Below are 72,089 nucleotides of genomic sequence, written 5' to 3'. Positions count from 1 at the left end.
TGGATAGCCTATGTTTCAAAAAGCCCGCCTGGGAGGGGTGTATAAGTTTAGGTAAAACCTTCTGGAGACGGTTGGCTAGGATCGAGGCTAGGAGCTTACAATCCAAATTGATAAGTGAGATGGGTCTATAGTTTTTGGGGAGCGTTGGGTCTTTCCCATCTTTGGGTAGGATAGCTATAATAGCTTCCGCTAGTGTGCCCTTCACTTCGCCCGTATCATTGATTTCTCTGAAGAGAAGGAGGAGTGGGGATGATAGTGTAGAGGGAAATGTTTCTGTTTTTTAATTGAATGCTAGTGTGGCTATGGGGGCTTGTCCTAGCATCAAGCACCACAAAATTCTCTACCCTGGTCTTGTTCCTTAGGGTTCATTCAATCTCATCATTGTTGGAGTCAGAAATTGCTCTCCTTTTGGCACCAATAATGTCATCTCAAATAAATGAGCAGCAGTCCCTGACTTAATGTATCCAATGTGTCACTATATTCTTTCCTCTCCTTCCTGGCTAGTGTTAGAAACCAGCTTGGGAACATTGATCATCATGATGGAAACAGGGCTAGTAGCTCTAATTTTAGTATGGCGCAGGGTTTTTTGTCAAGATTTATTCTAAATCAGATAAATATGTATACAGTCCTAGGTGTTGCAGAGATAATCTTTTAGGGCATAAGGATTGGATTTATTTTCAGACAACCTGCAAATTAGTTATGCCTCATCTGCATAGGTGTAGAAACTAATGTTACTACCCCTGATCACAGCCCTGAAATACTGAACAAAATAAGTGCAAAAGTAGATCCGTGGGGAACCCATTAGTCACTGAATGGTAGGAGGAAGAGTATTGATCTTATGTTGCCTTTGTCGACCTAAAATCGGCCTTTGATTTGGTCCCCCGGTCTGCCCTTTGGAAAGCCCTTTCTGACCTGGCAATGCCTCCACACATTTTATCATTACTAATTTTCCTACATGAGGACAATTATGCGTGTATTAGATGGCGGGACCAGGGTCAATTGTCTGACAGGGTGCCAGTCAGCAAAAGTGTCCACAGGGCTGCGTCCTGGTACCCAGCCTGTTCTCGCTATCAGTTAACAATATTGTCCATTTTTTGTCCCAGGCTGATACAGAGGCTCCCTCACTGGCACAAAGTAGAACTCTGATTCTTCTATTTGTGGACAACAACCTGTTGACCTCCATGACCCTGAGCAGATATCAGAAACTTTTGAATCGTTTTGGCAAGTATTGCCTTGCTTGTGGCCTGGACATCAACTCTTCTAAAATTAAAGTGATGTCATTTAATCAACATAAAGTCGTATAAGGGGAGTATAGTCCTGGGGGGAGCTACCATCGAGAAGGTGGACTCCTTTACTTATCTCAGAGTGACATTCTCTTATGACCTGGCACTTCAATGCTAACAAAGCTGCTATAAAACTCAATCAGACCGCAGGGGCGTTACTTGGCCAACACATTGGGCTCCACACTATATGGTGTGGAACTGTAAGGTTTTTCCAATTATGAAGAATTAATTTGAACCAAAAACAAATTCTTTAGAAATCTTGCCTCTATTCTTCCCAGCACTACAATGTATCCACTCTTTAGGATGTAAAAGGGTTGTTGGGGAAATCCAGTTGAGCCCATTATTGTATTGGAGATGCCTATGGAATACCCCTGAACCCGCACACTATGCTGAAGGTCTCAAGGATGTTCTCAAGGTTGATTGATTCAGTAAGGTCCCCAGGCTTCTGAGTATTAAGGAGGTGCTTTACTCACTTGGGCTGCTTGAGCTACGGGAGTGCCCAGAGTCTACCAAATTCAAAGCAAGGCATATTTTGAAAAAGCACTATTGGGCATCTGTTACAGCTAATGATCTTCGCAAAGCCGCCTGTTCCAAGTTAACTAATGATTTTATTGACTTCAAGCCCACTTTTTGGTTTGAGATCTTTTCGGATCAGGTGTCTTTTGAATTGGACAGAAAGCTGTATTTTCAGTTTCTAGTGGGATCCCACCCACTATGAGTATTCACTTCCAACTGGGCCACGGGTGGGCGAGGGGGGGGGGGGGCTGAGGGGAAGGAAGCCTCTGTGTGTCCGGCCTGTAATTCTGCAGAGGAGAATGTCTCACTTGTCTTTTTGGTGTTTGTCCAGCCTATGCCTCTCCCGTACGATCTGGTTAGCTCTTATATGCAGGCTGTTGCCAAATTTCTGAGTGCTATGTGGGTGATCAGAAGGTAGGTGCTTTCCCTCCCTGTAGTTGTATGAAATTGTTTGTATTATCTATCAGGTGTCATTTTGCTGGCTTTATCTATATGCACATGTTTTGTAAATTACTGTTTTAATTGTTTTTAATCTAACAATTGTCTGTAAATTGTTTTAACTATGTTTCTATTTATTATTGTTTGTTCTAACTTTGTTGGTACTTTTATGGCCCTGGTGGCTGAAATAAATTTATTTGAACTGAACTAAGTATTGATATATGGTATTCTTTCAAATATCCTATTAAAAATGAAGCCAACCATTTTAAAACCTTTCCTGAGAGACCACATACCCAAAGTCTTTGTATTAGGAATGTATGGTCAACCGTATCAAAAGCTGCAGAATGATCGAGTAATATCAAAGCTCTACTGCTCTTTGTCTCTGCAGCCATGTGAAGGTCATCTCTGCAGCAGTAAGGGCCACTTGGTTCCTCTGTTAACTCTTAATACCAAGCCTCTTGCGACACTTGTACGCTGCTGTTGCATCCATATTTGTGACGCAGCGGCGGCGTAAACAATGCGCCACGTTGCGGTCCATTTACAACTTAGGAGATGCATTACATTGTAAAGACCTGCGCCACATTATACCTGTGTCAGGTATAAGGTATGCAGGGTGGGCGTTCCCACGCAAAAAGCCATGTAGAACTGACTCAGTGAAATTTACAACATTTCACTGCGTCACTCTACGCCTTCACTTCGTCAAAATCCCTATGTCTGCTAAGACCAGCTGTAAGGTATGACGTAGGGCTTTTTGAATGGCGCTCACCTATCTGTTGTGTTGCAGTGCTGGAGTTGGGTCACTTTCATGAGCAACTCCAGCAATGCGTCACTTTTGTGCTAACGGATGCATCAGAATTTCTGACACATCTGTTAATCCTTGCGCCATGGAGCACTGTATTATAAATAAAGCGCATCCATGGTGGTGCAAGGACATTTGGTGCTGGCGCAAGGAAAACTATGCAGATGCGTCAGTTCCTTGTAAATGAGGCCCCAAGTGGCCATCAATGATAATGTTCTCTTCTAAATAATTGGATAACTCAGAAGCCACATGCTTTTCTAATATTTTGACGACTACTGTTAAAAGGGCAATAGTTTGTAACTGAAATTTTAGGGTCTAGGCACAACTTAAAAAATATTTTACAGAACTAATTTTCTGTTCAAATTGTCAGACTGCCGGATTTTAGTGAATGATTCAATATATTGCAAGTAATGTTAGATATGTCAGACAATTTCTGCTGTTATACCTTAATTGAAAGAGGGTCGAAGACGGAATACAATTTACAATTGAAGATTATCTGCTGTACTCCCTCATTTGAAATGATGCTAAAATATGAGAATTGCTCTTTAGATGGCATATCAGGAATCACAGAGGTTGGTATAGATGATGCTTCTGGCACCACAGATCCCTTCAGTCAAATTGATCATGATATTATTACTAATGGATTCAATTTTTGTCTACATAATATTAGCCAATTTGGCACCCATTTCTATATGTAAATGTGTACTTTTGATCTTTGCTATCCATTTGTGTATGCCGATGTGTACCTCTGGCCCTCATATATATGCGCTGCTTTAAATAGGATGAAAAGATTGTGGAAGCTCTAAAGTACACAAGGCCTCAGAAGCATATTTAATAAACCTTACAGAAGGCACAGACTGTGTAACTAATGGCAGAGTCTAATATACAGCATACACAACCCTGTGTTTGACAAATCCATAAATAGAGTCTTACTGGACAAATCATAACCACAATGAATAAGATGTTGCATTTTATAGTTTAATAACACCATTAACCTGGGTCAGAAGCAATAAAACACTTGAAAAGTTCAATTTAAAAGTAAGCATCGTTCAAGGGAGCAGCCAGAAAAATAAAACACCCCTCTACTACAAACTGTATTGCACTACATAAGTGAGTGATCCTGACCCTTCCTACAAAGGTGAGTGGATCTTCATTCGCCTTCCACTATGTGTTTCTTTTCCTTCATCTTTCCTTTCTTTCATCATCAATACTGCCATCTCTAATTTTTTCTTTCCATATTTGTTTCCATCATTTCAAACTATTTTTCTGCTTTCCTTCTTTCTTTGCATTTTTTCGATTTTCTCTGCTTTCCTTCTTTCCTTTCGAAGCCCTTCTTTTCATCCTTACTTGTTTCCTTCTTTCTGGCTTTCTTCACTTCTCTTTTCCTCCTTACCATCTTTCTTTTTCTTTCCTACATTCCATTCCAATTTTGTCCCTTCTCGCAATCCTGCTTCCTTTCTTTCTGTCTTTCTTCGTTCCACTCTCTCACTCATTTGTCACTCACTATTTTTTTTTCTTTGCCTTTCTAAATAATTTCTATACGTCATCCTGATTTCTTCTTTGTCTCCTGGCTTTCTACTCATGTACCACCAAACAGATGTGACATGGCATGTTTTTATAAATGTTTTTTAAATCTTTAGTTTTCAATTGTGTAAAACAATACAGAAGAAAAACAGCAGTTAGTGGAGGGGAACCAACATTAACAACGCAGTCATTACATCGCGTTACCTTTACAACTTGGTCGTTACAACGACTGCGTTGTTACATCGCAGTACATTACAATGCAAGTCATAACAACGACTTGCTCTAGATGGTGCTCTAAACTAAGAAATAGTGTAATTTACTATTCCAACACCTTCTCTACTGTTGCACACACTGGAGTAGGAATAGTAATTGTAATTTATACTATTCCTAAGTCCAGCGAGCCACCTAGAGCAAGTCGTTGTAATGACTTGCGTTGTAATATACTGCGATGTAACAATGCGGTCATTGTAATAACCACGTTGTAATCACATGCGTTGTAAATGCATGCACTGTCATGGTACATATTCTTAGCGGAGTGCATGGTGAAAGAAGTTGTGCACATAACTCAATATGACAATTTGACAATCAATTCTGAGTACAATGAGTCATCAGTACCCCCAGGAAACAACAATGCTCACCTTGCATGTACACCACACATTTCAGCTTCAGTGCAAATGTGTTGTGGTCCCTCCCTGTGCGTCAACCTCCTCTTTTGTCAGTACTATCACTGTCCATCGAGATCATGTCTGATTCCAGATCTAGGAGTATGTCACACAGGTCTCTCCAGTCAGATAGGCTTGCTTGTTGAGCTTCATGTGGGTCTCCTCTGACAGAGACCACTCTTGCACATCTTTGTGCCAGTGTGCAATCTCGGGTACCGTTTGTCTCATTCATGTGATGGTGACCCCACGCCTGGCTGAGGCTAAAATCAATTGTAAACATTTTTATGGCTTCTTCCTGCACTTTGGGTGCTTAATGTTGCTTGAGAGAGCACTGTGGGCAAGGACCATGCTCAGATGTGTGGTCCTTGTTATGTCTGCGACCACCTGACTCCAGTAAATCTGTACCAGACGGTACTGCAAAGCTAAATGCAGAAAGTCAGAACCACTGGCGCCGCATCAAGGACAACTATCTGAGCGGGTCAGGGTCATGCAATGCATGTCCCTGGGAGTAAGGTAAGTCCTGTGCAGGAAAATGTGGTCTAGCTTAAATCGGGCATTACAAGAGACTGAGTGGGTAAGTTAGTTGACTCGCATCCAGTCCTCATCATCCAGCGGGGAAACTGCGCATAGCTCTGTACAACAGTTTGATCAAGTGGCAGCCTGAACCACAGGTTATTAGGATCCCAAGAGTTTGCTTAGGTTTGGGCGCCGCAGGGTAGGTTGGCCAGGTTACCTTGGATATATCGGCCAGGCCAGCACGGTGCAATTCCACCCACAGAACCGAGGGCCAAAGCCCATGATATGCCACACCTAGAGCAGGTAGCCCCAGTCAACTGTATCAAATGCTTTTTCCAGATTGACCAGCGGCAGTTCCTCACCTCGGTTCTCAATCTCTTTCAGGACATGAACCAGATCCCTAAGGTTCATGCCGGTACTTCTACCTGATATAAAGCCATATTGGTCTTCGAGGACCAAGTGCCTCATGCGGGGTGTCAAACAGTTGGCCAGTAACTTGCAGAGCACCTTCACATCACAGTTAATCATTGTGAGCGGTGTATACACAGTAGGATTGTCTGCAACTCCCCCCGGTTTGAGGTGCATGCATATTTCACCTCCTGAATGATTGGTGGCAATATCCTAGCATCCCTTAACTAGAAAGACTAGAAAGACTTCCAGGAGTCCCTGTGTTAACGTGGCTGAGTATGCTTAATAATCCACATTTGTAAAGCACTCACACTCACCCGTAAGGGTCTCTAGGCGCTGGGGGCCGTCGGGAAGATTAACCCTTTCGATGCTGATGACGAGCTCAGCTCGTCATCACCCACGAGTGGCGTGTGCTGATGACGAGCTGAGCTCGTCATGTATCGCGGAAAAGGGAAAACAGCCGCACCGCTCAAAAATCGCCGCAGCATCGATGCGGTTAAGCAAGCTATTGCCCAGAGTCACCTGGTATATAATATAGATTGGAAACCATCTCTCCATGGTGCCTTAGACCGCAGTAGCATATTCAGAGCTGTTCTGACTTCCTCTAGTACTAATTGTTCGCCCAAGGCTTCTGTTGAACTTGGCCAAAGTTTGGGAATGTCTAGTCTCTCCAAGAATAGGGTGCACTTGTGAATATCTATGCCCGGGTCCGCTATGTATATTTGTTGTAGGTGTTTATAAAACAGCTCCATGCTGCCAGCCCTAGAGGTAACTCTGGTACCGATCAGAGTAATGGGGTGTGCTCTCTGCGCAGAATCCAGGCCAAAAGCTCAAACACCTGTCTCCGCAACCGTCCCGCCCTCTGACAACGCCAGCCAACCAACCATCTCCTCCTGGCCACCGGTCACGACCGAGAAGCCCGCCTCGACCATGAAAGGCATCCACTTCGGGGTCCCCACATTCCCCTGCCCCACCACACCTCTACCACAGAGCCGCCACCACCATCGTGCCAGAGTTACAACGCACCATCAATGCCACCTTCCAGACCAGCACTTTCTCCGATGACTGGAAACGCGTAGAAGTCATACCCCTGCTCAAGAAGCCCTCAGGAGATCCCACGAACCTCAAGAACTACCAGCCCATATCGCTCCTCCCGTTTCCCCTTTGCAGCAAAAGTCACTGAGAAGAAAGTCAACGTAGAACTAACAAGGTTCATCGAAGACAACTCAATTTTCAACCACTCCCAATCCGCATTCCGCAGAAACCAGAGCACTGAGACCGTCCTTCTTGCCACCACAGACCCTCTAGAGCACTTAGGTCATTCTCAGCCAACGTGGCCTGCATCCCCAAAACAAGTTTGGCTCTGAAAGGTGGTAGGTCTTTTGGCCTTCTTGGAGCACAAGCATGGAAAAAGCTGCAGGCGGCCCTGAGAGCACCTACCGACCTTCCTCACTTCAAGAAACAGCTGAAAACATTGATTTTTAGGAGCTAAGCCTCAATTGGTTAGCCTTCTTGGAATCTCCAGGGTCGGGACGCTCCAGCTGGAGCAGCTGCGATCTTTAAAAATCTGAATAATTAATTTATTCATTCACAGACGACATCCGCACCCTCATCAACCAAGGCCACACCGCAGCCCTGATCCTACTCGACCTGTCAGCAACTTTCGCCACAGTCTCCCACTGCACACTCGCCGCCAGACTACACGACATCGGCATACAAGGAACCAGCCTCGACTGGATCCACTTGTTGCTCATTGGCAGAAGCCAAAGGATCAAACTGCCACCCTTCCTCTCTGAACCCACGGAAATCAACTGCGGAGTACCCCAGGGGTCATTGCTCAGCCCTGCCCTCATCTACATGGCCCCCCTCGTCGCCATCGTCAGACTGCACGGCCTCAGCATAGTATCCTATGCCGACGACACCCAACTCATCTTCTCCCTCACCAAGGACCCCCCACCACCAGACTCAACTTCCAGGAAGGAATGCAGGACGTTGCATCCTGGATGAGCAACAGCTGCCTGATTCTCAACTCAGAGAAGACAGAAGTCCTCATCCTCGTACCCTCCCCTTCTGTATGGGGTAACACATGGTGGCCCACCACCCTCGGCAGCCCTTCGACCCCCTGGAACCACACCCGAAACCTCGGCATCGTACTCAACTCCTCCCTCTCAATGAACCGACAGGTCAACGCCATTGCCTCCAGCTGCTTCAACACCCTCTGCATCCTCCGTAATACCTTCAAATGGACCCCCCGACCCCCAAATCGAGGAAGGCAGTAACCCATGCATTTATAACCAGCAAACTTGACTACGGAAACACCCTCCAGGCCGGCATCAACAAGTCTCAACTCCGGAAGCTCCAGACGATACAGAACACCGCCACCAGACTCACCCATGCCTACAAATGCCTCCACAACACCGGACCCCAATACCTCAACAAAAGAGTCACCTTCCACACACCCAAAAGAAACCTCCGATCTGCCAACCTCACCCTCGTCGAAACCCCACGCATCCACAGAGCTAGAACAGTGGGAAGAGCCTTCTTCTACAGCACAACCAAGACCTGGAAAGAGCTACTGATCGACATCAGACACGCCCCCTCCCTGAACACCTTCAGGAAGGCTCTCAAGACCTAGTTCTTCAACTGAACGGAACTTTGAACCCCTCTCCCGCCAGCACCTTGAGACCCTCTCTGGTGAGTAGTGCGCTTACAATTCCATGATAGAATGATTGAAAATGTTTGATTACCCTCTCAATGTAGAACCTGTGGGTATTGTTTCAATCTGTAATTTTCCAGACCATCCCAGATGTCCGCTATGTGCCCGTCAACCGAGTACTCCTCCCTAAGTGAGTCTACGCTAGGTGGGTGTGCCGTCTATACATTTGCAAGTAACAGATTCTATTCTCTCCTGCAGTGGTCTCCGTACCCTGCAAGTCAGTCCCATATTGGTGCCCCTCAATGCTGTTTTAAGGGCCTTCCATTCCGTGGACTACTCTGGGTTTGCCCCAGTTCATCTCAAAGTAATCCGTCTGTGAGTGTGATACTCCTCACGTCCTATCGGGTCTTCTATTATGTCTGTGGGCATCCGCCAAGACCTCGAGCCCTGTGCTGTGGCCCCCACTGTCACAGTGCAGCTGACGGGTGAATGATTGGACTGAAAGCATGTCAGGAGACAATATTTTTCCTCACTTCAAGGCAGAGGTAGAATCACAGAGTCAGCAGACTAGCTGTTACCCGTGTCTACTTAAACACATGCCTGCCCTGATGCGCAGCGGATGCGCTTAAACAGTAAGGCTGTTGCTTTCGGTTGATTTTAACTGCCACCTAAACGTTTCAACTAACTTTACTTACTGGGTATTTTATTAAATTAAGGCAATTGGGGGGAGTTGAGCTGGGGTTTTACTAGGCTTCTTACCTGTTGCTCTCTGCATGGCATTTTTCCCACCACCTGCTGCGTAATTACCGCACCTCTCCCCGGTCCACCACGGGTGCTACCGCTTGCGTGGAGGGAGTTAGCTGCAACATTTTTCCTTACTTCCGGGCAGGTGTGGAGTCATAGGGTCAGCAGTCTAGCTGCTACCCTTGTCTACTTAAACCCATGCCTGCCCCAAAGCGCAGCGGACGCGCCGAAGGCACGCCAAAGGCAAGCCCTTCCGCGCCCATCCATCGCAAGGAGCCAGGACCCCTGCTCCTTTCAAACCAGGAATTAGTCACCAACAGAAACTTTCGTACACAAGCACAGAGCGATGGGTACGGCCTTCAAAATGTTCCTCCAAGACCCTCCCAGAGATGGAGGGACCCTTTGCATGTAGAAACTGCCAATTCCATAGCCTAGAATCAATGCAGGAACACTTGGGATCTCTGCTACCGGCTTCCGGAAAGAGTAATTCAAACTTGGACCCAAACAATCTCTCTCTCCCCCCAGCCTTTCTATCAGTAATTCTGTTGCAGGTCTCACCTGCTTTTCTACAGGAACGCCACAGAACTGCAGTACAAATCCACAACCTCCCCCAACCACCTCCTGCGCCTATATGAAAACAGGCTGCAACAGGTAATCATGGGGGAAACAAAACAAGGGAAGGAAGGAAAGACACTCCTCCGTGACACCCAGGAACTGTAAAGAGAATTCACACCCAGGAGACTTCTGGAAACAATCCAAATTAGGCAAACAAGGCTAAAAACAAGTGGAACATATTTTGTAAACAAATACCACCAACACTTATAATTACATGACTCTCAGCAGTAAGAGATATACCCATTTCCCCTTTAAGACCAGGAATGTGGAGGAGGTTCAGAATGAGGTTAGGTCTGAGTAATGCTGCAATGTAAAGTACATTATTTCAGAAAATGCATACCTCTAAACATTTTCCATGTGTCCCTTTCTCTATGTTTGCCCACCTGCAATAATTCTTGCAACTCCTATCCCTTAATATTAATAACTGAAGACAATATAACATAGGCTCCAGTGAAGTCCAGCACCAATGGAGGAAGCTATAGGTGCTCAGCGGGGTACCAGTAACACTGGTTGTAAAATGCTATTGTAAACTTAAAACAAATATAGTAAATAAAGAAAGCAGCGCAGCGCGCTGAATACCGTAACCACGGATAACTATTGTTTCTATTCTTCTTCACAGGTTTCCAGGACTTCAGGATACAAAATTCACGAAAACAGGGACTCACGCTCCGACGATGAACCAGGACGCCGACGACGCGGATGTGAGCTGGCCGCGACGCACCGGAAGTGACGAAATCAGGTACGGGAACACTAGAACGAGTAGCGCTCTCGCTCGGGAAAGGCAGGGCTTTAACTGCTCTGCCTTTCCCTGCCCATGCGCGTCTAACGAGAGTATTTTGGCAGATGTCAGGATTGCGGGGGAAGTCACGGCAGTTTGTAGGCTTCCGACGCGACAATCATGACAAATTCTAGCCCAGGCTGGCACTGCTTTCTGGCAAATGTCAGATCATTGCCCAAGCATGCTATTGAAATCTGGGATTTGCTTTCTTCAGGGTACCCCGATATTGGTTTCCTGACGGAAACCTCTCTCAAACCGAGTTCCATCCCGCTACTACGGTGGCTATCCCTGATGGCTACCGTATCCAAAGACTTGATAGGCAGTCCATGGTCAGCGGAGGTATAGCCATTGTTTATAAAGCGACAATTAATGTATCCATCCTTGAACAGTGTAGTGGAGAAAAATAGAAATCCTTACTTTCAGAATAGATTTTTAATCCCACTATTGGAAAGGTGCACTTATATATCGGCCCCCCAGACCCCTTCCAGGATTTCCCGCTACAACTTCTGGAACTAATTGCCCCTCTATATTATCTCCACTAAACCCTTCTTACTTCTAGGAGACTTTAATGTACATAGCGAGACTACCACCAATGTGGATACCGCAACGCTTTTCGTGGACCTAGATGCCTTAGGACTAGAGAAAATCAATGTAGGGCCCACACATCTTGCCGGTCATACCTTGGATCTAATTCTGACCAACTCTCTCAACATCCGTTGTGAGGCCCCCTGCCCACTCACATGGTCTGATCATTCTCTACTTAGTTTTCAAATAAAAGGACATAAGGCCACTCCCGCTTCCACCAAAGCCTCCTGTAGCGTCCGAAGACAATGGCATAAAATCACACCAGATTGCTTCACCGACACATTCTCAGCCAATGTCAACTTGGCATTAGGAAACAGCGAGGATTGTTTGGATAGTTACAACACCATAGTAGAAACTACTTTAGATCGATGGGCACCTTTAAAATCATACTCCAATCTGACCAGATGCATGCAGCATAGTTCTCGCCAGACCTAAGGAAGGAAAAAAGCCTTTGTAAACTACGCTGGCGTCTCTACCATGACGCAAACGATAAAAATGGGTATAAGATCTCTCTAGCCCATTATCATAAGAACCTAAAGAATGCGCGTAGAGCCCACATTGAGTCGCAACGTAATCAGGTTGGGAATTCCTCTAACGAACTCTATTGCATCCTCAATTCCTTCACAAATCCTAAGATCTGTCACAGTGAAGTAACTCCATCACAATAACCCTGCGATAAGACAGCCAATCACTTTTCTCAGAAAATTGAGATTATTTATGATAAAATCATTAAAGAAAGGGACCTGATGACTGACACTTCTACCGTCTGTTCCTTACTTTCACCCAACACGCATTCTTTGGAACGCTTCCCCCCCTCTTACATCTGATACTGTGGAGTCTCTGTTAAAAACGGTTAAGTCTGGCTCCCCTCAGGACATTCTATCTGCTAAAGAGCTGGATTTGTCGGCAGAGTTTGACACGATATCCCATTCCATCCTACTCAATAGACTGAGGGATATCGGAATTCACAGCTTAACCATTCAGTGGTTATCATGTTTTCTAACCCACCATACCCAATCCATCAACCTCACACCTTCAGATATCGAACTTCTGAGTTGTCCAAAGGAGTACCACAGGGACCTTGTCTTAGTCACACATCCTTTAACATTTAAATGGCTCCTTTTGCGGAATTACTCAGAGAACGGGGCTTCATTCCAATCTCATATGCTGATGACACCCAGCTTTTAATGGCTTTTGATAAAAACTAGGACCACCTCTTCCTCCCTTTTTCAAGGATTACACTGGTTACCAATCCGCAAGCAGATTGTAGAGAGGGCTGCATTGTGCACAAAGCACTAAATGGCAATGGCCCTAGCTACTTAGCAGATAGACTCATGCGTTACCAGCCTTACAGAACACTCCGCTCTGGCTCTAAATCGCTACTGTTGGAACCTCATGTTAAGAAATCCTGCACAGGTGGGAAAGCCTTTTATTACCTAGCCCCCTCCTATTGGAACTAACTTCCCAGCCACATTCAGAAATGCCCAGAAAGCTCCTAAAAACTGAGTTTTTCGGAAAATCTTTTCCCCTTCCTAACTGTTGCACCTCCGTAGCACGGAGATACCCCCCCGGGGGTGATTCAGGCGCTTTATAAGTTAAATAATAATAATTATTCTAATGTCATCTAACCTGGGGAACCCCTCTATCAGCACCCTGTCCAACTTGCTGCATGTATTGTGTGTTACGGAGTAGCAGGTGTATATGCTCTGCACAGGATGTTTTAGGTGTCAGACATCTACCAGTAATATGCTTATCATGATCCTCCGGAGTGCAGCCATCATATTTTGCTTCGTACCTGTCCTGGCAGGAGTCCTGTCTAGATTAGGGTCTGAGATACAGTTAAGTCCCCTTGCCACATCAGGGGCAAGTTTACATCTTGGGTGATCAGGTCCTGCACTGTGAGGAAGAAAGAGGGGCATATGTGTTTAGTATAATTAGGTCTTGTCCGTCCAGAGTACCATTTATCAGAACATACCTACCCCCCCTAACACATCAGCCTCCATATATGGGGGAGAGAATTGGACTCCCGGAGCTATCCATAACAGTGTGCCCCTAGCATATGCAAAGAAGGAGGCGTGATAGACCTGGCCCATCATTTCTTGGACAACCTCAGTGTGATCTAAAAGAGTTTCTGGCATGCTGTGTCAATTTTGTGGCATTTGAGGAAGGCAAGTACTCTGCATTTTTTGACGTATGTTCCAAGTCCCCGGACATTCCAGGTTAGGACTCTATAGTCAACTCCCCATCCCATATCTGGAATTGTGGTGTGCAACTCCTCCCCACCTGTGCACCCTCATTCTTTTGCTGAAGAACTAAGACTTAAATAAACAATATAAACCACCCCTCTTACCTACCCATGGACAAAAATAGTGCAACTGTTCGACTATTTGTGTCTACCCAATGCATGTGTTGGACTTGCACAGCATCCCCGCCTGTCCAACCTGTATGGGCTAGTACTCAATTCCGGTCAGTATCCCGGCCAGTCACTCTGATCTACTAACATCTAAAACAATGTGACATGCTAGCCCTCACATTCAACCAGTGGTACTGAGTACCCAGTTCAATGACCTCAGATATAGTCAGTCTATTCTCCTGCAAACAAAGGAGCTCTACTCGTCCTTCTCATCCTCACTTTGGGAGCATGTATACAACTAGTCCCCGCTGCCAATCTCTATGATCATACATCTAATATCCATTCATTTAGTAAACTTCAAACAAGGCTCCGCTCTATTGCATACCACAGTCAACATTACTCAGTTGCTTCCAATCCCCACCTCCGGGGCGACAATGGTGTCAGGGACAAAGTCTGTCGCTGGGCTGGAGTCATCGGTTTCAGTTCCTTTCGATTGCGAGTATGGATCCGAACACTGTTCAGTGGCAGGCAAGTCTATGGTGTTAAGCTGCATGGGTCATCATCACTAATTGTTACTTTCTGGGGCCCCAGGGGATAAGAATTAGGGAGGATTAGGGCTGGTCATCCTCAATTGATTCTGAAGGGAAGATCTACAAGGGTGGGTGCCACATGTGCGTAGCTGGCTGGCACCTAGTGGGAAGTCTGTGGTTTTGTCTCTGATTTCTAGCCATTCCCATACGTCTTCTGTGTATTTAAAATAAATTGCTTTTTCCTGTCCTGGTGCAGGACTTATAGCCTCGCTGGGTACAGGAGCATGTACCTAGGATTTAGAGCCCTCAATTTCTGCTTGTGATAAAGCAAAAGACACACAACTGATCGACGGAATACAGAACAAATCAAAGCATTCACCCCCAGTCAAGAGATCTGGGTTAAATCCATCATTCTTTTGCTCACCATGCCACCCCAGTTTAGACCTGCCAATATGCAAATCAGTCTACTTGGCATTTAGAAAGTATTTATGCTGATCCTGAATTTGTTTCTTGTATTCTGGGAATATGGCAATTTTAGTATTGCCTACAAGGGAGACTGACTGCTCCTGTGCTACCCGGAGGATGTAGTTGCTGTCGCAGTAATTTAGAATCTTGGCTATGAATGATGGCCCGAGCGGGGGGGGGGGGGGGGCGGTGGACTCAGGACGCGGAGGTGGCATCACCCCTCTACCACAGATAGTTCGGATATGCCCTTCGGTTTGAGTTCAGTCTGCACTTCGTTCTCCAGAAATTGTTCTGTGGATGACTCTTCTGCTCTCTAGGGGAACCCTATGACTCTGAAATGTCTCTGTTGGGAGCAGACCTCCAATTATTTCGCTGATTGTTCCAGGTCAACAGTGATAGTGGTCATCTGGGCCATTTGGCGTTTGGGGTCCATAACTTCCCCCTGTAGATCAGTTATGTTTAAGCAGTCTTGTCTCAGGAGCTGGTGCCACCGAGTTTATGGTTGCTAGTGGGCTACTGAGCCCCACTGGGGCAGTATGGGAGAGCCTTACAGTGTTGCTAAGCATAAGGATTGGTGGATTCAAGCACCTTCTTGATGGTATGCTCTCCGCGTAAGCAGAGGGCATCCACTCCCGGCACTCTATGCCTCCAACTGTGTCCCCACAGTGTTGTCGCTTGCACCTATGGTAGCCCTTGGGAGTTCCAGCTCAGGCCGGGGGATGGACCAGGGCCTCCCGGCCATTCCAAGCAGGAGGTGCCAGTCTGGGCAGGGACCAGCCCTGATCAGGCCTCGAGGGCAGGGTGTGGCAGCCTGCTGGTGCTGTGGGCAATCTCCGCCTCGTCATTTGCTTCCACCAGAGCGATAGGTTCCTACATAGCTGGAGCATTTTCAGGTGAGTCTCTTTCCGCAGCACTGGGTCGACTCTGCTCCCACAGGATATTGAGCTGCGGCGTCCTCTCTGACTTTGGTGGTCCGTGGCAGTCCGCTGCATAAGCGATCTCAGCACAGGCTCAGCAGACTCTTTAAGCTGGGCTGTGGCAAATCACCCCGTATCCTCCGGATGCATTTCTTATTTTGGCAGAGCCTGCCACATCTACCTGGATCAATGACCACTAGCACCACGGGTGTCGCTGTGAACCCCAGTGGCCAATGACGGGCTGTTGCGCACTATGATCACAGCTTCAATGGGTCCCGGTCACACCACCAGTCCCTTGCCGTGGTCCAGTGCAGGGAGCAACGGCAGACAATTGTATCATTCACATCCTGGAGAGGCAGGAGTTTCCGTTATTTAGCAGGATTACACAGGGTATTGTTTGTGGATGGTGGCCATGTTTTCAGCAAAACCAAAGGGGATGATGGATGGAGTGTTTGAACATTGCAAGCACTCACCCCCAGTCAACTGATATGGGTTTAATCCATCATCATTCTTTACCTCACTACGCCACCCCAGTTTAGACATGGCCATATGCAAATTAGCCTGACCTTGTGCCTCGTGGGAACAGTCCAGCCCGAACTGCCAAGCCATGCCTTCCCTGGACCGGAAACAAGCATCCTGGGACCGGTTTCTGGCTAATCAGCCGTCATCAGCCAGGCTAGCTTCAATCCAGTGGCAAAGTGAGCAAGGGACCCACGTATGGGCATACCCTGCCAACTTAGGGTGCGAGCTTCCTTCTGCTAGTGTGCTAACTTAAAGGAAAGGTGAGAAATGAGTGGAAAGGGGCAGGTTAAAGGTCACAAAGGAGCAGAAAGAGGAAGAATAAAGTCAGAAATGAGCAGAAAGAGGCAGAATAAGGGTCAGAAAGGAGAAGAAAGGAAAAATAAAAGTGAGAAATGAGCAAGAGGAGATGAATAATGGTCAGCAACAAGCAGAAAGAAGAAAATAAAGGTGTGAAACGAGCAAATAAAGGAAGAATGCAGGTCTGAAACTAGCAGAAAGAGTCAGGTCAGGAACGAGCAGCAAGAGGCAGGCAAAATGTCAGTAATGAGTTGTAAGAGGCAGAATAGAAGTTAGAAAAGAGCAGGAAGAGACAGAATAAAGGCCAGCAACAAGTAGAAAGAGGCAAAATGAAAGGTGAGAACGAGAGGAAAGAGTCAGATTAAAGATCAGAAGTGTGCAGAAAGAGACGGAATAAAGGTCAGAAATGACAAAAAGAGGCGGAATAAGAGTCAGAAATGAGAAGAAAGAGGAAAAATAAAGGTGAGAAACAAGCAGAAAGAGGAAAAATAAACATCAGCAACAAGCATAAAAAGGTCAAATAATGCTGAGAAACTAGCTGAAATAGGCAGAATAAAGATGTGAGCCCAGCAGAAAGAGGCAAAAGAGAGGTCAGGAACGACCAGCAAGAGGCAAAAAAGTGTCAGAATCGAGCAGAAAAAGCAGAACAAAGGTGAGAAACGAGAAGAAAGAGGGAAAATAAAGGTCAGAAACCAGCAAGAAAAGGCAAAATAAGGTGAGAAACAAGCAGACAGAGGCTAAATAAAGGTGAGAAACGAGCAGAAAGAGGCAAAAGAGAGGTCAGAAACCAGCAGGAAAAAGGCAAAATAAGGTGAGAAACAAGAAGAAAGAGGCAAAATGAAGGTCAGTCACAAGCATCAAGAGGCAAAATGAAAGGTGAGAAACAAGCGGAAAGAGGCAGATTAAAGGTCAGAAGGCAGCAAAAGAGGAAGAATAAAGGTCAAAAACGATCAGAAAGTGGCAGAATAGGGGTCAGAAACAGCAGAAAGAGGAAAAATAAAGGTCAGCAACGAGTAGAAGGAGGCAAAATAATGATGAGAAACAAGCAGATAGAGGGAGAATAAAGGTCCGAAGAGAGCAGCAAGAGGCAGAAAAAATGTCAGAATCAAGCAGAAAAAAGGTGGGAAACAAGCAGCAAGAGGAAAAATAAAGGTCAACAACAAGTAAAAAGAGGCAGAATAAAGGTCCAAAACGAGCAGAAAGAGGCAAAATAGAGCTCAGGAACGACCAGCAACAAGCAGAATAAAGGTGAGAAGCGAGCAGAGAGAGGTAAAATAACGTTGAGAAACAAGCAGAAAGAGGCAAAAAATGTGAGCAATGAGCAGAAAGAGGCAAAATAAAGATCAGCAATTAGCAGAAAGAGGCAAAAGGAAAGGTGAGAAATTAATAGAAAGAGGCAGTTTAAAGGTCAGAAGGGAGCAGCAGAGGCAGAATAAAGGTAAGAAACGAGCAGAAAGAGACTGAATAGGGGTCATAAATGAGAAGAAAGAGGAAATATAAAAGTGAAAAACTAGCAAAAAGAGGAAAAATAAAGGTCCGAAACGAGCAGAGTGAGGCAAATTAAAGGTGAAAAACAAGCAGAAAGTGGTAGAATTAAGGTCCGAAGCGAGCAAAAAGAGGCAAAATAGAGGTCAGGAACGAGCAACAAGAGGAAAAAAAATGTCAGAAACATGCAGAAAGAAGCAGATAAAGGTGAGAAACAAGCAGAAAGAGGCTAAATCAAGGTGAGACACGAGCAGAAAGAGGCAAAATGGAGGTCAGAATCCAGCAGAAAGAGGCAGAATATGGTTCACAAATGGGAAGAAAGAGGAAAGATAAAGGTGAAAAATCTGCAAAAAGAGAAAAAATAAAGGTCAGTAATGAGCAGAAAGAGGAAAAATAAAGGTGAGAAACAGAAAGAAAAGAATAGGCAGAATAAAGATCCAAAACTAGCAGATAGAGGCAAAATAGAGGTTAGGAATGAGCAGCAAGAGGCAGAAACAATGTCAGAAATTAGCAAAAAGAGGCAGAATAAAGGTCAGAAATAGCAGAAAGAGACAGAATTAAGGTCAGAAATGAGCAGAAAGAGGCAAAATAAGCATCAGTAGCAAGCAGAAAGAATCAAAATAATAGGTAGAATGAGCAGAAAAAGCAAAATAGAGGTCAGAAATGACCAGAAAGAGGCAGAATAACCGGCAGATGGAGCAGAAAGAGACATAATAGAAAGCAGGAGCAAGCAGAGAAGAGGTAGAATAACTAGCAGAAAATGGGCAGAGGAAGCACAAAACCGAAGGCGGCAGAGGGTAGCGGACTGCAGCAAGCTGGACAGGAGGAACAGGACAGGAAGCTGGCGCGAGGACCTGTTCTCATGTGCCCACCTACTTTTTATTACCACGCACCTACTGACAGACCCACTCATGCACGCACTCACAGGCCCAATCACACACTTATGCACCCACTCACAGACCCACAGCTTTGTTGTAGTCATGGACTATGGGTTTGATCCCATGTGATTCTTTCATGTTTTAGGGTGTTTTTTTATACGTATATCATATTCTTATAATCTTTTGTTTAAACAGTATCGCCATAAGAAACAAGAGCATGGTTCAATGAAAAAGGTCACTATGTGTGCAATAGATACGGATAAATTCAATCCCCCACAACTCTTTTAGGTTTTCTATTGGTCGCTTTTTATTTATTTTTATCCTTATAATCTGGTGCCTGAACAATGTTGCTATGGGGAGGAATAAACTGTATTTACTTCATAATTGCTTAAAATGCTAGATTTTGGAACAACATTTTTGTTAACGTAAATTCAGCTGACAGTTCTAATCTGACATCAGAGAGTTGAAGTTGGGATAATTAGATTGATAATAAGGGCTTTAGGCTCCGTACCCAATGGGAAAGTTGAATTTGAATTTCAAAAAAGCAATTAAGGTGCTTTCTAATTAGGTGGGAATAGGTAAATGAGTTAAATCCGGTATTTAAGGGACATCTTTCTAGCAGAATTCGTGCTACGGGCGAGATAGATGTTAGCTACAGCCTATTGACAGAATTCAGCTTGAGACGCTGCAAGTGGCGTGTGTGAAATGCCATAGCATTTGGCAAGTGGAAAGAGTTGTGTTATGTTAGTTATTGGATTGCCATAAGGGTGCGGACTGGATGCATGATCTTGGGACCCAGTGCATTATGGCAAGCGGGGAGAATTGCACTATATTTAATGCGTTATCTATATGGCACAGAAGAGCTAGATATTGGCTTGCCTTAATGATGCAGACTGTGCTGGACACTGCACAGTGGTAGTATCAAGCTGGATCTGCATAAGGCATAGAATTACATTGTGCTTGCCAGCAGGAGCTGGAGACCTCCGTGGACAGGGCAACTGTTCGATCAGTTGGTTACCTGAATTGTGTTCTACCAACCAGGTTGGAGAAGATAGGGAATTGGATGTTTATTTTCCTATGGAATTTAGACACAATAAGCATGCTTAGTGGCATGGTATTTCAATATTTCACAATACACTAGACACATTATGGGAACAACAGCCGGCGTTTTTTGTAGGCAAGGCGGCTGTGTTTAAGTACTTAGGTTGGTTCAGATTGGGATCTAGTTATCTGATCTTAATTTGAATTGGCGAATATTGAGAATGCATGGTGATGCATTTTGCATGAAATACTAGGTAACCAACAACCCTAAAGGCAGGTTAGAATAATGCAGGTGATGTGAGGGGGTGGGGGGCTCCTTTCGGGAAGTCTGAAGTACAATATTATTTTCCACTTACAAATGAAAATTGATATTTTATCATATTTGATTGATGTCAATAGCAAGGAACAACCGAGTTTCACTGGAATATAAATATATTGAACATTTATGAATTTATGTAACATTTTGGGGGAAATACGATGCATGTATTTACTGTCAAAATCCTCCAACTGTCTCATAGCCTGAAATCCATTAATAGATGGAGGACACCTTTTAATTCTGAGGTATGCGTGAACACCCAAAAACATAAAAATATAAAAATAATAAAAAAATGTGAAGAGAACATGATCGCCTTCAGGAATTAATAACAACTCCTCTTAATGCATCTCAGGATAGGTACTGGAATACTGTGAAGGTATTGGCTGTATCATAGTGAGAATTACAACAAGGACCTGAGTGGAACAGCACGAGTGAGGTCGATGATGTGTTACTGTCTTTTGCAAGAACTAAAGAATACAATGGTATTATTATTTAAAGTAATTCTCAGTGCTAATAAGGGTCATCTAATAGTAAAAATTATAGACTTGGGCTCTATTTACACTGCAACACTTTGTAAGACAGAGTAGTAGACAGAAATTCTTAGTCGAAAAACATGATGACATAAAGGAATTAGCACAAACTATATAACCTGGCTTGAATGAAGTACTTGGTTAGCAAACTTTAGAAGAAGTATGATATCATGAACACATATCAGAATTAAGTGTACCGAATCATAGTAGTACCTGTTCCCTCTCAAGTTATAAATGTGTATACATTAAGGTAATATCCCCTTTTTTCTTTCTGTAACCCTTTAGTGTAAACAATTTTTTAATTTGTCTGTCTTCGTTGTTTATACTTTTTTCTTTCACCATTTTGTTTTTTTCTTAATACAGTATACTTTTTAAAATCTTGAATTGGAATGACTATGATATAAATGATCTGGTTTTTTTCACAATTATGTTTTTTTGTTTGTGTGCTAAGGCAATATTTCTCATTTTTTAAACAACAGCCCTGAAGAAGCTAAGATTTATTGAAACACATGTTGGCTTGGATGTCGATCGTTTATGAATATTGTGTAGAGTTGCAAATCATATACCTGAAGATTCTTTTATCTTTTTGAAAATAAAGAGCTAATATCAAATGGATATTTGTGTTTTCTCAGAACATGAACTAAAGGGTACCATATGGGCTCTTCTCTTTAAGGGGAACAGAGATCTCAAGAATAGTTGCCTGTGTTTCAGATATATATATGCACTCGCACTTCTGGGTTCGAACGTCAAAAGGGGACCCGAGGGAAATCTTATATTCTCAATAAGGACTTTATTATTTCAACACCCCGCGCCTTTGTCAGCAGGATTTCGACACCTACAATGTCTATCCAACAGTCTTTTCCAGCAACATTTACCCGGAAATACAGCACTCTGGGAGCTGGAGTTTGGGTCCAGACTGCAGCAGAGTTGCCATCATGTGACCACGGCCGGCAGACCACTGCCAATGGGAGAGACACTGGCTTAATTAAAGGTGGGGTGAAAAGTACTTCCTACAACTCAGCAGCATCTGAAGGAGGCCGGCAGGCCGAAATGCATTATGCAGAGCTGAGAATTTAAAGAATTAAAGAAATCCTAACGTTTCCCCTGAAGTGGCCTCCGCCTGTTCTTTCGGGATTGGGATGCTGTGTATATATATATTTATATATATATATTGCCTAATGGCAGTCAACAGTAGGTAGTTATAGTTAGGACCTTGTTTCTATTGAAAAAGCGTTTTTTCACTTGCTAATATCTTTAGTCCCATTTGACGAATCTTCGCGAAATTTTCAAAATTAATGTCCCACTCACTTCAGCTGTTGTGTTGAAACTTTCGGGGGTGATTCATCAAGCGGGGGGCGAGAAAAAGGAGGGGTACCAAAACGCTTTTTCTCTATGCTAATTTCCATAGGAAACTTTAGACACAGATACAGCCTGAACTACTGAGCAGAATTACATCAAATTTGGCAATAAGGTAGCTCTTGGTTCAGAAAGCACTCTTCTTGCTAAGTGGTGTAAATCCATTCAGAAGTTCCTGAGAAAATTGTACATTTCTCAGATATACAACTTGGCTGCCAACACTTCAAACCAGGAAAAGTTGGCAGCCATCTTGTGACTCGTTTGAACAGAGTCGCTGGAAAAAAGGTAACAAAATGTGAAAAAACAAGAAAAGGGATCAGGGTAGAAACACCCTGTCCCCCTAGGCCTGCACAGGGGTCCCTGCCAGAAAAAGCATTAAAAAAAAGATTTCAGCAGGATTCGAGCTAGAACTTAAATTAAGAGCGGGGTCCCACGCTTTGAAAACCTTAGATACGGGGCCTGCATGTTCCCCTTCAGCTCCAGGGACCACCACCTCCCCAGGGCTATGTATGTTAAATGCAGGGGGCCATGCGACCACCCCACAGCTCCAGAGACTGCCGCCTCCCTGGGGCTAAGTCCAAAATAATGTGTGGGGGGGGCTCAAGCCCCCCACACATAGCCCAGGAGACTACCACCTACCCGGGGCTACTATCAAAATTGGAAGGTGGGAACGAGGCCCCCTCGTGGAGCCGTAAATAGCCCTGGGGACTGCCACCCCCCAGGGCCAGCTCCAGCAATGTTCCAGAGTGCCCACCCGGAAAATTGCAGTTTGCTATGGGATGGTCGGAGCACTGCTCCCGCCATCCCATAGCATACAGTGTGCTCACTTTGAACAAGGGAGAGTATTTTGCTCTTGCTTCTTTAAAGCCAGTACACTTTGCTTTTTACCCACAGGGAGCTGCATGTCAGGAGCTCCCAGGATAAAAAGCCATGGCGGCTCCCGCAGGAGGCAGGAGCCTGCTGGGACCACGGGGGCATTCAGGTTCAGCCTGCTGTTCCTAACCAGCTGGCCATGCCCTGGAGAATGGGGCCCAAATTATTATTTTTTTTAAAAAATGTCTGGCCTCGGGGGATTGGGTTCACAGGCCTAAAATGGGCCTGAGGAGGGGGCCCTGGGCCCGCCTCCATAAAATAAAGAAGACAAAATACATAAATAAATGGCCTGGCCCCGGGAGATGGCCCCTCCCTTGAAAAAAAAAATGGCCATTCCCCGGGGATGGGGCCTCCGGGCCGAACCGGCCTCGGGAGGGAAGCCACACGGCCCCTCTCCTTTTTCATTTAAAAAAATGGGTTAGCCCCAGGGCAATAGGGTCCCCGGGGCACAAAAAGGATGAAGGAGGCCCGCACCCTTTCTGCACTACTCTGCGAACGTGCCTCCTGGCGCACTCTTGGTTAGGGAATGAAGTCCATTTCGCTGCTAAGGGTCTTTAGGGGCCAACTAGCCCACATGTTGCCTCCAGTAAGCCCCACACAGTGGGATTACTGAGAGGTGGTCGGAGGCCATGCCCCCTTTTCCCACCACTCTGCAAACGCGCCTCTCAGTGCACTGCTGGTGGGGCAATGAAGTCCCTTTGCGTCCTGAGGGCCTCCGGACTAAAGTGGACCTCATCCCCGAAGCAGCAGTACACCAGAAGGTGCGTTTGCAGAGTGGTGGAGAAAGGGGGTGTGGCCTCTGACCATCTCTTAGCAGTCCAGCTGTGTGGGGCTTACTAGAGGTAACAGGGCTAGTTGGCCTCCAAGGACCCTCAAGAGGCAAGGGGACTTCATCCTCCAACCAAGAGCATGCCAGGAGGCGCATTTGCAGAGTGTTGGAGAAAGGGGGTGTGGCCTGTGACCACCTCTCATCAATCCCACTAAGTGGGGCTTATTGGAGGTAATAGGTAGGCTAGTTGGCCCCTAAGGACCCCCCAGCAGTGAATTGGACTTCATCCTCAACCAAGAGCACTCCAGGAGGCGGGTTTGCTGACTAGTGGAGAAATGGGGCTTGGCCTGCTATCAGAACTCAGCAATCCTGCGGTGTGGGACTTACTGGAGGTAACAGGAGGGGTAGGTGGCCCATAAGGATGTCCTTGGGGCTAACTACTTTCCCAGTAAGTCCCACACAGAGGAATTGCTAAGAGGTCTTCGGAGGCCACGCTCCCCTTTCTCCACCACTCTCCAAATGTGCCTATAGATAGATATAAATATAGAGCTATCTCTCTCTCTCTCTCTCTCTCTCTCTCTCCTCTCTCCTCTCTCCTCTCTCTCTCTCTCTCTCTCTCTCTCTCTCTCTCTCTCGCTCTATATATATATATATATATATATATATATATATATATATATATATATATATATATATATATATATATATATATATATATATATATATATATATATCACACAGTTTTTGTCCTAGCTTTGGAGGCGCTCACAATGAACAAGCAGGACCCCGTCATTTGCGACAAAGTCCTTTATTATCGTTGAAGCAGCTTGCCTTTCCAAACTCTTTTTTAAAAGCCCTACGTGTTTCGGTGTCTCATACACCTTGTTCACGGGCTCGCACAACCGTCCCTGGCAGCTTTCACGAGTGCTCCTGTTGGAAGTCATTTTGATGATAAGTGCCCGCCCCCTGGTGGGGTGGCTCCGGTGCAAATGATAACAAGGTTTGCTGGGACTTGGAGTTTTGCTCGTGAATACTGCCAAACACAGTTCAGTTCGTGCAACTTTCACTCACCCTCTGTTGGGTCTTTGGGAAGAAATCTGGTTTCCGTTAAACTTGTCATTCCGCTTTTGAGAGATCTTGGTATCTCTCAGCAGTCCAAACCTTTTAATGGCAGTGCAGCCTCCACGACCAGACCGGCCGTAAAATGTATCACACAGTTTTTGTCCTAGCTTTGGAGACGCTCACAATGAACAAGCAAGACCCAACAGAGGGTGAGTGAAAGTTGCACGAACTGAACTGTGTTTGGCAGTATTCACGAGCAAAACTCCAAGTCCCAGCAAACCTTGTTATCATTTGCACCGGAGCCAGCCCACCAGGGGGCGGGCACTTATCATCAAAATGACTTCCAACAGGAGCACTCATGAAAGCTGCCAGGGACGGTTGTGCGAGCCTGTGAACAAGGTGTATGAGACACAGAAACGCGTAGGGCTTTTAAAAAAGAGTTTGGAAAGGCAAGCTGGTTCAACGATAATAAAGGACTTTGTCGCAAATGACGGGGTCCTGCTAGTTCATTGTGAGCGCCTCCAAAGCTAGGACAAAAACTGTGATATATATATATATATATATATATATATATATATATATATATATATATATATATATATATATATATATATATATATATATATATATATATATATATATATATATATATATATACATATATACATATAATGGGTTTTTTCACATTAATCACACGTGTAAATATTGTATGAATTTCTGCCAGTGACATTAACTGATACAGAAGCCAATACGTTTCTTTTGAGCGTATAAGGAGAAATGTCTTCTATGTTCATGATTTTGTGTGACTACACCTTTAAATAGTGGGTTGAGATGAACGCGGGTCATGTGACCAAGAACAACTTGTTGTTCGAAACGCGTTATCCCTCGACTTTTGTGTTGGCCGAATAAAGATCTTCCGGATGAACTACAGGCTTGTCTGGATTCATTTACCTGGATTCTGTTTCTGCATATATATATATATATATATATATACATATATATATATATATTACCTACTGGCGGTCGCCAGTAGGTAGTTATACTATAGTTATAGTTAGGATTTTTTTCAATGTTAAATCTGAAAATTCTATTTGGGATAACTTTGGCGCCGGTTGACGAATCTGCCTGAAAATTTCCTCAAAATGGCCTCGCGGCGTTCCGGTCCTTCCCTGAAAGTTTGGGGGGGATTCGTCAAGCGGGGGCCGAGATAAAAGGGGGGTCCCAAAACGCGTTTTCCCCATGTTAATTTCCATAGGGCGGTCGATTTCACTTTTAGCCCGAACGGCTGAATGGATTTCCACCAAACTTGGCAAAATTGTAGGGACTGGTAGCCCGATGTGCCTTTGCTATGTCTCAAGATATGTGCTCCAGTGGATTTTGAGTAATTAAGGTTCAAAAAAATATATATATCTATAGCCGCGCTCCGGTACGCGCACCGGTACGCGCACCGGGCGCTTACCGCGACTTGCGCGCTGAAAGCTGATTGGCTCTGGGATGTCTGTAAACATTCTAAACAGTCCGGAGCGGCCGCCATCTTGTGTCTCGGTAGGATCGAGACACGAGAGGTGGCCAAAACAAAGAGGGAAATGAGCATAAGGGGGCAGAGTAGACCCCCCTTGACCCCCTAGATTTGATGTGGGGGCCATAAAAGGGCCCCGCGGAGCAAAAAAAAAATTTGATTTTCGCGGGGTGAGCGCCCGGTACGCGCACCGGTACGCGCACCGGTAAGCGTACCGGGGAGTGTACCATGGGGAAAAAGAATGACAGTTTTAAAAGTAGCTGTTTAAAAAAAAAATGTTTTGTTGTTTTTTTTTTATACATACACATACATATATATATAAATGCATATGCATATATATATATGCATATATGTGTATATGTGTGCGTGTAGAGAGAGGTAGAGAGGTAGAGGTGTAGAGGTAGAGAGGTAGAGAGGTAGCGGTAGAGAGGTAGAGATTAGTAGAGAGAGAAGAAGAGAGAGGTAGAGAGGTAGAGAGTAGAGAGTGAGTAATAGAGAGTAGAGAGTGAGTAGTAGAGAGTAGTAGAGAGCAGTAGAGAGAGTAGCAGAGAGTGAGTAGTAGAGAGTAGTAGAGTGAATAGTAGAGTGAGTAGTAGAGAGTAGTAGAGAGTGAGTAGTAGAGAGTGAGTAGTAGACAGTAGTAGAGAGTAAGTAGTAGAGTGAGTAGTAGAGAGCAGTAGAAAGTGAGTAGTAGAGAGTAGTAAAGAGTGAGTAGTAGAGAGTGAGTAGTAGAGAGTGAGTAGTAGAGAGTAGTAGAGAATGAGTAGCAGAGAGAATAGTAGTGAGTAGTAGAGAGTGAGTAGTAGAGTGAGTAGTAGAGACTAGTAGAGAGAGAGTAGTAGAGAGTGAGTAGTAGACAGTAGTAGAGAGTGAGAAGTAGAGAGTGAGTAGTAGAGAGTAGTAGTGAGTAGTAAAGAGTGAGTAGTAGAGAGAGTAGTAGTAGAGAGTGAGTAGTAGAGAGTAGTAGATAGTGAGTAGTAGGGAGTAGTGAGTAGCGAGTAGTAGGGAGTGAGTAGTAGAGAGAGAGTAGTAGAGTAGTAGAGAATGAGTAGTAGACAGTGAGTATTTGAGAGTAGTGGAGTAGGAGAGAGTAAGTAGTAGAGAGTAGTGGAGAATATTCCAAAGTTTGGCACAGCACCACTTTCACAATGAGTCCAATCAAATCATATCACTTAGAGTCCTTATTGAAGCGCTGAATCTTGGTGTATATTCAAATGCTTTTATTTTCCTTAAGTTTATGTACCACAGCCTGCCGAAAGGTTTCGTTCTGTACAACAGAACTTCTTCAGGGCGTTCTTATTTCCTTCAAGTTATGTCGGTATCCAGTTGTCATATAACTAGATATTTCTTCCAAATGTTAGACGAGACATAAGTATATTCTTATTCAAAGTGACTAGGTATCAATTTTACCCACACAATTCGGGCAGACTTGAGTAATTTATAGCATCCTCAAAGTCAGTCTTTCAAAAATTCCAAAGTATAGGACATGATAATCCAAATCCAAATGTTTCTCAAGAAAAGTAATTTACAATTGTTCGGAATATCGGTGTTTGGGCAGATATGATCCAGGGACCCCCAGTATGCAAGGGGAATTAGTCCCCCCTCTACAAACGCGCCAGTGGCCTGCATTGCAGAGAGGTGTAACAAGGGTGTGGCCTCATTACACTTCTCTGCAATGCAGCTCCCTCGCGCATACTGGAGGCTCCTGGTGGACCAGTTGACCCCAGGGACCCCCAGTGTGCAAGGGGAATTAGTTCCCCCTCTGCAAACGCGGCAGTGGGCTGCGTTGCAGAGAGGTGTAACAAGGGGCATAGTCTCATTACACCTCTGCAATGCAGCCCCTGGCGCATACTGGAGGTTCCAGGTGGGCTAATTGGCCCCCAGGGTCCCCCAGTATGCAAGGGGAATTAGTTCCCCCTCTTCAAACATGCACGGGGGCTGCGTTGCAGAGAGGTGTAAAAAGGGTTGTGGCTTCATTACACCTCTCTGCAATGCAGTCCCCTGGTGCATACTGGAGATTCCTGGTGGGCTTTCAGGTCTTATATAGTTAGGAATTAGCATTAAAAAAACCTTTGAAATTCACTGAAAAAACCATAGGTTTCACACCAGTTATAGTTAGGAATTAGCATTTAAAAAACCTTTGAAATTCACTGAAAAAACCATAGGTTTCACACCAGTTATAGTTAGGAATTAGCATTTAAAAAACCTATTAAATTCACTGACAAAACCATAGATTTCACACCATTTATAGTTAGCTGGAAATTTTACTGACATAAAACCATTGAAATTCCCACGTTATAGTTAGTTGGACTCACTATAACTTGCGCGCCTGTAATGCACTGCTGATGACGTCACATATTACATCACTCATGACATGGTCAGTGACATCACTCATGACATCACTGATGACACCATCCTTGTGACAGAGTGACAGACCTAATTTCAGTGTAATGTAACGCTTGAAACACATATTCAAAAATAGAAACAAACATTTTCAAAAAAATGGAGATACCCAAACCAGTAACAACAACCAATTCAGTAATTCCACCATCTATATACACATCCACTCATTCACCAACAGTTCTATATAGTCACTCATATATATACTCACTCATCATATGTAGTGATACACCTATACATCCTGTTACACATCAGCAGTCATCCAAAAGTTACTCACACACATACTCACACATGCAAATAAACTATTGAACATCCATTTATTTACATATACATTTATACACACACTACCACCTTACTTCTAAGGAAACTTACCCATACTTACTCTCTTAAACAATCACTTATAGAAACACATACTTATTTAAACAGGAACTCCTACAATCTCTCACTATATATACTATACTCACTTATATACATCAATACTCACATATACTAGATTAAAACATATGTCGTTACTAATGAAGACACTAGTGAGACAGTCATTCACTCACTAACACACACATATACACACTCATCCACCCATACAGTCCTGCACATATGCTGTCTTCAAAACACATACAAACAGTGAGTCAGTCACCAACCCCTGCAGCCACTTATACACAAAGAGAAACACTGATACAAACATTTAAATATGTAAACAATACTCGCTAATATATGTATTCACTAAGATACACGTAATAAGCCAGTTACCCAACCAATTTTTTTTTTAAAAAACATCCATTTACACACTTATTTAAACATTTATTCTTCCATCGACCTTTACAAATACATATATAAAACAAATTTATTTTTCAGAAAGACACACATTCACTGGATGGTGTCATCAGTGATGTCATGAGTGATGTCACTGACCATGTCATGAGTGATGTAATATGTGACGTCATCAGCAGTGCATTACAGGCGCGCAAGTTATAGTGAGTCCAACTAACTATAACGTGGGAATTTCAATGGTTTTATGTCAGTAAAATTTCCAGCTAACTATAAATGGTGTGAAATCTATGGTTTTGTCAGTGAATTTAATAGGTTTTTTAAATGCTAATTCCTAACTATAACTGGTGTGAAACCTATGGTTTTTTCAGTGAATTTCAAAGGTTTTTTAAATGCTAATTCCTAACTATAACTGGTGTGAAACCTATGGTTTTTTCAGTGAATATATATATGACTGGAACTTCGATATTCAGTAGAGGCCAAATAACGAAGACGGACCCATTGAGGTTATTTTAAAGCGTCTTTATTTCACACTGTGCACCCTCATGATTGCCATTATATATATATATATATCCAAAAGCAATAATAAAACTTTGGTCACAATTGGAGAAGAAAGCTTGTCTAAAGACAACATGACTACTTTTCGCTTAATCATAGGCTACAGCAGACAACATAAAGAACTAAGAAATATTATTCAAGGAAGCTGGCCAATTCTTTGAGATGACCAGGTATTAGGACCCCTGCTTCCGCAGAGGGTGTCCATTACCTATAGCAGGGCCCCTTCCATGCGAGATAATTTGGTAATATCAAGTCCCGAAATTTTAGCCAATCCTATTTGGTATCAAAACCTAAAAGGCTTTAAGAGATGCATAACATGCAAAGCTTGTACACATGGCATTAATACAACTACATATATAAGTCCTTTTAGAGTTAAACCTTATAAAATCACCAAAATGCTGACTTGTAAATCTGAATATGTGGTTTATGTTTTAACGTGTCCGTGTGGTAGAGTGTATGTTGGAAGTACAAAATGACAAGCTAACTTAAGAATACTGCAACATTTGCGCGCAATAACAAATATGGATAATACCTATCCAGTGGCCAGGCATTTTAAGGAGGTCCACAGCGCCAACAACAAAGGTTTATCTTATTATTTAATCGACTCTATACCCCCAAATAGACGGGGAGGAGATAGAGAGAGTAAACTGCGCAAATTAGAAACAAGATACATCCTACTACTAGATTCCAAACAACTGCAGGGTCTCAATAATACAGAAGACTTATACACATGTTTAGAATAAGTAATATTGGAAATGAAAAAAAGATGACACAGGTAAAAAGACAAGACAATACCAACTATGAGATCAACATGTCATTTATATACTAAAGAAAACCTTTTAATATATAAAAGTATTTATTATGTATTTGGATATATATTTTAGGATGGGATATTTGTATGATATTTTAACGTGTATATAGTATTTATTTATTATATTGATGTTAATTGACATATTGAATCTCATTTTGGAATTTCTTGCATATAATGAATTAATTTGTGATAAAAGTTGGATCTAAGTGACTGGTAGAGATATAAAATGTGTGAGAGGTATAGAATATATGGAATCCAAAATATGGTTAGGCACCATTATTGACCGTATATAATATACAGCAACATATAAAATTATGATGAAATAATGTGCTGTATATATACCAAATGTATTTTATTATTATTATTCTTTCATCACAAAATGAATCTTATGATTCAGACACTTGCACTTTAGGGGTTATTTTTATTTAATGTTTTCAATGTACATATACTTTTGAACTATCTCAGGAGAATTAAGAACATACTAAAATGGTATTTTACCACAATCGCCCCTTCCCTCTGCGAATTTGCACATACAGTCGAGTTTTTAGTTTGACAAATGGTATTTTACCTGTATTTGTCTTTGCTTATATTTGCACAGTCAGGATATGAAATCTATAGCACACGAGGTGTCAGGAATATATAAAGTTTTTTACTTAGTAATTAATGAATTTCTTCTCTCATTGTACTAGCATATGCTATTTTATGCATTAGGAATTATTTCATACCGCGATGATTTTAAAGTGTCAAAATGGGTATTTTACTGATATTTTTTCTATGACATTTTTAAACTCTACTGTATATTTGCACGTTTGGTATTTGCACTAAAATGTAAATTTTGAGAATGAAATGTAAACAATAGCAACACGTTATAAAGAAGTATGTTTTTTATCTCCATTGGGATTGATGTCACGTGAGGGATTCGAAATGTGCACTTTCACTTTAAAAATGCCTTCCATTGGCCATTGCATTGTCGAGTGAACAAGCAGCGGGAGCCGCGAAACGCGTCTTTGACTTTGGGCAAAATAAAATAACGTAAGAGGGAAATTTGGGTCCGTGTCCTGTCTTCTAGTTGCATGCGCGATTGAGGCGTATGTGCTAAGCTTCTCAGGATTTTGTAATATATATATATTTATATATATCTTACATGGCGGTGGTAGCCACTATGTAGTTATAGTTAGGATTGTGAGGGATAGGCATTTCTCTAATTTGTGATTGGTAATACCTTTGCCACAGTTTTACGAATCACCATAACACTTTGGAGACCTATCCCTTTTTTTCTACATTGGCTGATAATGCAGAAAGTTTCATTGGGATTAGTTAAGAGGGTGCAAAGAATAAGGGTGACCCTGAAACATGTTTACCCACCAAAGCATTTTTCATAGACTTTTTTAAACAGATGAAGTAGCAAAATGACTGAACGGATTTTCATGAAATTTGGCAAATATAAAGATTACCTTTACCAAAGTCTGAATAGTTAAGTTTTTATTTTGTATACAGTTTTCTACAAGGTTTACGGAGTACTGCGATACTTCTTCAAAACTACCCAGGAAGTACTTGAGTACCTATTGAAATAAAAAAAAAGAATTTATGATGAAAGACACTCAACGATATGCCACTTCACTGCGCAGCATGCTACTCCATTGTACAACATGCCAGTTCACTGTATGACACACCATGCAACTCCACTGTACGACACACCACTGCAGCGTACGGCAGTCACTCCACTCTAAAACAAGCCAGTCCACTCTCCGACACTCCACTCTACGCCCTTCCACTCTAAGATACTTTACAACATGCCATTCTATGACACACCACTCCACTGTACGACACACCACTCCACTCTACGACACTCCACTTTACTCTACTTTATGACATGCCACTCCACTCCACAGCACTCCAGTCTATTCTATAACATGCCAATAAATCGTACAGCATGCCACTCTATGCCACTCCACTGTATGCCATGACACTATGCCATGGCACTCTACAAACCCATATTTTATGGCACTCTCCGACACTCTATGCCACGACAATCTATGGACTGCACTCAGACACTCAATTCTACTCCACTTTACGACTCAGTACTCCATTCTATGCCACTCCACTCCACTCCACAACACTCTACTCCACTCTATGAAACTCAATGTGTTGCAACCCAACTGCATCTGACTTACGACAGTGGGTGTCGAAGGGACCGTCGCGGAGGTACCAGAGATCTGCTGCATGCCTAAACACATTTACCTCAAGGTGGCCAACACAGCGGTGCTTACTTGAATGGCAGCCCTCTCCTTGGGAATATTTTAGAGACACCCATGGCGTTTTCATGTTTCTCCTGCTTCGTCTACCCAAAATAATCTGGAGATAATTTTTGGGATAGGAAATAAAACCTGTTCCAAGATTACGTTACCAATCCAACATGGTAGACTTCCTTTGGTGTAATTCTTGTCCTGGACCTATATAAGGTAGGTTTTTCCATTCTGTCATTGTGTCGCAATGCTCCAGGTTTTCTGAGGTGTATTCCAGCGTACCAGTCCTTCCCTGGCTCCTCCACGAATCATCAGTCTACTCCTATTTACTTGCAGTTTATCTGATTCAAATTGTAGAATGGAGTGTTGTCTAGTGGAGTGTCAAGCCAAGTTTTTAGGTTGAAAATTAAACATTGTCATGTTGATAGAGTGCTACATTTCCCTATTTCATATTTAAATTGGACCTGGGCGGAACTCGCAGAGTTTCACTCCGCAGAATTCCTCAGAGTTGCCGAGAAAATATACCAAATTCTGTGGAGTATTGCTCGGTCACCCATACTGAAGTACCCTTGGTTGCTGATGGTCAGTGGGGGTCAAGAACCCCCATTGTTGCAACAAGTAAGTCCCCTACAGTGGGACTGCTGAGACGTTGTTGTTGGAGGCCCGACCCTTTCTCAACCTCTCTGAAAAGGGCCTTCTGGTGCACTACTGGTTGGGGGATGAAGTCCCCTTGACTGCTGAGGGCCGTTGGGGGCCAAGAACCCCTACAATTGCCACAAGTAAGTCCCCCACAGCGTAATTGCTGAGTCATCATCGATGGACCTACCCTCTTTCTTAACTACTCTGCAAAGGGGCCTCCTGGTGCACTACTGGTTGGCGGATGAAGTCCCCTTGGCTGCTGAGGTTTGTAGGGGGCCAAGACCCCTATTGTTGCCACAAGTAAGTCCCCCACAAAGAGATTGCTGAGACGTCATCGGAGGCCCCACCCTCTTTCTCAACCACTCTTTAAATGGGCTTCTTAGAGCACTACTGGTAGGGGGATAAAGTCCCGTTGGCTGCTGAGGGTCGTTGGGGTTCAAGAACCCCTATTTTTGCCACAAGCCCCCACAGCGGGATTGCTGAGACTTTGTCAGATGCCGCGCCCCCTTTCTCAACCAATCTGCAAAGGGGCCTCTTGGCACACTACTGGTTGGGGGATGAAGTCTCCTGGACTGCTGAAGGTTTTTGGGGGCCAAGAACCCCTATTGTTGCCACAAGTAAGTTCCCCACAGCGGAATTGATGAGACATCGTCGGAAGCCCAACCCTCTTTCTCAACCACTCTTTAAATGGGGTTCCTGGTGCACTGCTGGTTGGGGATGAAGTCCCGTTGGCTGCTGAGGGTCATTTGGGGTCAATAACCCCTATTGTTGCCACAAGCTCCCACAACAGGATTGCTGAGACTTTGTCTGATGCCCTACCGCCTTTCTCAACCAATCTGGAAAGGGGCATCCTGCCGCACTACTGGTTGGAGGATGAAGTCCCCTGGGTTGCTGAAGGTTATTGGGTGCCAAGAACCCCTATTGTTGCCACAAGTAAGTCCCCCACAGCAGGATTGCTGGGATGTCGGAGGCCCACCCCCTTTTTCAACCACTCTGCAAATGAGTCTACTGGTTCACTACTGGTTGGGAGATGAAGTCCCTTTGGCTGCTGAGGGTCGTTGGGGCCAAGAACTTCTATTGTTGCCTCAGGTAAGTACCCCAGAGCGGGAATGCTGAGATGTTGTCGGAGGCCCGTCTCTTTTTCAACCACTCTGCAAAGGAGCCTCTTGGCACACTACTGGTTGGGGGATGAAGTCCCCGTGGCAGCTGAGGGTCATTGGGGGCCAAGAACCCTACTGCTGTCACAAGTAAGTCCCCCACAACGGGATTGCTAAGACATCGTCTGAGGCCCCACCTCCTTTCTTAATCACTCTGCAAAGGGGCCTGCTGGCGCTCTACTGGTTGGGGGATGAAGCCCCCTTGGCTGTTGAGGGTCGTGGGGGCCAATAACTCCTATTGTTGCTACAGGTAAATCCCCCACGGCAGAATTTCTGAGACTAGGGTCAGAGTTGGATTGGGAACAAAATTAGGCCTGGGCACCAAAAGAAAAAGTGGGCTAAATTTGCGGATAATGACCTTCCATGAAACAAACGTTGCTTAGTATTGGGAGTAAATTTAGGAGAAAGCTCTGATGAATTAAGCTTTCCAAACTTGTGGGGTCAGTAGCATTGGCCAAGACTAGACACACCACTAGACACACCATTATTCCAAAGCAACTCTCCCACAGGTTTCCTTACCTAATATTCAGGCTTATACATTTCTCTACTTCAGGAGCCGGAATTTGTTAGTCACCAGTGGTGGCTCCTCCATTGGGGTGTGGGGGCATCGCCTCACTGCTTTCTCGCAGTGCGAGAAGCAGAAACATGAAATGGTAAAACAACCATTTTATGTTTCTGCTTCTCGCACGGCAAGAAAGCAGAAGTGCCTGGAGGGCCTGGTTGGTGGCGGGCGGGTGGGCGTTCCTTCTCGAGTGCAGGGGATGCGTGGCTAGCCCACTGTCTTTGGAGCTGACTGTTTGTTCGGCCGCAGGGCCGACCAAACCAGTCATGCGCAGTTGCGCACTCTCTCTTTTTCTCTGTGTAGGCTGCATGCAGCCTACATAGAGAAAATGGCTCCCTGGCCTACAGGCGCCCGGCTGGGCGCCATCCGCCTCCAATCACAACGCTGCTAAGCAGTGCTGTGATTGGCTTAGGGGAGTGGGAGGGACGCTGCCTAGGTTAACGCAGGGCTGGCCAGGAGCAGCAGGAGCGGTGGCGAGTGATCCAGAAGAAGTAGTGGGAGGAAGGTATTAAGGTAAGTTTCGTTTTCATTTTCTTTTCTTTACTGTCCTGCTCCCTCCACACCCACACGAACCCCCACCCTCTCGTCTTGCCGCTCGCGACTGGCTATTGGTCCCTTAGTCTATGCTCCCCACAAAAGATCCTTGAATTTCTTGCATTATTTAAGGCATGAGTCAGAGAACCATGTGCATCCTTCGTGTCTGGAGGCGTCTGTTCATCCTTTAGCATTCTTATCCTCGCTCGTCTAACTTTACTTTCTTCCTCCCTTGATTTCCTTTTTCTCTTCCAATATTTTTGTCATTTTTCCCCAATCTGCTATCTCATTTCTCCATTTGTCTTGCTCCACATTGCTCTCCTCGTGCAATCCATTTTGCTACTCTCCTGCCATGTCTTTTCTTTCTCCCTTTTTCATTTTGTACCAGAATGACATATTTTTGCAGTAATGTTTTTTTCTAAAATTGTTTTGTTTTATCAAAAACCTTTTTCTTTTGGCTCATCTTGGTTGTTTGCATTGTTTTTTATTTTTGTTCAGTGGTGAACAGGAGTCCTCTCCCAGTTTTTAAGGTGACAATGTGGGAGCGGGCACCTGGGGTTCTTCAGTCTGCTGCAGATAAAAGTGGAGCCTCTTAGATCGCCACCACTTATAATCTGTTTCCCTGCACAGGCCCCTTGCACCCCACCCCCAGAAAACATTACTGCTAGCTGTGTTGCTCAAAAAGAGCACATCCACTCCCAGTTGCCTCACTGTCACACTGAGAGACTAGGGAGGGGAGGAGGCTCGTCACATGCTGTACCTGCTCAGTTTGGCTCATTGACATACTGCACAAGACAATGAGCCAGGCCTGATCTTCCCTCTAAGGCTGCAGTAGCCTTTGGGGTCAAGCGCCAGAGTTAAAGCTGGCCCAGGCAAATGTGATTTAATGTACATTCACAAAAACAGGCCAAAAGCTGGCCTCGGCTTCAGGCTCCTCTGGCAATGGCCAATCACCCGCCCTGCCAATCCAATGCTCACAAGGGGTGAGCACGCTGATGACCCTTGCTCCGCCAGTTTGTCGAACTCCTTGTTCCAAGCAGAGCACGAAGTGGCAAATCTCCACTGATGGAGAGGTATTTACCGCCCACCCCTAATTGAAATGAAAAATAGTACACATTTTATAAACGCAAAAGCTGACACTGCCTTGTTCACATGTCTTTGAATGTTTTCAAACTTAGCAGCATTCACAGTAGGCCACTTCCACTTCTATCTCTGACAAATATATGAGAACATAAAATGTGCTTTCGTAAACAAAGACATTAAGACGGAAAATGTCTCCTTCATCTCAATTTCCAATCTAACTCCAGTTAGGGGTTCTATTTCATTGTCACTACGACAGAAGCACAAGTTATAGTTACCTCAGAGCACGAGCTAAAGTTCCTGGAAATAACTATAACTATAACTGCTGAATTTCTATGGTTTTGTGTGTGTAAAATCTGAGTGAAATTCTATGGCTTTTGCTCACCTCTGTTTTTTGTCTCACTGGTTAGGGTGTTATTGACCCCTGGTGTTCCTCCAGTGGTCTACTCAGAGTTAACTTTCTCTTCAGCTGTGTATCCATACTACCAGCTGCCACCAGTCAGTTCCGAGTTGCATGGTTCTCTGTCTGAGGCTTAGAATCAGGTGTGTCCACTATCGGAAGTAAGCTCAGAAATGCATGCTTGTCTGGCTAGTAACACTGAACTTCACAATTGCCAATACTGTTATCCTTACTTAAATTTATTTTTCACAGCACATTGGAATTAAACCCAACATGGGTCTCAAGACAGTCTGAATGAATCATTGTTTTTATTAAATCAATATAAATACATTTGTCAATTCTTTGATACCATTTAAACAATTTTTACACCCCTACAATCAACATGACTAAAAACAAGTTATACAGTAAATGATAAATACCACTGTATGCATTCCCAAACTTCTACTCACACTCGGTCAACACATTCCACACTCAAACAGTCACTGTCACACCCAAAAACAAAAAGTTGTTTACATGAAAAATTCAGTAATCTTTATATGCAAAACCATAGAAAAAACTTTTTTTCGATACTTGTATTATTTGACAATGATGCCTATTTTTGAGATCTTATGGCGTTCAAACTAGCAGTCTACGCGTTTCGAAATCCAAATTGGATGGGAGTTCTCAATAGGACCTCATAGCTGTGAAAAGAACAAAAACAATTGTATTTGTCACTACCCTTTGAATCTCCTTATACTCTGATACCCCTCTTTTGGTTCTGCTTCTTACCTCTTACTTTGAAAGAGCGCAATAATCAAACCAACGTGGAGCACTGCATCAAAAAGATAAACCAATAGCTACCAATACTCATAAGTCCCATTGCCTGCATGGAAATTTTATAACACACAACATTTGATGTAATCAACGTTCTCTAAATGAGTCAGCGACCCCCATCACTGGACAATGCCAATTAAATAAACGAACCGCAGAATGATTTCATTAGAACCAATACTCAGATTAAGCCCACGTGTGGTGGGCACTTCTAAGAAGTGAATTGGATGCAGGGGCCTGCAACAAAGCAGTAACATGCCTAAACTGTATGACAGTTAATGAGTGAATAGTGTTCTAAAAAGGTTGAATTAGGGACTTACTTATTCGCGATGTCCTTTTAATTTATTGTCTCACGGTAAAGGCTCCCAGTATTTTCTAAACATTAAAATAGAAGAGAGAGGCTGTTTTTAGAATCAAATTGGCTTCGCCGGTGTAATTCAATCGGAGCGCTTACAAGAACGGACTAAATCGTTATCCTACCTTTCTGAAGGCCTTTCGGAACGTCTCACAGTTGCCGGTACACGCTGCAATCTGTCAGCTGTATCTGCATGTATGCTGCTTCCTGGTTTGAAAGTACTTCCTTAGGCGCGAGTGTTCTTGGGAGATGTAGTCCACTTGCGTGCCTTGTTACCTGCACGCCGTGGTTTGGGCGCAATTATCGATTTATTGAACAATCCTATATTCTAATACATATGTTTACTTCATATGTATTATTATTTATTAGCCCGGGGGGGAACGATTATCATTATTTCTCCTTTCCATTTTTTTGTGTGACCGCGGTTCTGGGCACGAAAGATGCTACAGGAAAATCAATAAAGATCCAACATCAGAATAAAAAAATGAGCTACATTCGATCATCGATGAAGGGAACCAAGAGGGTTTCATAGGCAAAAAAGAACTGGACTATTTAAAAATAAGGAATCCCCGCATACCACTCTTTTATGTACTGCCTAAAGTATACAAGAGCGAGACGGCACCACCTGGGAGGCCAATTGTCTCCGGGTGTGAATCCCTAATGGAACCGGTAGCAAAATATGTTGATTTGTTTCTAAATCCATTTGTGACCAACGTCAAATCCTTCCTGAGGGACACCACAGATTTTATAAACAAATTAACATCAATCACATTTGAAGAAAATATTCATTTTCTGGTGACAATGGACGTGGTGTCATTGTACACCCAAATCCCTCAAGATGAGGGAATCCATGTCTTGGAATCTTTCTTGGAAACACGTGAGAGGCCCACAAGGTGCCTACTGACTTCATTGTAAAACTGGCCAGCTTTGCCTTAAAATAGAATTATTTTAATTTTGATGGCAAATTCTACTTCCAAACGGGCGGAGTGGCTATGGGCTGTCCTTTTGCTCGTGAGTTGGCCATATTGTTTATGGCACGATATGAGGAAACCTTCATTTATCAAAATAATCCTTATGCAGAAATGATTACCAATTGGAGTCGGTTTATAGACGACGTTTTCTTCGTCTGGACTGGAAATGAGGAAGACCTAAAGAAATTCCATGGATGGTTAAATAACCGTACACATAGGATACAATTCAGAATGACTCATTCAAAAAAATAGAATGCCATTTCTGGATGTGGAAGTATATCCATCGAATGGAGGCCTAGCAACAACTCTTTTCAAGAAAGAAAGTGACGGCAACAACTCTTTGCATTTTTCCAGCAATCACCCGCGCAGCCTCAAGGAAAATTTACCGTATGGGCAATTTTTAAGAATCGGGAGGAATTGCCAATACAAGGATGAATACGAAATCTATACAACCAAATTAATGGAGAATCTAATAGAACTAGGATATCCAAAAAAACTATTAAAAAGATCGAAAAAGCGGGCATGGTGGACACCTCGGGAATGTCTATTAGAAAAAAAGACTAAGAATGATATGGAAAGGATTGCATGTGTATCTACGTATTGTCCTAATTCAAATGCACTAAAAAAAGTCATCTGCAGTAACTGGCATTTGGTTCAAAATCTAGATGAATCATTAAACAGGGTTCCATTGTTTCATTTCGCAAAGACCAGAGTATTGCCAATCAACTGGTACGAGCTGCCCTTCCACAAAAAGAACAAGTGACTAAGAGATCCTTTTTAGGGCTTCCACCCGTAACAGGCCATCGGAAATGTGGAACCTGTATATGTTGTACCACGACGGAAGAAGGAGATATTTTTAAACATAACAACATATCCTGGAAACACGAATCCGTTACGAACTGCAAATCCAAGTTCGGAGTATATGGGATCAGATGTCCGTGCAATCTGCTATATATCGGGAAGACCACTCAGGAAGTGAGGGCGAGAATAACGCGGCACAAATCAAGGATTAAGAAAAATGTCCTGACAGCCCCCCTAGTCAGTCATTGGCATATGATGAAACACACCGAAACTGACCTGAAATGGACAGTGATCTCTAAGGTGGAACGCGATTTTAGAGGTGGCGACTTGGATGCAAAATTGACAAAAAGAGAGGCAATGCTTATTGTCAAATTTAATACAGCTATGGAAGGTCTTAATGAGATGACGGAACTTTACAAATTGAGTTAAAACATATTGTCCGTTCTAGAGGTACTCTAACAAGTCTGTGGGGCAACTGCTTTAAGACCACACACAGAATTTAGTAAACATATGATCCAATTTATACTGAATAGCCCATTCGATCAGGACAACTGCTAGTACACAACACCATAATCTCCGGAAATAATTGGAGGACCATCAAATCATTTCTAGGGACAGGAACCCAGCACAATTGCAAATGGCCTATATGTATTTCAGCAGGGATAACAATTTAACAATCCCAATAAAGTTTTAGTCCAAAGGACTTCATAACCCAGAACCGCGGTCACACAAAAAAATGGAAAGGAGAAATAATGATAATAGGTGGCCCCCCGGGTTAATAAATAATAATACATATGAAGTAAACATATGTATTAGAATATAAGATTGTTCAATAAATCGATAATTGCCCCCAAACCATGGCGTGCAGGTAACACAGCACGCGAGTGGACTACATTTCCCAAGAACACTCGCGACAAAGGAAGTACTTTCAAACCAGGAAGCAGCATACACGCAGATACAGCTGACAGATTGCAGCGTGTTTCGGCAACTGTGAGACGTTCCGAAAGGCCTCCAGAAAGGTAGGATAACGATTTATTCTGTCCTTGAAAGCGCTCCGATTGAATTACGCCGGCGAAGCCAACTTGATTCTAAAAACAGTCTCTCTCTTCTGTTTTAATGCTTAGAAAATACTGGGAACCTTTACGTGAAACAATAAATTAAAAGGACATCGCGAATAAGTAAGTCCCTAATTCAACCTTTTTAGAACACTATTCACTCATTAACTGTCATACAGTTCAGGAAGTCAATCGGGCATGTTACTGTTTTGTTGCAGGCCCCTGCATCCAATTCACTTCTTAGAAGTGCCCACCACACGTGGGCTTAAAGTGAGTATTGGTCCGAATGAAATCATTCTGCGGTTGGTTTATTAAATTGGCATTGTCCAGTGATGGGGGTCGCTGACTCATTTAGAGAACGTTGATTACGTCAAATGTTGTGTGTGATAAAATTTCCATGCAGGCAATGGGACTTATGAGTAATGGTAGCTATTGGTTTATCTTTTTGATGCAGTGCTCCACGTTGGTTTGATTATTGAGGCTCTTTCAAAGTAAGAGGTAAGAAGCAGAACCAAAAGAGGGGTAGCAGAGTATAAGGAGAATCAAAGGGTAGTGACAAATACAATTTTTTTTGTTCTTTTCACAGCTATGAGGTCCTGATGAGAACTCCCAACCAATTTGGAGTTCGAAAAAAACTACAAGCATTGAAAAAAAGTTTTTTCTATGGTTATATATATAAAGATTACTGAATATTTCATGTCAACAAATTTTAGTTTTTGGGCGTGGCAGTGACTGTTTGAGTGTGGAATGTGTTGACCGAGTGTGAGTAGAAGTTTGGGAATGCATACAGTGGTATTTATCATTTACTGTATAACTTGTTTTTAGTCATGTTGATTGTAGGGGTGTAAAAATTGCTTAAATGGTATCAAAGAATTGACAAATGTATTAATATTGATTTAATAAAAACAATGATTCATTCAGACTGAATTACAAGTCTTGAGACGCATGTTGGGTTTAATTCCAATATGCTGTGAAAAATAAATGTATGTAAGGATAACAGTATTGGCAATTGTTAAGTTTAGTGTTAGGTCAGTGGCTTGGCCTTACTGTTGGGAGCCCATACCCAGTAGTGTTTTCCAAATGTCTGGCTAGTAAGTCAGTAACTGTGGTGGCCACTGCCAGCTACCAGTTCACAGCTGCATGGCTCCCCGGGCTGGGGGTGTCCGGTGTGGTGCCCTTTGCAAGAGGCAAGCTAAGAGATGCATTGTAGTTTAGCTTCTATGGTGCATCCCAATGGACTAGCCACTTCTATGGCAATGCTGTTCCAAATGCATGCAACCTAGAATTTTTCTATAAGTGCCCAAGGGCACACATTTTTATGTGATAGTTCAAAGACTCTCTCACCAGGTTTTCTATTGCAGTACACACCTAACATTTACAGCCCGTTGTCTTGCACTTTGGTGTTTCTGTGGTGGGGCCATATGATGTGCCTGTTCTGTCTCTGTAGAGGAGCATAGCACCATTGCAATTGCTGCTGTTTGTAGTGGGAGCTTGTGTTTCAGGCTTTCCAGGTCTTTATTGTGTATTAACATAAACATGAAAGGGATAGGTATATATTTTAAGAGTGCACACTCACCACAAGTAGGTCTCTTGGTGCCATTGACATATAATGGATATTATTTATTTCCTGACTCAGTGAGACTCAGTTTAGTTATCTTTTTATTCACCTCAGAAGACTGAATGGATCTGGCAAGATTTGACCAGAGCATCAAATACTAATGCCCAGGGCCTTATAATCAGTGGTGTAACATTAGTCCCTGCATTGTGGACTCACCCGTCACTGTGCATGGGCCTCTGGCCCGGGGGTGGGGGAGGGGCTCCTCGACACTGTGCACCGGCAGCGAACGCCCTTGCTTGGTGGGATGGAGCTCCTCTGGCACAGTGCAGGAGCGGCAGGACCCTGGCCTGGGTTGGAGGGCTCCTCCGACACTATGTCCGGGCAGCGGACTTCTGGCCGGGGAGCTCTTGACTGAGTCCATGTACGTTGCAGGGGGAGCCCTCAAGTTTCGCTACGCCGCTGCTTATGACAGTGCTATTTTCTGTGCTGCACTGGCGCACAAGTTGTCTGTGCATTTCTAGTTGCATCTTTTCCACATACATTAACTTGAAATATCTCATAGAAGTGTATGTTTTGCTGAAAATAAAGCTCGGAAACACAAGGGAGTACTTGCCTCTTCAGAGTCTACAGCATTGTGCGATTTTTTGGTTTGTTAAATAACCGCAAAATAAGCTAAAGAGTGAGAAGGCTGCAATATTTAATAAACTAGCTGCAAAAAGGCAAAAACAGATCTCACGGTTGTGAAAGCAAAACGTTTTACGTACTTATGGAGACATATTGACTACAGTTGCTTATTGGCTCTAAGCACAGGTTATATTTAAATGATGCTGTACCGCTGTGATTAGTAGCAGCTTCCTATCTCAGTACAGCAATTCACCAGAAATGGCCCAGGAAAGGGCTGAACCTTAGAGGGTTCCCCCTCGGGCCATCAAACATGCATTAGCAAAGCCAATACGTTTTGCCTCTGTGACCTTTTGACTTCTGCAATCTTTTTTAGCCAAGCTGCAAAGCATTCTGGATTTGTTCAGAGTGGTTCGAGCTTGAAAAACAAATTCTTTGATGCGGGTCCTTTTTTTATGTCGAGCATTCAAGACCTCTTGTACATACTTTAGTATATACTAATGTGTGTATGTACTTTGTGGGCTCTGGAGATCAGCCCTAGGACTTGTCTGCTTCAACTTAGGGACTTTTTTCTGTTCAACTGCCTCTATTTAACTGTCTTGATAAAAAACGACCAGTAGAGGTCAGTAAAATACCAGAATTGCTTTCTGCCGAGGGACTTTTATTTTTATTTTTTTTCTGGCAACTCCCTCTGTTTAACTTTCTTGATAGAAAACGACCAGCAGAGGTCAGTAAAATACCAGAATCACTTTAGCATTATCTAGATTCCAGTCCATAGAAATTGTTTTCCTCGAGCACCTGTGGACAATAATATTTTGTTCAAATCTTGTATTTTCAGTGATATGTCCACCGAAGGCCCTGATTTCATATTAAAAACAGAGCTTTAGACTCCCCATTTCCTGCTGAAAGGCAATATTTCTCTTCATGTGTTCCAATACCTGACATGTAACGCAGTTTGGCGCTTACTTTCCCTCCATGTCAAAGAACAGTAGATATTTCAGCACCCAGTCTAATGTGCTGCATAGCTAAATACATATAAGGTCCCAAAGGCGAGACCGATTGCATTGCAAATGCTTGTTTCTATTTAGTTACCATTCTGACTTGGGCCACTAACTGAAAAGAAAAGAAAAGAAAAGAAAAGAAAAGAAAACGTACAAAGCGATATTTTTTTCCAAACCAATTGGTGGCGAGGGGGTGGTAACAGGTGGAGGCTGGGTGAAAGACAGAGCACTGCAGGGGTTCTGGAAAAGATGATAAAGGGGCGGCTTCTCAGTTTGAGTGGAGGAGTGTCGCCCCACTTCATTACCCCAGAAATGCCCCAGAGACTAAAAATAAAATGGTAATGAAGTTAATTAATTACCCTTTTATTTTTCATCAACCAGTCCTGAACCGAGTGTCAGGACGGGGCGGGGCCTGTTGAGTAGCAGCAGTGGTGGGCTGCCTGGCTGTGCACTAGTTTATAGTGCACATGTCCCTTTGGCTAGTTCTCTTCCGACGACGACCAGCCTGACATGCGCACTAAAACTTCTCACCCCAGCCTTTTTAGATAGCCGGGTTGAGAGTCTACACAATCCTGGGAGCGGCGAGAGAGACTGCTCCCTCCAATCCTGGCTCTGCTCTCATGCAGTGCCAGAATTTGTTAAGCCCAGGCGGACATGACATGATGTCAGGATAAAAAGGCGACAGGAGCGAGGAGGACGTGTCTCTGAAAAGCCTTGTAAGTACCTTTTTCATTTATTTCTTTTGTGCATTTAATTGTATTTATGTATTTTTCTTAAAAATGTTAACCCTTTTTCCCACCCCTCTAATCGGCGGACTTTCCAGACGCCACTAAAAACGAAGCAAGATGGGCAAGGGCAGGGGAGGCGGGAAAGAAAAAGCTGTACGGTCATGAGAGATGGTAATGCAATACCAATGGGGGAAAGGAACACAGAGGGTGCTGGTAGACAGTGGGCAGAAGTACCAGGGAGGGAAGCAAAAGGGCGATTGAGACCAAACAGAGTGCAGGAGGAGAGAAGTACACCAGGGTGGCAGTTCAAAACCACATGCACCTTTATGGAGTGCTTAACAGAAGAAAAAAGTAGGCTTGAGAAGCTCGCAGTGGAAGCAGAGCAGCCAGTCAATCAAGCGTCGGTAAAGAAGCAATGATCCATGGGAGGGACAATCACAAGATTGACAAGCTGAGATACGAATAAAGAAGCAGACAAATTAGCGTGACAGGAAAGCCAACCAATAGTTAGCAACCGGTGTTGTCCAAGCCCCTCTATGTACTTTGCGAGCCTCAATATGCATTGCATCAGAAAGTGCACGCGCTATCTAATAGCGTGGACCTAAAAAACATTTTGAGAAACCAACTCACTGTCCAGTGATACTTTAGACTTTACCCAATAAACCCCCCCCCCCCCCTCATGAGAACCCCAAAGATATAAACTGGCCTAATTTGCAGCTGTGCAATGAGTGCTGCGAGGCCATTGTAGTGGCAATACAGAGCTATACTAATATTAACAAGTGCTGAAAGCATCCAACCTCGTGGACAATCGTGTTAAAGTATTAAGATGTTGCAATCAATACAATCCGAGCTTCCCTGCTATCCTTACTAGAGGCCAGCACAGCACTCACGACAGACATCACTAGGACACACATCACTAACAGGTTTTAGAATAGTGGAACTCAGAAATGTATTAAACAAAGAACCCTTGCTTTCCTTAAAGAGTCCACAAGCAAAGATCCCTCTTGATAAAAAGTTAAGGATCCCAAACTGGTAAATAAACCATACATTGCAGTACATGGAGCTGCAGTTCGAGTTATGGGACCTCCTGTCACACCTATTTCACTGCAAAACCATTCAGGTCCAGACTAGAAGTCCACAAAAACACGACTCGCTTTTCTTATCAGTGTATCTATCGGGCTACGTGGTAAACTGAACATTAAAGCAATTCAAAGACGGCCAAAGAAACATGTACGAAAAGAATTTACAAAACTCACACCGTACTTCTCACAATAAATATGATTAGGCACTAAGAACATTATAAAAAATGCAACCCAAGGAACACCCGCCCCCACAAATTACTTGCATGTAGCCGATTTCAATCACACAAAAAGCAGAACGAGCATGGAACTAGAAAAAACAGCACTGCAACATACCTATCGGTAAAATAAACCAAGCACCTAAAATACATATCTGCAGATCAGCTAGCCCACTTCAGCACGAAAGAGGATCACAGCGTGAAGGAACCAAACACACCAACAACCTTAGCAAAACATTCCCCTGTCAGGTATACTCAAATTTAGGTGGTATCAAACACACAAACCCTGCACACCGGCCCAAGCGTCTGGATACCCTCTCGAGTGATTAGTGCGCTATACAAATCATCATAGCATAACATGTCACAGACCTGTAATCAAAGCCCACCATGTTGGACAATGCTGGAAGAAGAGGACACAGGATGCCTGGAGAAGAAATTTAAAGCTGGAGCAAGAGCTTCGCCATCCAAAATGGACCTGAGAAACAGCAATTAGAATGACAAAGCAACAGGAGAGAGGAAGGTATGAAGGAAGACAAAGCAACAGAGTATGGGGCAGGAGGGAAGGGAAAGCAACACAGAGGACGAGGGTGTGAGGAAGGTACACCAGTGGCGGCCAGTATCACAGCAGAGTGGCTAGGCGGGAGGGACGAAAACAATAAATAAAAAAATAAAACCACTAACCTGCCTCTCACCACTCACTGCATCGTCAACTTGGTTCTCTTCTGCTGCTGTACTGCACAAGCTCCCCTTCGGCCAATCCTGAGGCTGCTCTCATGTTTGAAAGCAGTGTCAGTATTGGCCTGGGCACTGTGAATTTGGGCTCCCAGGGAGACTTGGAGCCTGTGCTTTGCTGTCTCCAACCTGCCAATGCAGCTCGCTTTGGAGAGAGCTCAGTGCTAATGTGTGTCTGGCTGGCCAGAGGCGGCCGGCCAAACACACATGCGCACTGACAACAGTGCTGTGCACCATTCCTCCTCAAGCCTCACAGTCTGTCATTGTTTGCCCCATCCCACCCCCCCCCCCCCCGCCCCCCAGACTTATTCGTGCTGAAAAAAAATGATAATAAACCTGTGTTATTATTGTTTTATTTTTTTAGATTTGGGGCTGCTGGAAGTGGGGTGGGGGGGGGGGGTGATGCTCCACAGCTGAGGAACACAGAGGATGCAATGAGGAGAAGTATACGGGCGAGTGGGCGGGGAGATGCAAAAAGTTGATAGAAAGCAACATGAAGTGCAGGGGGCGAGAAGTACCAGAGGCCACCATTTTGAAAACACATGCGCTGTCATGGAATGCATAATACAAAAGAGAAAGTAGTGCTTGAAAAGCAATAAGTGGATACAGTGCAGCCAGTCCATGAAAACAATGGTTAAGAGGGCAATGTTCAATGGAATGGCCAAACACAAGATTGACAAACTGGGATGCGAATAAGAAGCAGGCACATGAGAGTGACAAGGAAAGCCAAGCATTGGTAAGTAATGGGAGGGCTCAAAGCCCCCCTATGTACGTGGCAAGCCACAATACGCCTCACAATAGACAGTGCATGCAGTGAATAGCAGACTCACCCCAAAAATGAAGGTCTTACTATAGAGAGGCCAGAGTTACCATGGTATTGAGGAGGAAACTGCTGAGAGGTACTAGTTAATTGAAGGAGAGGATGTATGGCCAAGGGAAGGGCTTGTGGATAGGAATCCATTCTCTGATTGGATCCTGCACATTTATTGATGTTATGTTTAATTGCAATTTATTTAATTTCCATTGTATTCAAGATTGGAAAATTGCCATCTCATGTTTCAGCACACGATTGTATTTTCCTGTGGCGAGTTTGCAAGTGTGCCCTCACCCTCTGTTCCTGCAATGAATAGGTGAGTGCATTCTCACTCTCTTTTCCTCTGGGGAAGGCTATGAGAGGTGTTGCGAGGAGTGTGAGTGGTGCAGGGAGTGTGTGAGTGTGTGCTTTTACCCTCTGCTCGTGCATGGAGAAGTGTGAAGAGAGCTGTGACCTCCTGCAGTGAGGAATGTGAGGGGTGCAGATTGTCCCAACTGAGAAGTGAGTGAGGATTGTGGGGTGCATTGAATTACTGTAGGGAGGAGGCTGAGGGATGCAGGAATCTCCTGCAGGAAGGTTAATGAGGTTTGAAAGGATCTCCTGTGGGTAGGAGATGGAGAGATGCAGAGATCTCATTCTAGAGGTGACTGGGGTTTGCTCCCACAGTGATTACATTGAAGGGTGAAGGGAGCATTGTGAGGCCTCAGCAGGTTCCTGCAGAAAGGAAAGTGACGGATGCAGGAAGCTCCTATAGTGAGAACTGTAAGGGGTAAGAGGAGCTTTAGCAGGGAGTGTTGTGAGGGCATCGTGATTGCATGGAGAAAGCGAAGTGAGGGTTGCGTTGGGCTGCTGCAGGGAGGTGAGTGAGAGGTGCTGTGGGCAGGAGTAGCTCTTCCACAGTGGCAGAGGAGACTCGCCCCATGGGCTCAGAACCAGCAGGTGAAAACTTAAATTATATTCTATAATTGTTTTATTTTTCATGTGCGGCTCTGAGCCAGTGTGTGCAGGGAGGGGCATGGCCGGGGCTATGGGGGGGGGGGGAGGAAGACTGGTTTGTGCACTTATACGTGTGCATATGTCTCAGGCTGGCCAAACACACATACACACTTAGGTTTCTCCAACCCAACTCTATTGAACTGCTGTGTCAAAGAATCAGCACAGACTTCCGGTCCGTCAAACCAGACTGCTCAGGCCAATCCCTGCGCTGTTCTCATGGCATGAGAGCAGTGCAGGGATTGCACAGGGAGTCTCTGCTGCTGTCCAGGTGTCTCCTGGGACCAGAAAGCAGCAGAACACTGAGGCATGAGGAGCGATGAGGCCGGCAGCTTCAGGTAAGTGTTTTTATTTTTTAATTATTAACCCCCCCGCAAACTCCCTCCCTTGCTATCCCACCCCCCCCACCACCAACCTCACCACCTCTTCATTGTGACAGCTGCCACTGGCTGCCTGTGGGCTCCCATAGAGAGCATTGGGAGGGCTGTGGGGTGGGGGCTTCGCTCCGGCAGGAAGCATTTTGATCAGAAAAGTGCATGCAGGGAGCATTGTGAGGGTGCAGTAAAGTCTGTCAGGGAGTAGAGTAAGGGGTGTAAGGGGTTTTCTTGTAGAGAGGAGGTTGAGGGATGTACTCCAGGGAAAAGCAGCAAAAACAGAATAAGAGCACCATTCTTGTCATCAGGTACAACACCAAAACACTGCCCACGGGCACACTGTCTCCCATGATTAGCACTAGTAGAGGCATTCATTTTATTAGACCTATCAGCTGCATCCGACACAGTGGATCACCCCGCATTAATCAATCATCTTGAGAAAATAGGCATAAAAGGAGAGGCTCTGTAATTGAGTTAATCTTTTCTACATAAAAGAGAGCAAGTAGTGATACTCGAAGGATATACCTCTGATCCTTTTAAACTTCCCTGTGGTCTCACACAAGGGTCCTCTATAAGTCCAACTCTTTTTAATGTGTCCATCACCCCACTTATTTAGCTGATCCAGCACACGATTTTTCGGTCTGTTTCTACGGTGACGACACACAGCTAGTGGTAGCAATCTCATCTATTCTAGAAAAAGTAGCCTCGTAGTTCAGCACATGCATGAACAGTATTGCGCAGTGGAGGCAACTGAACGCTCTTAAGCTTTACTCCGATAAAACAGAGGTGTTACCATTTGGAAACAACAGTACTTCCTGGAATGCCACCTTGTGGCCATCTAATTTGGGTTGGCTGCCAACTCCAGCCCAGAAGGTGAGAAATCTGGGTGTCATTTTTGACAACAGATTAACCTTCATAGAACATTCAAACCAGGTGACCTTGTCCTGCTTTTTCACACTAACATTTTTGAAAAAGATCTTACCATTTTTACCATTAGAATATAAGAAAAACAGTAATAATTGCCTTGGTAATATTAAGGATTGATTATAGTATTGCACTATTTGTAGGATGTCAAACATGTCTTCTTAATAAAATTCAGACTCTGCAAAATGCAGCAGCAACAGTTCTATGGAACTTACCAAAATTCTGTCCAGTTTCCAAGTCCATCAGGGAACTTCATTGGCTTCCAAATAGGGAGCGTATCCAGTTCAAAGCACTTTGTTGGGCTAATTAGTGTCTACATCATGACGGTCCACTATTTTTGCAGGAACGTTTCCACTGGTACGTTCCACCATATACCTTAATATCTTGTACAGCCAACTAAGTACAAATACCCAGAATAAAGGAAGCTCACTGGGGTGGAAGATGTGTTTCCTATATGGCAGCAAAATGTTGGAATTTACTGCGTTAAAATCTAGGAGCTCAACATCTAGAAGCTCAACAAAACCTTTTGAAATTTAGGAAGGATCTAAAAACTTGGTTTTTCATCTTGGACCAGCGTGTTGGTACCCCTTAAAAGATGGGTGTGCTCTGGTGTTTGATTATTGACAATGCTGTGAGTTCTTCCCACAACAAGCACCAAAATGCCTAATTCTGGGTATAAGCGTGCTTTATAAATCTTTTTAACATAACATTACTAATGCCAAGCAGTGTGCCACCCAACTGTAAATGCACTTTGGCAGCTTGGCAGATGTACAAAGCACTAAATAATATGCAGAAACAATACAATGCATTAAAAACAATTAAGTTCTGGCATTGGCCCAGTTGCCACATGATTTTCAGATTCATACTTGCTTATTCTGTGCCAACGCCTCTTGTTGTTAGCCGGCACTAGAAGCTAGAGTATGCATCTTTGCTATTACTCTTCCTCTTATGGTGATTCATCTTCAACTACCACCTCCTAATGTGCGCACCCGTAGAAACGAGATGGAAGAGCGTTTAGGGAAATGTTGAGGTTTCGCGGAAAGTGGCTGAAGCCTCATGGTGTTGGCATGATGCCAGCGGCTTCTGACTTCGTGATGGAGGGTAAAGATACAATCAGGGAACGTACTTCGTAAGTGCCACGGGAGAGCAACTGGCTAGTGCGCCTGTTTCCACACTCCTGGTGCACTTTAGAAGAACAGATGGGACTGTAGATGCTTGTGCGTCCCCTTTTGTAATGCAGATAGTGCTGGCGTCATCATAGCAGAGTGACCCCTCATTTGCATGGGGATATGACCCCATGCAAATGAGGGAAGCACTTTGTCTTTGACCCTTTGCCGCACTGTAATAGGGACGGGGAACATTGTTTACAACGCGGTGTTTACACAGCACTACCTTAACAACGCTGCCATTACAGCGCAAGTCGTTACTACGACATGCGCTGGATGGCGCTGTTGATTAAGGAATATTGTAATTTTATATTCCAACACCTTCCCTACTGTTACGTGGACTGGTGTTGGAATATAAAATTATAATATTCCACAATCCGCACCCTCCAACGCAAGTCGCTGTAACGACTTATGTTCTAATGGCAGCGTTGTGAAGTACCGCGATCTAAAAGATCGCGTTGTACTGACATACATCCATAGGGACACAGGCACCATGACAAAGAAGCTGTTATGTTATGTTACATTAAGATAGTTTATTTGAATTTGAATATATTTGAATTTGAATAGGCTTTTATAGAGCGCACTTACACTCCAAGGAGCATCTTGGCGCTAGACATCACTGTCCTGAAAAGAAGGGGGGGTGCTGTTCAGGGTAGGTCATATTCATAGATCCTGGTCGATGAATACGGTGAGGGTTAGGGTTATAGAGCGCACAGCTGCCCCAGCACCAGGGCGTCCCGGCGCATTCACTTTGAGGCACATTCACCATGAGCCACAAAGAGGTGGCACACAGTCATCACAGCTATACCCTTCGTCCCAAGGGTGCGTCTCTGGAGGACAGAAAGAGGCTTCATAGACCCCCACCCTCCCCAATATATGCCCCAGTGCACCTGTCTGCAGGGGGAGCTCTGAAAGTGCAGGCCCGGTCCCATCTGCACAGTGAAAGACAGAGCAGCTGCTTCAATCAGGTTAGGACAAGGGGCAGTTTGCGACCATCTCAGGGGCAGCAAGTTATCAATATCAGGTCACACTGTCCCCGTCTGTACCCGACACACCTACTTAACGGTGTGCCGTGGCGTGAACAGGGACAGTTGGCCCTTATTGTACTACGGCCTCAGGTGTTTTAGAACCAAGTGACTCGAGGAGTTCAGCCTTCACTGCTTAATGTTTAGTATAACTAGAAAGTTATATGTTCTAATCCTGGCCGAATCAATTCAGGCTTTCATCCTTCTGACATTGATAAACTCTAAATGGCAATGAAATTGGTAACATTAGCGCCTATCTTTTACAGTGCTTGGAAATGCCAAAAATTGTAGCATTTAGTACCATAAAAAAACCGAATTATTACCAACTACAGACGTTGTCAATGTGAAAACTATGATGCGTTACCACCCAAAACACACAATCAAGCTTAAAGTGTGAGCTAGAAAGCCCTCTGTCCCAGGCCACCTAAATTGTGATGCTATTTTACTTTTTATTCTCCATGCACAAATAAGTATTTTCTTTCAATATTGAAGCCCTTCCCTTAAAATCATAAACCCCCTCTGAGTTAATGCTTCTTTTTACTGAAAAACTTGTTTTTTGCTTCTTTAGTGAAAATATCCTTGACACGTGCAGTCTTCTTCGACACACCACAGTCAAATATGAATTTACATGACGCACAAGCCAAAATAATGAACAAAAAACACAGATAGACTGCATACTACATAACCCAGAAAAGTAACAGTCCCCTGGACCAGATCAGCACACTTCTCCTGAGATTTCAGTCCTCGAGGCACTACATAAGTTGGACCATCCTCAAGGCAACAAAATATTGAATTAACGTTGTGCAGGACACATGTGCAGCTTCAGCTGCCCCCTCCCACCCTTTCACAGCGCTTGAAGTCCACAGCATGTGGTGGTGAAAGAACAAAGGGGCATATTACCAACAACTAGCGATAATTCGGCGCCAACAAATGTGAGCTAGCACGACTCCAACGCGTGCAGAACTCGGCCGCTAGAACTCTGATCGGCCTGCCCCGCAGATGTTCAGCCAGAGCAACCATCAGGAATTTGCACTGGCTCCCGGTTGACTCCAGAATCAAGTTTAAGACCCTCATCATGACCTTCAAAATTCTCAAACTTGACACTCCCCCTCTGCTTCAACCCCTTCTCACTCCCTATGCGCCGTCACGGAACCTAAGATCTTCCAACCAAAACCTCCTCTGTGTCCCACGCATAAAACTCTCCCGCATGGGCGGACGCTCCTTTAGGTTCCTGGGACCCAAGATGTGGAACGAACTCCCACATCATATTCGCGCGCTGGACAACCTTTCTGCCTTCCGAAAGGCAGTGAAAACTTATCTTTTCCCCTGTCTCTAAACCCGCCTCTGCCCTTAGGCCTTCTTGCTCAGGATCGGATCTAGGTTTCAGCGCCGGGACGCCTCATTGCCGAGGCAGCTGTAGCGCTTCAACAAAACATTAAGATAAGATAAGATAAATTATCGCTATGTTGGCTTAGCGGCAATATTTTTATCGCCAAGCTTCGGCGATTTCTATCGCTTAGGAACCTTGCTATTATCAAGGTTTATCTCCTAAGCGATAAAAATCGGCCGAAATGCATGAATATCGCTGAAAAGTCAGCGATATTCATGGATTACCGAGCTAATGCTCTTAGCCATGTTATCCACCTACCATTGGATAACATGGCTTAGAACTGCTCAGGGGCAGGTGTTAGCTTTTGGAGATAATCACGCTTAGCGCGAATATCTCCAAAAGTTGGTAATAGGAGATATCAATGTTAGCGACTGTTTCCAGTCGCTAACATCTTAGCACGCCCACTTTGCATGTCATTAGTGATAAATATCACTGACATGCAAAGCGGGGCACAAGATGGTTGCTATCTCCTACTGGTGTTAGCGATAGCTAGGTAATAGGGAGATAATTTTATCTCCACTTTCTTGGCTTTTAAAGCCAAAAAAGCAGAGATAAACCCCCTTGGTAATATGCCCCAAAGTGACCCCCTGGCAGGCCACTCGCCGCATCCTGCACAACTGCGCCAGGCGTTCTATTCTCGTGCTTCTATGCTCTTCTGTGCTGATAGCAGCTCAGATTTGGGGCCTGATTTACTTATTTCCCATGTGGTGCAGCGAAGCAGCCGCAAATGCTGCGCTTGAGGAGAGCGCAAAATTGAATGGAATATGGCACTCTCCTTCCCTCTCGCTAGCGCTGGTGCTGAAATTAGCTGCTGTGCGCCACAGCACCTTTGCTCCATAGCGCAAGGGTGTCTCTGTGAGTCAAGCATAGGTTTTGCACTGGAAGGAACCCTTCCACTACAAAATACTGTGCTTGAGACTCATTTTAAACATTTTCGCACCTTGTCTGTTAGCTTGCAGTGCAGCACACATACAAAGTCGACAAATAAAGGAGAAGGAAGCATTTCTACTTCATAGCACCTGGTTAAAGGGTGCCCTATTTTCTGATGCTAAACTCTGTCTACTTCACTTGGTAAATTGGGTTTAGTGTCAGAAACCTTGGGAAACCTCGGGTGGTTGCATGGGAACACCCATGCACCACCCATGCTACGCCCTCTCGGCGCTACGTAATGCAAAAAAGCGCAGAGCCCTGCTTCGAGTTATCTTCACCTTATTTCCAGCTCTAGACAAGTTTAGCGCTGGAAAGAAAATGAGACAAAAAGATTTGGCACTGATTTGCGTCATTTTTGTGAAGCACACATGGCTTCATGTAAATCTGTCTCTTGATGTCCTAAAACAGACAGCATTCGGGACATGGTACAGATGCCCCCCGCGGAGAGAACAGGACATTCTTTCTTTACTGTTGTGCTTTGCTAAAACTATGGCCTTGGATGTTACCAAAAAGGAATGTGTAGCAAGCAGATACTCCCAGATATTTAAAGCATGCCTATTTCAAAGTAGAGTACTCTGATAGAAGAGTGTTCATTGATTTAAGACTGAAAATGAATGATCACGAGTAAAACAATGGTATGTAATAATGCAGCAAAACGTGTATTTGTCTGCCATGAAATTTCCATGTTTGTGCTGCACTATTTGCTAACCTGTGCCATAATATCCTGGGGGTGTGGGGGAGGTCTGGGCTTTCAAGCTCTGCTGTCAGCAAAACATGCACAAACTTGGTGACATGTTAATGTCATGTATGTGCTCACGACGCCAAAAGGAAATGCACAGACCATTTGGGTGCTGCAGCAGCACAGAAAATGGCATTATGACACGGCTCCCGAGGTGGAGGAATTAGCCCGAGGAACCACCAACAACAGATGTTTTGGTTTCTAAATTCTTTCATTTTCATTTTCGAGGTTTCCTATTCACAAAGGCAAAGTCAGTTGTAAACGAACAGAATGTAACTTTTTTTTTTACCCCTGACAGGAACTCTCAAAGGGATTCATGGTTTGCATAAAGGGTGTAGAAGGCCTGGGATCGCCACCCACTACGAGTGCAGAGATGCCCACACTCGCAAAGAGTGCATTCTAAGCCGTGATTGCCTTGCAAGTTTGGGAACACCCACTAACTTGTAGATTTTTGGACATTCCCAAACACCTCTTCTGACCTCTTCCCACATGGAAATGGTTAGAAATGTACTCCAGTGCAGAGCTGAAGTAACTTCTCTTCCAGGGTGGCAAATATCGATGGGAGAAATATTCAGTTCCGCCCACAGAATAGTGGATTTTTGGTCACTCCTCATTACTCTTTAAAGCGGAGTTCTGGACACATTCCGCCAATCGTCGCATGGTGGAATTTTTCTCCCACGAAGCTACAAAATATGCGAGCTGGTGAGCGTGAACGAGATTTGGTGTATCCTAGGGTCATTCTCTAACGCATGCAGTCACCACTCTCTGTGAGCGGCCTTGGTCATAGAAATGCTATTCGAGTAGATTTGCTGCCATTCGAGTAGATTTGCTGCCGTTTGAGTAGATTTTCTGTAACTACGTAGAATTCCAGAGTGAAACTCCTCTAGTTCCACCCACCCGTGGTGGTAAGGTGAACCGATCACCCTCAGGTTTGCTGGGAGTGTCAAGGAAGGGCTTCCACCATGGGTACAATTTGTCTATCTCTACACCTCAATGGAGAAACATAATAGAATGTATTTTTGAATAACAGGCTTTATTACCCCTGTGCAAAGGTTCCCTGTGCAGACTTCTCCATCATAAAGAACACAGCAGAGTGGGTATAGCAGCAAGTAGGAAATGTCACTTGACCCACTCGACAACTAGAAACCTGCACCTGGCGCAGCATTGCAGTCGTGCTAAAGGAAAGAGAATGTTGGTAAATATAGAGTACACAGGAAAGGCATTCTCAGGGGAAAGCATATTGTCCTGGTAGAAAAAATAAATGTCTATTTGCACATGGGGGTCTATTGTTTGTGTGAACATCACTGCAATGAAAAACTCCACATAGCAGGAATGGCGCTCACAGGAAAAAAACATCTGATTTTCCCACTGGTCAACCTCGAAATCTGAGCCTAGGGCAGCTTTGCAGTTTTACTGCCAAGAATATTGTTAAATAGGGATCAAACATAAAAACACATGGGAGAGGAAATCTCAGCACATACTTTTAAGTTTTGTGAACAGGCCCCATTTTTGTGTAATACCTATTTTATACCCTGTTTTTTCCATCGTTGTTTGCTCTATATTTTGCTCCGGCGTCTTCTGTAGGCCCCAGAAGTAGGAAACTGCACTACCCATTCCTGGCTCTGCTTTCACAGCATGAAAGCAGAGCCAGTATTGGATAGAGCAGTCTCTCAGCACTCCTAATACTACTGGAGGCCTGAGCTTTCTCTAACCCAGCTGTCTAAGACAGTAAGGTTGGAGAACTTTAAAATGCGCATGTCTGGCTTCCAGAGACATGCGCATTTGAAAGCGCATAGCTCTCTGCTGCTGCCACTCTGTAGTGCTGGCTCCGCCCCATGCTGACACTTAGTTCAGAACAGGTTACTGAAAAGTAAAATGGTAATAACATAAAACGGTGATAAATAAATTTTGTTACCATTTTATTTTTCAGCTCTGGGTCATAATGGGGTGACGCTCTTTGCTCAAGTGGAGGAGCTGCCCCTGATTACACCTATTTTATCAATCTTAGAAGGATAAAAGGCTGAAATATCCATACTAGGATTCATGCTCTTAGATTACACACAGATAACTGCAGAAGGCTCGGTACTGATACAGACACCCAAATATACATACATGAATATCATCTGTGTTAATTAAAATAAGAAAAACTGAAGACAGAAGCAACATTGTATGCAGCATGTTGTGAATGGCCTCAAACCACTACAAAAGTAAAGCAAACCACTATTAACATGGTCAGATTTCATTGTGGTCTATACACGAAAGTAAATGTAGTTGGAAATGTATGTTTATGATGGAATATACCTTTTTTGCATCTGTCAGAATTTCACAAAGGGATTCATGGCAGACATAAATAGCTTTTTGAGGGTGTAGATCTCTGCCACAAGTGTGGCAGTGACACTGCTCATAAATTGTTCTCAGGGGGTGGAAAGAGATTTTCTACAGCATGGCTTGCCTTGGAGGTTTGGAAATGGCCACAAACATATAGATCTGTGGGCAATCCCAAACTTCTTTCTGATATCTTCCCACCATGGTTGAATGCTTCCAAACAACTTCAAAAAGCGAGAGTTAGACCAACTGGCACCAACTTGCACCTCCCCGTCCCTGAAATTATACAGGGTGTACACCCTATCAGTATTCGTTGCTTCCAGGTACCTCTGCTATGCAGATAACATGAATTAATAAATAGAGTGGTGCACCCCGAAAAAAATATTAAAAAGTCAATTCAAGCTGTCCAAATGTTCTTGTTTCTTCTTATTTTATATTTCAGAAAGTGTTCATGTTTTCATTATTGCCGGGCCTGTTTGGCACAGATTTGGGTGTCCATGGTGGGGAGAACATATGCAGTCTTTATTTACCGTTTGATGAAACACTTAGTGCGAAAGAAAGAAATGGAGGCCTTATCAAGGGGTTTGGGGAATTACTATGAATTATTGTGGTCCTTGAATGCCCTGAGGAAGTTCACTGTTGTGAATGAAATGCATTGGCTGACTCTGTAACATTTCAGATACGAATAATGAAAATATAAAAGCTTTCCGGAATACAAAGTAAAGAAGAAACAAGAAGACTTGGGCAACTTGAATTGACTTTTTTTTATATTTTTTCTTGGGCGCTCCACTAAAGTTATGAATTTATAGTGATGATAGATGATTACCACAGCACACTTTCTGGAGAAATATCCCTTCTACGGTGGGAGAGGGATCAGATCTTCCCCATAGTTGCTGGGAATGTATAGGAGGGGCTTTTTCCAATGTGCATCTGCATAAGGGGTTCTATTACCCTGTGTTTTTTTCCCTGTGCAGACTTTTCCGCTAAGGAAAACTCTGCCGAGTGGGAAGAGGAGCATGTGGGAAAAGTCACATTACCTCAGCCTGCTTCCTCAATCTCTGCATGCTCCTGAGAATCTTTAAATGGCTTCCAGGCAGCATCAGATGCACCCAGGCACACAACGCCCATTGGGCTCAAAGGGCTTCAGCCCCCCAATCGTGTGTGGCAGCCCGGGCTGAGACAGCTTCCAGGGCAAACACACGCCTACACCTGAGTACTTCACAGGTCTTTAAAATACCATTTACGCATTAACTAGGCTTTGTTGTTTTTCACCCCTTCTTAGAGCCCCTGCATCTCCATATTGCTGGAAGAATTAAGCCCCAACTCGAAATTTTTAGTAGCCCCCCCGAAATTTGGCTTTAGTTGTGCCTCTGAATGCACCGTAACCCAGGCACTCGTCACCAGCAAGTCTGGACTACGGCAACACACTCTAAATAGAAATCACCTCGCACCTACTAACGAGACTATACACCATGCTACACTCACCCTCGATCCTTCAGATGAGCCCACATCACCCCACACCTCAGGAAAATCCACTGGCTCCACGTCCACAAAAGGTGCCAGCTGTAGATGCTCAGCCATGCCTATAAAGCCATGTGCATTCAAAGACCAGCCTACATCAATCACCGCTTGAACTTGCACCAGCCCTCCAGACACCTGCACTCCGCCTCGCTCTCCCTCACCCAGACAGCCGCATACTCTGAGGCAAGAGCAGCAGTCCCTTTTCCTCCTAACTTACTTCAAAGACCAGAAATGGCCTCCCACTCCACCTCTGGAAGTCCCCCTCCCTACAGGAATTCAGAAAGCATCTAAAGACCTGGCTTAAGTGTTCGACTGATTCCACCGAGCTGCAGAAAACCCCCAGCACCTGGATACCATCGCGGTGATATGCAGCGCTCCACAAATCCCTTTGATATGATTAAACCTGGGCGTAGTTCACGAAGTAGCGCTACACGTAGTGCGCTGTTTGCGATGATTGCAGTGCCGGATGCTTGTCCACACTGTGCAATCATTGAAAACAGCATCTTGCACAGTGCGAGCTGTCTTTTACTGCAGTTCGAGTAGATTTTTACTTGAGCGGCAGCTTTCTCAACTGGGACTGGTAGTTTCTCATCGCGAGCAGTCACGAGCCTACGCGACCAGTCGCTATGAGAAACCTGACCTCCCCGCGTTAAGAATCTCGCCGTGAGGTTTATTTTCCACGCTCGGGATTGGCAACTTGATGTTGCTGATCACGATCATGGAAAAAGTCTCGCCGGGATGTTATTTCGCTTACTTGTGGTCGCCAACTATACGTTGAGGACCGCGAGCAAGCAAAAAATGACCACTGCACTACGCTACGCTACGCACGTTTGCACTGTGCTACGTGCATTTCGCATTGTGCGAAGTAGCGCAAACTTCGCATACTACGCGAGCATAGCGTAGTGCTTTGCCCAGGGTTAGATATGATAGGACATCTTCCCACTTGTATATCTGGAACCAGGGTGCAAGTTTGCACTTGTACTACAGGAATATTGGTAAATAAGGAATAAACATAAGCATATGTTCCAGAGCAGACAATATCTTTGCATGTAGTTTTTACATTTATTTTCATGAATAGATCCTTTGAAATATTGTTTTTTACTTTGAAAGGCTGTCAGTCTTAGGTTGTTGCTAATCTTGCTTCATATTTAATAACAATATAGGCTATATACATTGAGAACATTGCAAACTGACACATTTCGGATAACTCAGCAGCACTGTCAGGGTCTGGGGAATACTGACTATTTCATGTTTTTAAAAAATACTTTAAATTAATGTCCCTCAAGTCAGAGATATAATCGTGTGTACTTTATTGAGACATCAAGAAATATTTTTCATTTTAGAGTTCTTATCACGTTTATCCAATGGCATTTGTTTCCTTATTTACGTCTTTTGGCACCTCAGCTCTTTATTTGGCTCTAAGCTATGTCAGTTCCCTGCATCGGCTCTAACGCAGTTATCGGTGTCCCACAATCTCCAGAAATGTAGGGCCTCATTTAGGAAAAATGACGCATCGCTGCTTGAAAGCATCGATGCATCACTTCTCAGTGCGCACTCCTTGCGCCATGATTGATGCGTCATATTTATAATATGATGCATCATGCACAAGGAGTTACAGATACGTCAGTATTTCTGACGTATCTGTAGGCGCAAAAGTGACGCATTGCTGGAGCGTGTCACAAAAGTGACGCAACTCCAGCAATGTGTACTTTCACATGAGCAAGTGAGTCCCATGTTGTTAGTGCCTGCATCAGTCTTACGCCTGCCATGAAGCAGGCGTAAGATTTTGACGCATTAGCAGCCAAGAAATAGCGCAGTGAAATCTTATAGATTTCACTGCGTCACTTCCTTTTTTTTTATAATATATTTATTGAGATATTATGGTGCACTTAAGAAATAAACAAATACATACAATTCATTAATCCTTATGCAAAAATACAGACATCTTTAGACATATTAAATAAATAACATTAATCAATAGTATAAAATAGTCAAGGCTCACACAGTTTATACACATATTACTAGAAAGACTAAAGGTAGATAAAACCCGTTATGCCTTAAAAAATATATAATGTTAGATTTAACGTTTTGAATCCCTCCATTTATTAAGAGGTGCCCAAATATTTCTGGCCATTTCTTGAGATTTCTTGCCCTTAAATTCGTATAAACATGACTCTATATTGTGCATGCCCAGTAGCCTGGCTAGCCACATCTGGCAGGTAGGAGCGGTGGTATCCTTCCATCCTGCGGAAATGAGAATGCGCAGTACCGCAACTGAAATAAAAACCAGAGCTTCCGCATCTCTCCCCGCCTTTAGCTTGACGTACGTCCCTATTAACATCAGGGTAGGGGATAGATCGATGTTATGACCTAGCAGCCCCTCCAGAAACAGAGTTATATCACAACGAATTGGAGCACGGTTGGGGCAGTGATAGAACATATGCAGTAAATCTGCGGGGCCATATTGCATTTAGGACCCCTGTCATCTTCTCTCACCCCCCAAACAAACAATTTCACGGGGGTATAATACAGATTAAACAGGGTCTTATAATGTTGGGCCCTCAAATTTGAGGACCGAAATATTTTCTTGTTTAGGAGTAAGGCAAGATCCAGGTCCACGTCAGGGTCCCCTAGCTTCTGCGCCAATGTGGTTCGGTTTTCTCCAAATCATCTTGGAGGCCTTACTGCAGGTAATTATAAAGTATTCTTATCTTTTTACCCCCTTTGATTAGATAATCAACCGTTGGGTTAGCTGAGGGCAGAGAGATCCTTGGTCTAATTGCCAGCAGTGTTTGAACGATTTGACCATATAGAAACCAATGATTTTGAGGGATACCATATTTCTGCTGTATCGTTTCGAAGCCAAGGATATCATCACCTACCATAATATTCCCCAAACACCGTACCCCACGCTCCTTCCAAAACAGACAATTACTGCTCTGGCCCAGATGAGGGAAGAGGCTGGATTTCCAGAGATTGATATAACCATTAATTTTTGGAATGGTCAAAATTTTACTAACGGCCTTCAAGGCTCCCCAAAACCCTGATAGGTTTCATTTTCGATGCCCCGCCCATTGACATTTTCATATGCGAGTTAGCATCATGTGTCTAACTGATGAAGTATACACTTATGCTCTTACGTTATTTTTTTACTGCTCATGTGATTAATCATTTATACGTGTGGTGATATTTAGTTTCCTTAGCTTAGCTTGTGTGCCTCCATTTTGAGTATTCCTCTGTGTCTGCGAGTCACACTCGCTCCTCCACCCCTCCCGTAGGAATAAGAAAATGACTAATGCAGCAGTTTTCGTTTCTCAGCTAACTGTGGCCGAAACTAACAAGTTCCTTATCAGTAGTGTTCTCATGCACCAGAGACGCTGAGGCTCGGCTCCGCGGCCTTGGGCAGAGATAGCTAATGTAGCCTTTGCAGGTGCAGATGCCTCTTGTATGATGCCATTGTTCCTCTCTCTGGAGTTCAGTAATTTTCCAGAAGGGGCGTGTTTCTATTCCACTGTACCATGTTATAATGCATTGCTGTGATGATATGAGTTAGTCCTCTCGGCGCACTCTTAGGGGTGAGGTCGGACAGGGCCCTCTCATATGGGAGTTTGTGGCCTAATAAAATTACCTTGTTTATTCTTCTCCACTGTCCGGCTGACTTCTTACTGAGTAACTATAGGTGAGTGTGGTAAGTCACTCGGGTGGATTTGAGCCACGCTTATCAGATGGCGCCCGAACAGGTACCCCGCGATAAGGATCTTTCTCACCCGTAGGTGGGTAGCAGAAGACCGGGGACCCGCTGGTCGGCACGGTGGGTCTGGGTACCCACTTTGATGCCGAGCTTGGTTCTTGCAGCACTGCCCCACCTTGCTGATCGGGAGAGGTCCCGGTTCGGATCTTACGCCGGGGTCCGGAAGGCAGAACCTGGAGCTGACCGTGTTGGTCCTGGCAGCCGGAGGTGGAGAACGGTAGAGGTCGGTACCGCATACGGAAGGTGAGTGGTCTGCCTGTCGTTTGATGAGCTAGAGTGCTCCGAGAGACTAGGGTGTCTCTAATGGTTTGAGGAGCCGGTGCGCTCCTGGGGCTAGTGTGCTCCGGGGAACTACGAGTGCGAGTGGTGCTCTGACAGACTTAACGGAGGTTGGAAGGACATTTTGTTTGTGGTCATCCGACCGGGTGGTACTGTGGTGGAGGCGTGGCTCATTGCGGGTAGGCTCCGGAACTCACCCCGAACCCCTAAGGTGGTGGTTCAGTGGGAGTGAGCCCTGGGTTTCTGTGATAAAGTGCGCAGTGAGCTGTAGTGCCATCCGGGTGGCGGATGCGTTCTCCATCCTCAGAACAGTTAGTGTACTGTTCGGTCTGCGGTAGGGTCCAGGTTCCCCAGCACTTGGTCGACAGGCCTTGTCCCATTTTGGTAACACATGTTTTGGCAGGATTTTGATGTATGGGATGTATGTGTGTTTTTGAATTCAATGTATACCATATGTGTGTGAATGTGATAAGGAGCTAGCGAGTAGAGGTAACGGAATTTGTAAGGGTGTGATTACATTGTGGTAAAGATGCCGTGCTTCAGTAAGTTGCGGTATTTCAGATGCTGTTGTCGTGTATCGGATTCTAGATTGGCCGAAAGCCAACCCGCCCCTCCGGAGGGCTCTCCTAATTTTGACATGTATGTGAAACATGGATTGCCTCCGATTTTGTTTGGTACTTTATGGCACAGATATACTAAGGACAATGTGGATTTGCAGTGGCCCCTGACAGGTTCTTTCGAGGTGGCTAAATTAGATTATTTGCAAGATAAATTGTTTGCTAGGCGTAGTCGACAGAGCATGTTCGATTCATTAAGGATGTGGCAGAAGGAAGTTAGGGAACGTCAATTGAGAGAGGAGAAGACGGCACAGAAGAAGGCGGTGCAGACGATGGCGCAGAAAGTGAGGGAACATACAAAGAATGAGAATGAGCAATGTATTGAGCGCGCAGATAGGCTTTGTAGGCTGAGGGAAAATAAAAGTTATGTGGTACGAGAGGATGAACAAGATGAGATGGAGGATGTTTTAAATGCCCGACCCCCTCCCCCTTACGCCCCGCAGCCACTGTATCCCGCATTGCCGGTTCCGGCTTCTTCTGGTGGGGTCTCGGCCCCACAAGCAAGTGCCCCACACCTGTCTGGCACAGCGTCTTCTACCTCCCCATCATTGCCGGCGCCCCTTGTTTCCTTGCTTCCGGCAAGCTCACCCACTCCCTCCCAGTTTCTCTCAGCACTCCCTGCTGTCTCTGCTAGCGCTACCCCTAGACAGGAGTTGTTGACACCGAGTAGAGGTATGGGGAGTGGGGTGCTTTCCCAAGTGCGAAAATTGCTTACGCGTTCTACAGTTGGCTTAGACGAAAAAACGGTGGTGGCCAATCAAGCTTGTCTGTGGGCCAGGAATAACATTTATTCGTTTGAGGACATTTGGTCCACAATGAAAGATTTTGAACCTCTGATGCAACAGCATGCTTTGTGGCACATGTCTAACACGTTGATAGCGTTATGGGAGCAGGGGTATGGAGGAGTGTCTCCCGCGACTCTACGGGACATAAAAAATGGAGCTTATAGGGCTAACACTGGGGTACGGGAGGTGATGCGAAGTTTACAATCCATGTTACAGTAAAGAAATGAATTACCCTCTGCAGGTTCACCCCACTTTTCTGGGATACATCCAATGCGCGAGGTGCACCCTATTTTTCACCCTGAGGTTCCCGAGGTGGTAGATCCAGTAACGAACGCCGTCACTAGGGCTCGTATAGATGCTCATTTTCAGGAGCAGTGGGTATATACACCGTGGAAAAGGAGTGAGGTGTTAGCTTTGAAGGCTCAGCTACCAGATTCCAGAAAAAATCTGACTGCCTATTATAAGGAACTGACAGAGGCCGCATCCTCGACTGTTATGACTTTAGCGGATATTGAATTATTTTTTGGGCTATTAGTCCCGGTGGACGTGTGGAGACAGGTGAAGGGTACTGATCATACAGAGGAGCTAGGTGGTACATGGACGGAATTGCAGGATTGGGACAAGGAACGTAAGCCACGGGGAGAAGCCGAAAGCTGAGATTTTGGCATTGCCGGGGCGGATTATCAAGTATATGCACTCTCTCATTCCCCCGAAGAAAGTAGATTGGGATAAGCTGACAGCCTGTAGACAAAAGAAGGATGAAGCCGTCTCTGATTTCTTTACTAGGTTTGAGGAGACGTTTATGGACTTCAGTGGACAGGATATGTTACAGGACGGAGGGTTACGACTTTTGGTTAACAGGTTCGTAATGAACTTGTTACTGGAAATATCGGCGAGGTTACAGGCGTCGGAGAGTACGTGGACGACGTCCACCCCCTCTGGCATTCTTAGCATGGCTCAGTATTATGAACACAGAGAAAATGTGAGTAAGGACAAGCAGGAAAAGAAGGCCAAGGATCTGAAGACGAGGGTTTTGTTACAACAGGTATCCAGAGGTCGAGGCAGAGGTGCTTCACCTGCGGTAGCGGGACGAGGGGGAGGTGGTTATGGCAGGGGCGACAACAGGGAGCGATTGGGACCGAATCAATGTGCGAAATGTAAACAGGAGGGACATTGGTGTAGAGATTGTCCTGAGTTTCAGTCGAATGCTGGCCATGGCAGAGGGCGGGGTCGAGGTGATCCATGAAGACATGATGGGCAGTCTGATGGTGTGGGAAGACAAGGAGTAAATTGTTTCGATGGCAATAAGGATAGACAACATTTTCAGAGGGGAGGGGGACAGCACTACAACGATGATTATACAATGGATGATTTGACAGGATTCTCTCATAACTAGGACAGCGTAGGACAGAGCGAGGGACCAGTTTCTGTGGAAATTGATCAACTAGGACCCTATGTGACTGCAGATTTGTCAGGGTCCCAACAGAAATTTTTAGTAGATACGGGTGCTATGAAAAGTTCAGTGGCTCGTTCTCAGGTCCCAGGGGCAGCTCTGTCTGGCAAGAATAATATCTCCGTGGGGTTCTCAGGTGCTCCGGTGATTAGCCCCATCTCTAAACCACTCACCCTTACGATTGGCCCTTTCACTGTTGATTCCCCTTTTCTGTTGACTTCCAACTGTGGCGAGAATTTATTGGGTTTAGACTTACTGAAGAGGTTGCATGCCACCATTTATTGTTCCCCGGACGGTGTATACCTCACATTGGGTCCTACTGTTGCGCGTGCGCAGCAATGTTTTTCCAAAGACGAGTCTTTGCCACCTGAATTTGAAGGGGTCCCAGAGAGTTTATGGGCCAACAGTGATACGGATGTGGGGAAGATGGACATTGCCCCTGTGACGATTAAGGTTAAGGTGGGAGCCCAATTGCCTAGAATACCCCAGTACAGGATTTCTAGGAACGGTGAAAAGGCCCTATTACAGATAATACAGGATCTGATTCGGTCAGGAGCCGTGGAGGAAACGGACTCTAACATATGTAACAGCCCTATCCTCCCGATTCTTAAAAGACGGTCACCGGATGCCAAAGATGATACACCTGATGTCTATAGGTTTGTGATTGACTTACGCCACATTAACAAGGTGGTGGAGCCTCAATACCCAGTGGTTTCTGATATTACAACAATACTGACAATGATTCCCCCATCGGCGAAATATTTTTCTGTTCTGGATTTGAAGAATGCTTTCTTCAGTATTCCCGTACATGAGGATAGCCGTTATCTCTTTGGATTCTCATTGGCTGGCCGAAGTTTTAGATTTAAAAGAATTCCCCAAGGATATACAGAGAGTCCCAGCATTTATAGTCAGGCATTAAAAGGGCAATTGGATGATTTGGAACTTCCCGCAGGTAATGTTATGTTACAATATGTGGATGATATTCTTATAGCATCGGACACCGAGGACGGTTGTTGGAATGCTACGGTTAAATTGTTGCATCATTTGGCACACAAGGGCCACAAAGTGTCCCTTCCTAAATTTCAAAATTGTCGAACGGAGGTAACCTACTTAGGTCATCTCCTTTCGAAGGAGGGGAGGAGGTAGAGACAGGAGCGCATAAAAGCGATAACTAACATGGCTGTACCTAACACGCAGCGAGAGGTGCACGCGTTTTTGGGCATAACTTCGTATTGTCGCCAGTGGATACCCAACTATGCCTTACTAACAAAACCCCTACTGTATCTGACTACTAAAGAGGTGCGCGAACCCCTACCCTGGAGCCCTGCATGTCAGGAAGCTTTCGGGTTACTAAAAACTGCTTTATGTTCTGCACCTGTTTTGGGAACACCAGATTACCAGAAGCCTTTTGTGCTTTATGTACACAAGGCGGAAGTTTGCGCGTTGTCTGTCTTAACACAATGTTTTGGAGGGAAGCAGAGACCGTGTGCCTATTTCTCTGCGATGCTCGACAATGTGGCAAGAGCGCTGCCGAGCTGTCTGCGGGCCACAGCGGCTGCTGCGGTCTATATTAGACAATCGGCAGGGCTCGTCCTGGGTTCAGACCTCACAGTAATGGTACTGCATGCTGTGGACATTCTATTGAACAGAACGCAGACGCAGCACTTAACTAGTGCTGGTCTTACTGGTTGTGAAATGACACTCTACTTTATGTTTTAAATGGCAGAAAATGCAGTTGTTTTTAACTATAAATGAAGTGACAGAGGCAATTAAAAACAGTAAGGGGGGAGGAGCTTCGCGGGCAACCAAGATGGCCGCGTAAGCTCGGAGCTCCGTGGACCGTCCGACCCACCGCAAATATCCTGCTTGGAATCCTGATCCACGTTGGTGGAACCTTATTGCTGGTGGTCTGCTGAGGCTGGGACTGCCCTCGGCTTCCAAATCGGGTGTTCCTGTGCAGAGTTACGCCGAGCTGAACTCTGCGCCAGGACGGTGCCATTGTCCCTTCGAACTTCGCCACTTCGCACGATTGATCTGCGTAGTGGCCGCCCGCTGTCCTCACTGGCGGAGTGATAGTGTTTCCAGCCTGTGCCTTCTACACCCTGGTTTTGTCTCTTCGGCCCTGCCTGCCTGTCGGCTGAGGACCCGGACTTGAATGGCGCCTTGCCTTTGTTCTCTCGGACCCATCATGGCGGGCAGAGGCGACCCGGACAGGGCATCGAACAAAGGTGGCCGGGGCAAGTCGCAAACGCAGCAGAGTCGCATTGAGCGCTATGTGAACCTAAAGTCACCGCCTACATCGGGGGCCGTGTCTAAGGGGCCCCCATCGACTAGCCCGCCGGATGGATCGGACCCTACCCTCGGCGACATCATGGGCGCCATCACGAGTCCGGGCCGATATGCAACAACAGCACGAAACTCTTAATCACAAGGTCGACTCAATGGCCGTTGATATCACTCTTATAAGGGCCGACTTGGGCAAGACCAACGAGCGTGTGAAGGCGCTAGATATTAAGACCTCGAGGCTGACCTCCGACGTTTCCGAGTTGCAGACCGAGGTCCGCAACCTGCGGATGACCACGGACCTATTCTCGAGGCGGCTGGAGGACTTTGAGGGACGAGCCAGGCGGCAGAACGTCCGCATAGTCGGCGTACCGGAGGGATCCGAAGATGCTGCGACGGACCTATTCGTGGAGGACTTGATTAAAACCCATTTGGCACCCTCTGGACTGAGCAACTTTTTCTCGGTGGAACGTGCCCACCGGGTACCGGGTGGCCCGCCAAAGACAGGGGTGGCGCCACGGCCAATTGTGGCGCGCCTCCTCAACTTTAGAGATCGGGACGTGATCCTGCAAGCTTCTAGATCGCATGGGCCACTCCACTACCAGAATGCGGAGGTGCACTTCTATCCGGACTTCACTAGGTCGGTACAGCGCCAACGCCAGAGCTACGCGGGAGTGAAGAGGCGCCTCAGGGACATGGGCTACAAATACTCGATGATGTTCCCCGCTAAACTCCGTGTTGAACATAAGGGACGTGCCCTTTTCTTTGACTTCCCTGAAAACGTCAGTGAATGGTTGGACACAGTCTCGCCTCATCGAGATGAACAGGAAGACAGAGATGGAGATGCCTCTGGTGGAGCGGAACAGTGAGACTAAATGGGGGCTGGCGGCACCCCCGCCTCGAATGACTGCCGGAGCTGGTATCCGTAACTTAACCTGACTCTCCTCTCCTTACATGGTGGGTGGCGGGACGGGTTCATGGAGATTCCCTACTCCTCTGGGTCTTTCGTAGATTAGTTAATGGGGCGACAGGCACACTGCTGGTTGGGAGGGCTTTTTAGTCTGATGCAGGGGTGCAGGGTGGGGGGTATGTTGGGAAGAGTTATGTTGTTTGCTGGTTTTTTCTTTCTTTTCTCTGTCTGGCAATGGGTCACTTATGCTCCTGAACTGTATCTGAGATCGGCGTCTTCTGGGACTGGGTGGGGCGGGCTGCGGGGTGATGGGGGGTAGGAAGTTAAGAATTCTCAGTTGGAATGTCAACGGGTTGGGTGACCGAGTTAAAAGAGGGGTGGTGATAGAGCTGATTAAACGTCATATGCCTGATATTGTCCTCCTTCAAGAGACACATCTGGTGGGTAACACGTGTAAAGCTTTGAATCGTAAAGGCTACAAAATGGTGGCTCACTCGGGGTTCTCTTCCGGATCCCGGGGGGCGGGTATCCTTATGCGCGCGTCCCTTCCCCTAGAGATAGATGTCACCATGATTGACGACAGGGGGCGGTACGCTGCCGTGGCGGGTAGATGGGAAGGGCGTTCCCTTTCGTTGTTTTCTGTATACGTCCCCCCGGGGTTGCAATCCAGTACCTTTCAGGACCTTGGTGGTGCCATTTTGTCTATGCCGGACGGCCTGTTGATAGTGGGGGGTGACTTTAACTCGGTTTGCTCTGGGTCGCTTGATCGCCGACCGTCTCGGGACCTCCGCAGCTCACAGATGTGGCTTCCCTCCTTTCTTGAGTCCATGGGCCTGGTGGACAGCTGGCGCCTTCTCCATCCGACACTCCGTCAATTTTCCTTTCTCTCGGATGCACATGGGAGTCTCTCCCGTATTGACTATATCCTTACACTGGCATCGCACGCATCGGCCGTTTCCGAAGCCCGTTACTTACCGCGGGGTATCTCTGACCACTCCCCTTTGTGGGTCTCCTTTGACTTTGGCGTGGTTTTGTCGGAGCGACCGGCGACGGTCAATCCGTTGTATTTTCGCAACATCAAGACCCGTTCCCTCCTGGCCAAAGCCATTGACCTTTACTTTGCTGAAAACGTGGGATCGGTCGGTTCGGCCGCTACGCTGTGGGAGGCCTTTAAGACAGTGCTCCGGGGCGAGGCCCAGGCGCTCATTGCGGAGGCCCGTCGGACTAGGGATGCCGACTTGCTGGATATTGAGCAGGAGGTCTTACGTCTTGAGTCCCAGCTGGGGCCCGAGCCAGACCCCTCGGTTTTGCATACCCTCTCATTGAAGCAAGCGTAATACCACGATCTTGCCACGAATGCCGCACTCACTTTGGCTAAGGAGCAGCAAGGCCGTATCTATGATGTAGGAGACAAGGCGGGGAAGTTGCTGGCTTGGTTGGACAGGAGGGAGATGGCCAGCCGAGTGGTGCCTGAACTCTTGGGAGACGACGGAGTGGTCCTTACGGACCCGAGTGCCATTGTCGACTCCTTCGCTGGCTACTTTCGGGGGGTCTATGAGTCCGCTTCGGACTTCTCTGAGGCGGACTCGTCGGCTTTCCTCTCGGGTATTGAACTTCCCTGCCTCTCCGAGGACGAAAGTGCGGACTTAGACAGAGAGATCACCGCTGATGAGATTGCCTTGGCGATCCGTTCATTACGTACCGGCAAGGCCTCGGGACCTAATGGTATCCCGGTTGAACTATATAAAATCCGCCCGGACGCGGTGTCTCCGCACATGCGTAAAATGTTCCTGGAATCCTTTGAGAGGGGTCGTCTCCCTCTGGATCAAAGATTGGCCACTATTGTGGTCATCCACAAGGAGGGTAAACCACGAGACGTCTGCTGCTCGTATCGTCCTATTTCTCTCCTAAATGTGGAACCCAAGGTCCTTGCCAAGTTGCTCGCCAACCAGCTGATTGGTGTCATTGGCGACCTTGTGCACCCCGATCAGTCGGGCTTCATCCCCCACCGGAATACCGCCCTCAATCTACGCCGCCTTCACGGTGTCATGGCTAGAGCCCACACCCTCGAAGAGCCAGCTGTCCTCGCGTCCCTTGACGCCACGATGGCTTTTGATTCTCTCGAGTGGCCATACCTCTGGGCAGTTCTGTCCAAACTCGGATTTGGGCCAGTCTTTGTGAGCTGGGTGAAGCTACTGTACGCTGAGCCGATGGCCAACGTCACGGTTAACGGTCGCCTGTCGACGCCATTCCCCTTACATCGGGGTACCAGACAGGGCTGTCCCCTGTCGC

The sequence above is a fragment of the Lissotriton vulgaris genome, chromosome 5, assembly GCF_964263255.1.
Source record: "Lissotriton vulgaris chromosome 5, aLisVul1.2, whole genome shotgun sequence".
NCBI lineage: Eukaryota > Metazoa > Chordata > Amphibia > Caudata > Salamandridae > Lissotriton > Lissotriton vulgaris.
Note: the sequence above shows the minus strand (reverse complement) of the source record.